This window comes from Emys orbicularis, chromosome 9, assembly GCF_028017835.1.
Source record: "Emys orbicularis isolate rEmyOrb1 chromosome 9, rEmyOrb1.hap1, whole genome shotgun sequence".
NCBI lineage: Eukaryota > Metazoa > Chordata > Testudines > Emydidae > Emys > Emys orbicularis.
This window is the reverse complement of record NC_088691.1, coordinates 43,466,580-43,536,591: the sequence shown is the minus strand read 5'-3', so window position 1 is coordinate 43,536,591 and position 70,012 is coordinate 43,466,580. Positions and strand designations below refer to the sequence as shown.

Sequence of the window (70,012 nt, the reverse complement as noted above, 5' to 3'; positions counted from 1 at the left end):
GGAAGTGAACATGCATAAACATTGTCCGGCATTAAGGAAAAGGTGCAGAGTTGCCACAAATACAACCATTTTGCTTAGGCAATGCAGCCAAGGCATCCAATGATAGTGCCAGTGATGATTCTCTACACCGGGGTGACCAACCTGAGCCTGGGAAGGAACCAGAATTTACCAATGTACATTGCCAAAGAGCCACAGTAATACATCAACAGGCCCCCCCCCATCAGCTCACCCCCCCCCCCCCCCCGCTCCCAGGGCCTCCCACCCACTGGCAGCCCTGACGATCAGCACCTCCCCCTCCCTCCCCACACCCGCTGTTTCATGGCGCGCAGGAGGCTCTGGGGCGGAGGGGTGGGGGAGGAGCGAGGGCACAGCAGGCTCAGGGGAGGGGGTGGGAATGGGGGGAGTGGGGGCAGGGCCTGTGGCAGAGCCAGGGGTTGAGCAGTGAGCACCCCCCGGCACATTGGAAAGTTGGCACCTGTAACTCCAGCCCCGGAGTCAGTGCCTATACAAGGAGCCACATATTAACTTCTGAAGAGCCGCATGTGGCTCGGGAGCCACAGGTTGGCCACCCCTGCCCTACACTAACGGTCACAGCTGCTGGTAAACGGGGAGGCGCACGCCACTGCCAACTAAACAGAACCGGGAGAGTGGCTGCTCAGAGTCCAGTGAGCTAAGTGCCACTGAATCCACAAATGAGACCAAGTGAAAGTCTGAATTTCAACCTAAAGGAGACACACAGAATTCGGAAGCAGCTTCTTGGCATGAAGCCTTTTCCAAGAGATACACTTCCCCCCTTCTCACCCAGGGAGACAAAAAGCAGCAGCAAGATCAGGAGCAACATCCTGAATGCAGTCCCACTGTCCGGAGACACCTAGACCCGGAGGAACTAGAACTCCTCCACCAGACAGTTGGGAACAGGTTCGAGCCTTGCAGAAGTTGCTTCCAGAGGAGCAATAGTGACCAGTAAAGAATTCTCCAAAGCAGTCAGAACAGAGAGCCAGACTTGCAGCAAACATGGCCCAGCCTACAGTGAAATACAGTTCCAGAAATAAAGGACTTATGGAGGATCCTAGGTATGACTTTCTTGGGAAAATTCATAGAAAATCTGTCTGCTAAAACTAAAGATATGAAAGAACTGCTCCAGGGTTGGAATGGAAAAGGGCAAGAACACGGCCACACTGCAATATCTGACGTTTCCTGCCCTACAAAAAAGTCTACAGAGACTGCAAAAGATGGACTAGACACAGTACTACTTCAAAGGGAAGGCTGTGACGGGAGACCTGTAGCTCACCCATCCAGAGCTTCACAAACATTTTAATTTTGGAGAAGGGGAGGATGTGTAGAGCAGCTGTCATGCAATGACGTCGGGTGAGACCAAAGATCCTCCTCCATTTTAGAAGATGGGGTTCTTGATTGCAAGATCAGAGAGAGGCAGGCTGCATCTTTTGGTTTGTGTTAGGTAATGTTTGAATAAAAAGAATGTAATTGTTAAATCCACACTCTCATTGATGTGATACAAAGATAACATAGGGGAGGTGGTTGGCTGCAGATCGGCAGAGGGATTGGGGCAATCCAAGGGACACTAGAGGGGTGAGGCAGGCTATGAGATAGCAAAAGCAGTGGGGCAGGCTAGGGGAAGAGAAAGCGTTGGGCAGGCCACATGATAGCATAGGCCCAGCTCCTGAAAGTTCTGTCTCCTACACTCAATTCCCCAGCCCCAAAGCTGTCTTGGGGATCACAGTTGAGAAGGAGAGTCAGTCTCCCAGGTAGGAAGAGCCAGCCCCATGGAGGAGTTTGAAACCCAGGACAGAGTCCCTGAACCAGACGTTGCATTCATAAGAACCCAGGAATTGTCAGACCACGGCTCCATCTAGCTCAATATTGTCTCCCCCACAGCTGCTTCAGAGGAAGGGGTAAGAAAACCCAGAAATGGACAATTATAGAATAAATTGCCCATAGGGTAAACTTCCTCTTAATCCCCTGTATTAGGCAGTGTTTTATGCCTTGAATTAGAAGCATGACAACACACGACTGAACAGTCTTCCTACCCCTAACCCTGCATAAACTCGTGCGTGTTGCAAGTAATCCCTCAAGGTGAAAAGGGAACGAGAGGGATAGCATCAGGGGATCCAACGCAGTGTATAAGAATGGGCCACAATATCTGGGAGCCCTCTCCAGCAATCCCTCGCCCCAAAATACCATTAATCAAATCAGAAGCAAAGTAACAGCAATGTTGGTTCTGTGGGGAGCCTTTCTCTGGCACCCTATGTACATTGTGTTATTCTCCATAGTAGTTCAGCCCCCTTTCCATATCACTGTCAGAGACCAGGGACTTTAGTGCTGAAATCTTTGGTCATTTTGACCTAGGAGAAGAGGCCTGCCTTGACTGAGGACAGCATGGTCCAGATAACAATGGACTAGGAGTCAAGACACCTGAATTCTAGTCCCATTTCTGCCACTGACCGGCTGTGAGACTGGACAAGTCCCTTCCCCTCTCTGGGCCTGCTTCCCCCTCACCCTTTGTCTGTCTGGGCTATTTAGATTGTAAGCTCTTTGGGGCAGAGTCACTGCACATTTGTATAGTGCCTATCTCAGTCTTGACTGGGATCTTTAGACACTACTGTAACACCAATGAGTATGAAGAATAATTTTCCCCAGAGGTGTGGACTCTGGATATCAGTCTCCCCTGCCCAGGAAGCCTGGCCTGGAACTGTCTTCAGTTCTTATGGGAAGGCGCCTAGATGAATGGGCACCAGCCTCTTTCAACAGTCGGCTCCTGCAGCAACATTGATTGGAACAGAGCAGACGCGGGCATTGCTGTTCTCCCCAGGCAGATGGCCACTAATCTGACTCTACTTCCTACAGCACCTACCTCCACAGAAGTCAAAAGTTCAAAGTTCTTCCAAGCCAACAGCTCATGGGCTGATGTGGTAAAGGCATGTCAGTTTTGTAGCCAGCGGTACATGAGGTAGGGATATGGCCAGCATCACGTCCAACCGCCTTTGACTGTCCCAGCCAGATGGGTTAGGCACCCATTTTACAGCTGGGTGAATGGGAGGTGGCCTTTCAGTGCGGTGGCTGAGTGGTTAAGGTGCTCGACTGCAGAGAAGGAAGCCCTAGAAATCACAGAAATTGCTAGCAAGAGACCAAACTCTACCAACTAAGGGTCACCTGGCAACATGCCAGGAACCTGAGGGCAGCAACTAAACTGGCAAAATTCACTTCCCCTTAGAGATAATATGGGGCTCCCATCAGAAGCACACAGGACTCTTGCCTCTCCCCCTCCTCATCCAGCTACTCTCTGGAGCAAAGCAGTCTCTGCCTGCCCCCTCCCCACAGTTCCCCTTTGGTGGATGCCTCCCCCACTTCCTCTGTGGAATAGGAAATGGGCTTCTCTCTGCAGCTCCTTTGGTCCTCTACCACCATGCAGCTGAATACCCCTCTTGGGTAGAGACATTAGTTACTACCCAGGTTACGGGGGCACTTCAATGAAACAGCCCCTTACCTCACCCCAGGATGTATGATGCAGATCAGTGAAGACAACAGATGTTGTCATTCTGGAGAAAAAACAGTCGAGGGGCAGAGAACTCTGCAAAAGGGGATGTTACAGAGAGGAGCAGACTTTCCAGAGCAGAGGAAGGACCTGAAGCCCTAGGATGTAGGGGACTGGGCATCACAGGGCTGGAAGGGATGGGGCGCTGCACAGATACAGATGGAGCCTACAGCTGCCAGGACAAAGGCGATGGGGTACTCGGGGGGAGAGCATGTCAGGGCCTGGCACAGAGAGACTTATGGCCTCAGAGCAGAGGGGATGGGACACTGGGGTAGCACTTAGGGCCACAGAGAAGAGTAAGAAGTGAGAGGGATACCCAGAGAAAGGTCCACAGCCAGAGTGGAGGGGAAGGGCCCATGGCTTTGGGACAGAGAAGGATTGGTGTAGCACCGCGGTTCCACAGCAGAGGGCAGATGGCTATGAACCCAGTGGCTCATAGCTCCCAGGTGGAGTGGATCTGCGCAAGGTGGGGGAGTATCATGTCACCACAGCAGCGGAGACAGAGCACAAGGAGTGGGGCTCAGGGTCCTGGGCCAGAGGGCTCTATGGTAGAGGACCACAGCTGCTGGGGAAGGGACAATAGCCCTGCTGTGGAGCAAATGAGGTGCCAAGGACCCACAGCTGTTGAGGTGAGATAGATTGGGTTTGAGGAGGGACTCATGACCCTAAGGCGGGGGAGGGGGAAAGGGCACATGGCCCCAGGGTGTAGGGAATATGTACTAGGGGTGCAGCTCCTAGCACCAGGGCAAGGGCAGAAGAGACAAGGGAGGGTTCCAGTCCAGGGCAGAAAAGGGGACAGAGTGTGGGGAGAAATGAAGGGACACGGCCCTAGGGCACTGGAGGGGAAAAGGACCCAGGCAGGAGGGGCAGTGTACTCAGAGCAACATGGGGAAGAGACGGTCCAGAGCAGAAAGAGGACAAGAGGTTGGGGAAGCTGGGCAGAAGGGACAGTGTACTGAAGGGGGGGGGGCAGCTCATGGGGGAGAAGGGACAGGTCTCTGGTGGAAGTAGGTGTGGGAGGTAGCTCAGAGTACAAGAAACAGGGCACAGGGCGCTGTGAGAGGGAGGAAGGGGGCAGGGCAGAGGAGACAGAGTGCTAGAGGGAGAGAGAAGGCATAGGGCACTGGAGGGGTGTGAAGGCCAGGGCAGAGGGGAAAGGGACTACAAGAAGGGCAGAAGGGAACAGGGCCCTGCAGGGAGGGGGGGGGTCGCAGAGGGGACAGGGCCCTGTGGTGGGGGGGACAGCAGAGGGGACAAGGTTGTGCAGGGCAGAGCCCCAGTGTGGGGGAAAGAGGGAACAGGGCTGTGCAGTGCAGGGGCAAGGTGGGGGAGGGGGACGACAGAGCATGGAGGGGACAGGTCCTGCAATGGTGGAGGGTGGCAGAGGGGACAGGGCTGTGCAGTGCAGGGGCAGAGCTCTGGAGAGGGGGGACAGAGCTGTGTGGTGGGGGGGGCAGAGGGGACAGGGCTGTGCAGTGGGGGGAGCCCTGGAGAGGGAGAACAGAGGGGACAGGGCTCTGTGGTGGTGGTGGAGGACAGGTCCTGCAGTGGTGGTGGGGGCAGAGGGGACAGGGCTGTGCAGTGCAGGAGCAGAGCCCTGGAGAGGAGGGACAGGGCTGTGCAGTGTGGGGAGCAGAGCCTTGGAGTGGGGGGACAGAAGGGACAGGGCTGTGTGGTGGGGGGGCAAAGGGGACAGGTCCTGCAGTGGTGGTGGTGGGGGCAAAGGGGACAGGGCTGTGCAGTGCAGGGGCAGAGTATAGGGGCGCAGAGCGGGGGGGGCTGTGTTGGTGGCAGGGGGCAGAGCCCTACGGTGGCGGGCAAAGGGGACAGGGGTGTGCAGTGAGGGGAAAACAGAGCCCTGGAGTCAGGGGACAGAAGGGACAGGGCTGTATGGTGATGGTGGGGGGCAGAGGGGACAGGGCCCTGTGGTGCAGCAGCAGAACCCTGGGGTGGGGGGGGGCACTGGAGGTCAGAGGGGACAGGACTGAGCAGTGGGGAGAGCAGAGCCCTGGGGTGGGGGGCAGAGGGAACAGGGCTATGCAGTGCACGGGCAGAGCCCGAGGGGTGTGTGGGGTCAGAGCAGTGTGCTGGTAGAGGGCATAGGGAACGGGGCTGTGTGGTACAGGGACAGAGCCCTGGGTGTGGGGGAGGGGGGAAGAGGGGACAGGGCTGTGCAGTGAAGGGGCAGAGCCCTAGGGTAGAGGGGGCAGGGCCCTGCACTTGGGGGGGGGGGCAGAGGGGATAAGGCTATGCAGGGGTATGGGGCAGAGCCCGAGGGTGGGGTGGGAGACAGAAATAGCAGGGCCCTGCGGAGATGTGGGGGCAGAGAGGACAGGGCTGTGCTGGGGGGGACACAGAGCCCTGGGGGGGGGAGCAGAGGGGACAAGGCCCTGCGGTGGTGGGGCAGAAGAAACAGGGCTGTACGGTGCAAAGCCCTAGATTCGGGGGACAGGGCCCTGCGGGGGACCGGGCGCGAGGTCCCCACTTCCCTGGTGAAGGGAGGCGGCGCGGGAGGGCGCTGGCGTGGCGCGGGGGCCGGGCTGCCCAGGGTGCTGAGGAGGGCCGGGCGTTGCCCTCGGCTCGGCCTGCGAGCTCGGTGCCCCGGAGCGGGGGCGCGGCGGCGGCTACTGAGGAACTTGCGGTCCGCAACTAGGCTGCGCCGGGCCGAACGCGGCGGGTCAGGCGGTGCCGGCCGGTTCGCGGCACGGCGGGGCGGGCGGGTCGGTGTCGCGTCTCCCCAGGCAAGTGAGCCGCCCACACGCCGCTACCCCTTCCCCGGGTGGGGCGGTCGGGTCAAGCCCGGCCGGCTGGGGGCGCCTGGCCGCGCATCCCCGCCACACAGGCGAGGCGGCGGGCTGCCCGAGGGGCCGGAGAGTTCTCCTGCGTCCCCGGGCCGGAGGAACCGTGCCTGCACTCCCGGGGAGCGGGATCCGCCTCCGGCTGGGGGCGCCTGGCTCCGAGCAGCGCGGGGAGAAGTTCCTGTCAGCCCGGCCGGCCGTGGCCCCCCGAGCCTGGTGTGCGTCGCGCCCGTGTCTGTGCACCCCGCCCCCTCCCCTGGGCAGCGCCCGTCCAGTCTAGCCCGCTTCGCCGGGTAGAGCCCGCTGCCCGGGCGTGGGGCGCCTATCCACCCCCCTCGGGTGTGGAGCGCGGTTCCCCACCCCTGGTGTGGAGCCCCCGGACCCGGCTTTGGAACTCGGCCCCCGTCCCCGGGGTGCAGCGCTCAGAGGCCCAGCCCCTCCCCGGGCGTGGAGCCCCCTCCCCCGACTGCGCGGCGCTGCGCTGCTGGGTGCGGAGCCCCCTCCCACTCGCTCCCTCTCCGGACTCGGCTGGCTCTGCACACCCGACCCCCCCAGCCGTGCGGGCAGGGCTAGGCGCGGCGCACCCTGGGAGTTGTAGTCCCCAGGGCTTGGCCCAGCCCGAGTGGGCGCGGGGGCGGCGGGCGGCTGGACTACACTTCCCGTCAGGCCCCGCGGCGGCTGCCTCTCGCCCTCACACTCCGGCTGCCGCTGCCAGTGTCTCCGCCGCCGAACCCTCGCTCGCAGCGCCCAGTGTCCGACCCGCCGCCTCGGGCAGGGGCCCGGCTCGGCCCGCAGCGCCGCGGCCCGCCTAGCTGGGGTACAGGTGTGTGCCCCTCCCGTCCCCGCCGCCCCGCTCCGGACACCCGGCCCCCGCTGCCCGGGCACCCCGGGCCCGTTCGCCCCGCACCCACCACCGGGGAGCCGGACCGAGCGAGCGGCCGAGCGGGCGGCCCGACCTATCGCCTCCGGGTGGGTCTCCATGGAGACCGGCCCCGGGACCCCCTCCGGGCAGCGGGCGCTGTTGGGGGCTTGGGCTGGGAGGGAGGGGGAGCAGCGTCCGGAGTGGGACGGGGAGGAGGACAGCGAATCCCGGAGCGGGGGAGGGTGGGGACGGGGATCGTGGAGGCTGTGACAGCGGAGGCGCTGCGAGCTTGGAGCCGGCGTAGCTGGGCACCGAGAGATCCCGGCGGGGAGCTGCTGCTGCCTCCTTTGCACGTACCTGGGACTGGCTCCGCGTCCCGCGTGTAGCCGCCGCTCCTTCCTCGCTTCGCGCCCCACCACCTGCCGCTCCCAGATCTAGCCGGAGGACGGACCCCCAGTTGCCGGAGTGCATCCCCTCGACCTGAGGGGCCCCGTCTTTGGGGGGGGATAGGAATCTTCCGTGCGTTGCTCCCGACTCTTCCGTGCATGTGCACGTTGTTCTACGGACTACACAGCTGAGACCCGGACCTGGCCTCTCGCTCCTTAGACAACGGGACTGGATAACGTGGCTCCTGGAGTTTCGCAGCATGGCCCCAGCGACCTAATCGCTTGCATAGGGGGAGCCCAGCAGAGACTCGAAGTCCTAGTCTGTAGTGCTTCATCTTGCTCCCCAGTGGATTCTGTAATCTCTCTAGGCTGGCAGAACCTCACTAGTAAAGATAAGAGACTAGTCAGCTCCATATTTTGCCAATTAGGTCCTCTGGGTCCTGGCATGTTGGTTGCCCTTGGTTGGCAGAGTTTGGTCTCCTGCTAGCAATTTATGTGGTGGTGGTGGTGTTGTTTTTTAGGGCTTCCTTCTGTGGAGGTTGGTGCTGTAGGAAGTAAAGTCAGATTAGTGGCCATCTACATGGGGAGAACAGCGGTGCCCAGATATCATCAGTTCTCCCCAACCTAGCTGCAGGAGCCAACTGTTGAAAGAGGACAGTACCCATTCATCTAGGAGCCTTCATATCAGAATTGAGGACTGTTCCGGGCAAGACCCCAAAGAGGGGCCTGGGCAAGGGAGAGTGACACTAAGTGCATTTATTTATTGGTATTACAGTAGTGTCTAAAGATCCTAATCAGGATTCTGCTAGGCACTGTACAAATGTATAGTAAGACCTTTCTGCATTGGAGTTCTTTAGGTGATATCGCTTAAAGCAGTTCCCCAATCTAAATAAGCTATACTTGTAAAACTTCTTGCCAGTATAACTATCTATAACTGGAGCTTTTGCCTGCATAGATACATTGGTTAGGGATGTATCCTACCCTGCCCTGCACACTACCAGCCAACATATCTATGCCAATAAAACTCTTACGTTTAGTCCAGGCCTCAGAGACAGTTTCTGCCCCAAAGAGCTTACAATCTAAGTAGACTAGACAGACAAAAGGTAAGGGGGAAGCAGGCACAGAGAGGGAAAGGGATTTGCCCAAAGTCACATAGTAGGTCAATGGCAGGATTAGGAACAGAACTCAGGTGTCCTGATTCCTACTGCAGTGCCCTAGACCACGCTACCACTCAACATTACTTTCACTTTGCTCCTGGTGTGATTAATAATGTTTTGGAGTGAGGAATTGCTGAGAGGGCTCCCAGATGTTATGGCCCATTCTTGTATACTATATTCAAGATGAATATTGAGACGTAACCAAATTCAGGGGAAGAGCTGCCTTTCGTACAGTTAGGCTTATTGGGGAGGACATTGATTCCTTTAATTTAACTTTGATTTTTATGGTGGATTTGAGAGAGTACCAGGATAGACTTTTATGGGGTCATACCAAGATATGAAGTGTTGGGATAGTCTTTTGGTCCTGATTTTGCAAGGGAATCTATACTTGTGGCTCTGTACGTCCATGGGGGATGGGGGGGGTGTCCCGTTAAAGTCAATGGGATCTGCATGGATGAAAGGATTTGGCCATGTGAATCCCTCTGCAGGTTTGAGGCCTTAGGCTGTATCTACATTAGCTTTTTGCCCTAATATTTCCCACTATTGCTGCCATCAGTATAGATCCTTTGCCAGTACTTTTACCAACATGTCAACTATCTCTGCAAAGAGCAACTATGAGAAATTTTAGAAAACTGAATCTAGTGTAGACAAAATCTTAAAGGAATAAATTAATGGAGGACTTTGAGGGGGTAGGACTGAACTGGGGGTGGGGGAGCATGCTTTGGGATAGTATCATGTGTCATGGGCAGGGGAAACTAAAAAGATTGTAAGATTGTGTGCAATGTGTGGTTTTCTTCTGATGTCAGAGATTTTGCACCTTTTGGTGGATTTTTGGTGCCCCCCCCTTTTTTTTTTTTTTAAACCACCTTAAGAATTTGCTGTGATAGCCTTCCACGGGGACAGGCTTTTTTGTTAGGCTGCAGTCAGTGACTTAGGTACTAGCTGTAGCTTTAGCCAGTAGGGAAGATGTACTTTTTAAAAATTGCTAAATTTTCAGGAAACTTACCTAGTTCAAATAGGGATGTATTTTTTTTTTTAATTTAACGTTTCTGTGTATTATGTTGGTCACTGCAATGACTTAAATCAGAGTTAGTGTGTTTTTAAACTGGCACAGGCAGATACATGCACCCAAGCTCAGCACAGCTGTAGCCAGTGGTCGTACTAGGCAACAGAATGGAAGACCCAAGTTTAGATCCAGATTATCATCTGCTCTGCAGGCCAAATGCAACGTGAACTGTTACTACTGAAGACTATGGTAGATGTAGCCTGGCTTATCCAGGACTGAATTTGGCTGTAAATTGGTATGACTTTATCACTGCTACAGTTTCCAAACTCTTTAAGGTAAGTAACATGATATGGTGTGCATTCAATATTACATTTTTAAAAACTTTTTTCCAGTTGGATTCAAGACCCATGTATAACCCCTGCAAGGTGGTTTTATAGTTCTGTTGCAAACAGTTTAGTTTAAATGGTTTGTATGAAATGTGGGTGGAGCTGAAGCCCTATGTTAGGACATTTCTGGAAGCTCTTTGGATTTGTGCTTATTTTTGACTTCAAAGGCACTCTGTCACCTCAAAGATCACATATGGTAAACATAATTCTTTGCCTCGGTTACTAATGGTATCAAAGATAGTTAAACTGAAATTTTTAAAAAGTAAACGTGATTATTATTGTTGATGCAATTTGTTTCTTTTTGGCCTTTCTCTAAGCTTCGCTAAAAATTAGTGAAGTTAGTTTAACTTTTTTTTTTAATGGTCACGTCCACTCAGGTTCTCAGGAGAAGCATCTGGGTTGCATCCTATATAGATGATCATTGATTTGTTCAAAACAGTGGTTTCCACTGGAGTTTAAAAATATAATAGAAATATCATATTGGGCTTAGGTTTTGAAACCCCTTTTTAATGTATTCCACATTTTGGTCATAGATTTTATTTGCAATATCCAGTCTCAGCTATCGTGTGTTTCCAGGGTCAAAGTGCAACCCTTTGTGGCATTCCACAGTGCCCCCTGGCCAAATGAGTTGTAGAACACCTTAAAAAAAGAAAAAAGTATCCATGTGCTCATCCTCAGTAGTTCTTGCTACAGGCTGGGAAATCAAAAAGAAAAATTTCAAGGTTGATGGTTCCCAGTCTCCTTCCATTCAAGGCAGACTTCTAGGGTGCCCAACTTTAGAGAAAGCAGTGGCTGAGAGCCTATCACAGAGGGAAAAGGAGGGACAGCAGGCAGACAGGGTTTACAGTGTTCTTCAAGTACCTGAACTCCAGCTGAGTGTGTTTCTCAGTCTGCTCTGTTAAATAATGTTAGCATTGAAATGGTCCAAGTTAGGCACTGAAGTGAACATCATTGCCCTGCACTTTGCTAACACTGGGAATTTGCACCAGTCACAACCACTGGTATAGATGCATCCCAGTGCCTAGTGCAGACGAGCAGAGCCATTACTGGCACTAGTGGAGCTTACCCTTACTTAACCAGGATGTGCTGTAATGGTGCAAATCTTGCCTCCCAGGGGCTTTGCCTGTTTGCCCTAGGCATGGCACTAGTGCACCTGTACCACTGGCTGGCCACTGGGCAAATCTCCAGTGGAGACAATTCTTTGTTACACTGAGGATTTTAGTGTGGCTCCCCTGGTGATAGCAATGGTGGGAAAGCTAGTGTAGACTGTCTGTCAATGTTTTTACCACCCTGCCGTCTGGTACTTGCTCTGAGCAAGACTTGCATGAAACAGTGGTAAACTGCTGGCAGCTGCTTTACACTAGTGTTCAGATTGGCGCAATAGCAGTGGTCAGAGAATTTCCTAAAATTCTCAGACCTTGTTGATACATGGACGTGTGTATACCAGTATAAGTAGAACCAGTAAAGTGAGTAAAAACTATACTAGTATTATTAAAGCAGTACAGATCCCTAATGTGGGTGCTTATACTGGCATAGCTTATTTCCATAAGGGAATGGGGAATATGCTATACTAGTAGAAGGCAACTTTATACTGATATAATTGCATCTACAGTAGGGGGCGGTAACAATGTAACTGCTTTGGTAGAAAATCATGCCCCCAACCAACATAGTTAAATTGGTACAAAAACTGTATGTGGACCAGGCCTTAGTGCAGATGCGTCCTCTGCTAGGAAGAAGGGAGAGTGCACTCAGGGCTTGTTTTCACTATTAAAAAAAAAAAAGTGTTCTTAACTCAAGTTGGCTGACTTGAGTTACAATCCTAATGAAGACAAGGCAGTTAGTTTAACATGAGTTAACAGGTCGAGTTAAACCCTAGGTCCCTGTACAGTCATAAATTTGAGCTGATAACTCATGTTAAAAATACAACTGCCTGGTCTTCTCTAGGATATAAACCCAAGTTAGAGTATATCTACAGAGTTATTCCAGAATAGCTCAGTAGTGTCTAAGGGAGTGGTGGCTCTGCCCTGTGTTTCTCAGATAGAGTTATCTCTGCACCTGGCACCTTCTGCTTCCAGTCTACCTTTTTGAGGGTTCTCTGATTCTTTTGTTGCTTCCTCTGGAATTGGGGTTTGAAACCACCTGAGTCAGGTGTTTTATTTTGTCTCTACATTTGAATGCCTTGATCCCTTCTCTTGGTTGGGATTATAATTTCCCTCCCTATTTCTTCCTCATTCCCTGGGAAATGTCTGCCTTTGACATGTGTCTTGCATCCTCCTTGGATAACAGAAATCAAGAATTCATTTAACAATGTCAGTTCTGTCACTACATGTTCCTAACTTTCTCCTAGAGGCCCTGCAGGTTCCATCATTGACCTCTTCTTCCTCATGCACTCAAAAATGTGCCGTTTGTTGTAACTGCTTGTGAAATCTTGCTATCAACCTTCTCTCTTGGCATCTTTAATTTCAAGCCATGATGGTTCTGCCCCATCAGTGCTTTCTTGGAGGTTTCCTAGTTCAGTCTCTTCCCAAATTTCCATTCTGTTTAGCACAGTGGTACATGTCTCTCTCTCTCCCCACTCCACACAAGATTCTCTTGGAGCGTTCCTAAAATGTCTATGCTGCCATTGTACCCTCACTGTCATATGCTTTCCCTTTCCCTTCTTTCAGTTCAGCCCAGGATGGTGAAATCCCCGCAGATTGTTTGTTCCCCTATTTCCTTTGGGTTCTTGCATTTCTCTCCAACCATTGCAAGACTCCGCCTCTTCCCACCCCAAGTGACCTTTCATTCTTTCTGGGTACAACCCAGTTTTCGGGGGTACACGTTTCATTGCTTAGTATTTCTTCCCTTTCCAGGTGTGTTTATTTTGGCTGCTGCTTCCTCTCATTTCCTGACTTCTGGGTAGCTTCTCCTCTCTGCAGTCTCTGCCTGCTCATCTAAACTCTTTCCCTCATCTGTGGCTCACTCTGCCCCCTCAGCCAGTACACTGGTATTTCTCTGGTTCCTCCTGCTTCTGTGGCCCTTGTCTCTTCCCAAAGAAGTCCCAGAAACACCCCACTGACCTAGACTGTGCCTGTGTGTACCAGGTGTGTTCATACCTGGCACTGAATGAGCAGGCAGTATGTTCTGAGACCACCTTCAGTTTTTTAGCTTTCCATCTGATTCCTCAAACCTTTAGTCGTCTTATCCCTATACAACTGATTCCAGTGTGGACGGATACTAGACTGCTCCTTGTCCTACCAAGATCTTGTGTCCTTCTGACATGTCATGACAGAGAAAACTATATAAGACTTTGGATCGCATGCTGTCTTTAGATTTCCTTCCTGCTCTCCCAAGGATGCTGCCCGTTGGTACCTCTTTTGCTTCATGTATGTAACATCTCCGAAACAGGAACCTTTCTGACAATGTCACTGCCTCCTTAATCTCTCCTGCACAGTCTAACCTAGCCTGCTCCTGCTGGCCATGCACTTCAGATCCTTCCCCTCCCTCATTGATCTATTTCTGTTTAGCTCAATTCATTCTCCTGAGTGATGAGACTCAAGTAGCAGCCCTGCTCTTAAAGTGCTCAATGAGACAACACTACTGCAATGGCAGGCATGTCTTTCCCCAAAAAATTCCATCACAGAGGCCGGCATCTTGGCTGACTCACAAATCTCAGGGTTCTGCTCTACTTTCTGTCTCTAACCCCTAAGAATGCCTGCCACTTCCTAACAATAGTAAAGTGAAATTCTAGTGGTGAAAGCCCTGCAAAGTTTGTCAAGCAGTGCCCCACACATACTCCGCGTTGGTTCCATGCAGGTGTACCCTAGGCACTTGATTGCCTGAACAGTCATCTTCCTCTTTGTACAATTGTCTCCTGAGCTGGTTGGTGGTGACTGATAAAGAAATATAAAAGATTGGACAATTCTGTGGTTTTGTAAGTCTGTTGTCTTGGGTAAAGCTGCCTTCTGCCTGCCTGCTGTGTCTGGGAGACCTTCTTGGGGGATGAAGAGGTGTCTGCACAGAGCGCTTTTGGGGGAGGCCAAGTCCTACTACAGATTGAATGGGTTTGGTGAAAAATCCTAGCATGAGTGTAAGCCTTGTGTATTGTCCCTGCCCTGAGTGTACTCCTCTCCTGAGGGCTCTTTGCAAACAGACTAGTAGCTGCTCAAACGATGTACCTCAGCTGCATGGAAATGAACCTGCAGATGGCAGGTAAGGAGGAGGTGTTGCCCTCTCCTTTTCTCAGTGATCTGGCATGCAGATGACCTCTCTGAACTGTACCACAGACTCACAACTTCGTTGGAGAACTCCAAGGAATGGAATTGAATGCAGTGTCCAGGGAACAGCTTCTGACTCTTTGTTTTGTCTTTGCAGGCGGAGTGGCCCCGTGAGCCCCAGCAGGTCCTGCTTGGTGGTGAGCAGCTGTCATGATCTCTACAGCACCTCTCTACAGTGGGGTGCATAACTGGACCAGTGCAGAGCGGATTTGCATGTGTGGCCTCAACGAGGAGAGGTGAGGTGCGTGGGTGGCTTGTTAGGGGAAAGACTTTAAGCAGGGAGCTTGGGTCAGGGAATCGGAGAGGCTAGAAGCAGAAAGCATACTGAATCCTGTTTAGTCGTTCTCTTTGGGGCTAGTGCAGGATCAGCCTATTATCTGATACAGGGCTGAGCTCATAAGGAGCACAGGGGTAGGACAAGGATGCATTAGGCAGTGCAGTCTCCTTTATGGTCCTTGTGTTCCATGCCCAAGGAAAAGAAAGGGTCTAATGCTTGCAGGGGAACGATACTGGAGGCTCTCTGCTTTCTGGGCAAGAACCACAGCTGTATGGCGCCAGGGTGCTGCTTGGTGCCTTGCTACCCTGGTGTTAAGGCTGCTCATGGTGTTGTTGTTACCCGCGGTACCTTTCCTCTTTGACTTTGTCGGATTTGTGCTCTCAGCTGACTGCCATAGAGCCTGACAGGTTGGGACCTGGGAAGAGGGCTATGTGGACAGTACAGGCTAGGGAACTGAGAAGTGTTTCCAGTACGTTTGCATGGGCAGTGCAGATTAGATCAGTGGTACTCAACCGGGGTATGTGTACCTAGGGGTACACAGGGGTCTTCTAGGGGGTACATCAACTCATGTAGATATTTGCCTAGTTTTACAACAGGCTACATAAAAAGCACTAGCGAAGTCAGTACAAACTAAAATTTCATACAGACAAAAAGTCAGCAATTTTTCATTAATAGTGTGCTGTGACACTTGTATTTTTATGTCTAATTTTGTAAGCAACTAGTTTGTGAGGTGAAACTTGGGGTACACAAGACAAATCAGACTCCTGAAAGGGGTACAGTAGTCTGGAAAGGTTGAGAGCCACTGGATTAGATGATTGGATAGGTGAGTTGCATGAACACCACAGGATAGGGACTAGGGAGGATTAGCAGTTGGTCAGGACCTGCTCCTTCCAGGAGTCCTGACCTGTCCCATTTCCTTGCCCTGGCAGTCCCCTCCGAACCCACAGCATTAGCACCTATCTAACCCTGCAGTTCTCAGGTGTTGTGCTCAGAAGTGGCCAGCTTGTGGCCTCCCTGGTGCCAGGATGCAGTGGAGCTTTTTCAGCTGTGGCAAACGCTCTAGGAGGGTTTGAAAGGTCATGTTATATGGACTAAAATGAGCTGTGTGTGGTGCAGACTGTCCTGCATTTGGGATGGTAGGGTCTCAGGCATTAGGAATGCTGATAACTGCTGCAACAGATAGGCAGAAGAACAGTGGGGTAAGAGAGATTTTGGCAAGTAATGTACAGCCTTAGTTACCCCTTGATAAAGACTATGCAGGCCTACTTCTTGATCCTAATAAATTTCAGTGTTTCAGGCACCTGAGCACTGAGGGGTCTAGGCACCTTAACAGAAATACCAAACAGCCCAAATACAAGATTAAATCAAGACCGACAAACCAGGTTGATCATAACTGAATGGTGGGGGGTTTTTTTGTTTTTTTTTTTACCAGTTGTTGGCCCCTACGTAAAGTGGGTGGGTGGGAGGGGATAATCATTTGGAGGAACACTCATTCCATTTCCTTCCTGGACAAGGTTTCACATCACAGAAATCACTGGCCCAGCTGGCTCCCTTCCTGGTTGTCTCTCAGTGCAGAGGCTAAGGGACCATGGAACCTAAGCTCTCTCTGTACCAAGAAGTGGCTTCCCTAAGGCCAGGGTGAAGAACGCTGGCAGTGAGCAGTGTGGGTGCAGTTTGTTCCTCCACTGCCCAGGTTGTATGTGCTCTGGGGCTAAGGAGAAGACCTCAGTCTCCAGGGCTGACTCTCTGGCCCCTTTTGCCTGCACCAGAGTCACTGTACTTCCCCCTCCCCTCCCCAGCAATATGACAAACAATGTAGTTTGCATCTCCATTAGCTTTCAGAAGAGCAGGCTGCTAGTTTGGCTTTTGAGACAGTGGCAGGAACAAGAGGGGGTGCTTGCCCTCAGGCTGTCTCCGAAGCTGAGTGGCCAGCTCACCTCCTTGCCTGAGCTCCTAGCCAGCAATTAACCTGTGCATCATCAGCCTGGGTGTGCTGATCTGCTGAGCCTTTTGAGACAGGTGCTGCCCTGGGGGAAGGGAATCACTTCCCCTCCAAGGCAGGGGGAATGGTGTTGTGGCAGCTTGAACGGGATGGTGGTCTCCTGTGGGGGGGAGAGGGGCAAGGGGGGATGTTGGACATGCCCTTCTGGCAGGTAGGCTGCCCTCACCTGTTGGAGCCCTAGGATGCCGGAGCTGCTTGGCTTCACTGACTAGCTCAATCCCTCGCTTGGGCCTGATTTTTGAAGCTGCCTGGGCTGTTGCAGGGCCAGGAACTGCGCTCTAGCTCCACCTGCTGCCCTTGCCATGTCCCTGCCTCTGTCTCCGAGGGGAGCGGGATTGGCGTTGGAGCAGGAGGTGGAGCCAGAGCGGGGCTCCCAGCTCTGCTGCATAGTGCATAGGCAGCTCTCTGTGCCAGTTATCCAGCTTGTTGTCACGGAGATGGCTGCCTGGCCAAGGTCTCAGCTCCCTAACACCTCTGCTCTTTCACTGATCCCATCCAACTCCTCCAGAGCCTCCCTGGGCTCAAGGCCTGTGCTGCGTTTTGGCAGAGATCCCACGGGACAATAGTTGAGGACGGGGTAAGGGCCATGAGGTTTTTGGCCCTTCTCAGCATTTCAGTGGGGGCAGGGTCGAAAAAGTCCCCTTAACTCTGCCTTTCCTGGCATACCAAGGCTCCAGCTTCATGGCCTTCTGGCGGGGCGCAAGGGGCACACTGGCACTGTCAATACCGCTCTTGCACGTTTTCAAAAGCCCCCAGCCTCACAGTTAATGCAATTTAGATGTCTCACAGGAGGACACTGGGGAGGCCAGCTTAGACCTGAGGTGCTGGGGAGTTCCATCCCTGCCCAGCTCTGTGGCAGTAACAGAAGATACATGCCTGCTGGGTAGTAGCCCACAAACTCTGCTGGGTAGAATACGTGGCCTGGCTAAAAATCCTACCTGACTGACATTGGGCATGTTCCACCCTCCTGCCTCCACTGCCCTGGCTAGCAAACTGGGCAAGAAGCAGGAACCTGATTCTGCATCTGAGCTATGTTTTCCTGGTTTACAAACTACTAAAAGCCTATCTCAGGCATTAGTTCTAAGGGTCGTTCTCTTGCGATTCCAGCCACCCCCCATCCTATCACCTCTCAGCTGCTGTCTGGATCTTGCTGCTGCCTATTGCAGAAACCTGATCTTCCCTTATTAATAACAATCCTCTTAAGCCTTTTGCGGCCTGAGTAACTCGGGAAATCCAGGTTTAAGAAATCCATGTCAAATTATGTTTGTAAAGAATAACAGCAAGGATGATGTCTGGTGGGAAGGGTGCAGGGGGCCTATGCGAGGTGCTATGCTTTTGCCATAGCACAAGGGAACTAGTGCAGCTGTGGGGAAGACCAGCATTGCATTTGTAACATAGCTGTGCCATGAGGTGGGGGAGCTGCTATGAGGTCATGATACTGAGGGCATCTGAAAAGGAACAGGTGTAATGGGCCAATACCAGGATGCTTGCCCTACCAGGATGTTTAAACTTGAAGGTCATTACTCAAGCGTACAACTTCAGCAGTTGTATCCCTTCGAGAGCAACCTTAGGATGGCCAAGAGAGCAGAGTACCAGTACTGGACACTGGAGCGATGGGGTTGGAGGTTTTCATCGCTTAATCCCTGTGGTAGCAGACAAGGGGAGAAAAGAAAAGACCAACAGCATCACAGTGTTTATTCTGCCCCCACTGGCTTCCCCTGTAGTTAACTCTCACAGGCTGTTGTGTCAGCAGACAGAAAACATTAGGGTGGGGCCTCAAACTGTCCTAGGATATTGAACCCTGTGCTGGGCACCATGCTCTCTGTCATGGGAACAGCTCCTGGTTCAGATGTTGACTTAGGCAGAAGCATCTCTCCAGTGTGACCATATCATGTGCACAATTGTTGCCATTGGCCTCCCCCCTCATATCTCCTTTCCTTGGATTTGATCATGGTCCTTACTCTGAATTCAAACTTTCCACCTGGGGAACTCCTTTGTTTGAAGGAGTGAACTGCCCTCTTTCTGTCTTGTGAAGGATAAGGGGTTAAAGCTCCAATCACACACTCCAGGCGTCTCCTGCTTTGAGGCTGGAGGGGAGTGATAGAGCTGAATGTGCTCAGGCTCCTGGAGCAGTGACAGGACTCTGCAGCTATCTGAAGGGTCTATGAAGCGGGGACATGACTAACACTAGTGCCCTACGGATGGGAAGAGAAACTATAGGTGAGAAGTGTAGATGGTTCTGGGCGGAGTGTAGGGGGGATAAGACCGGAATAATGGGTGGGTGTGGAATTAAAATTACTGGGGGGGGGGGGTTGGTTTTGGACCAGAACCAGGGTTACTGGTTCGTGTGTGGCTGGAAGATATGGGGGGGGGGCACGTGAGAGGAATTGGGGTAGTATGCCTGGTGGGTGGGGAATGAACAACAGTTGTAATGTGTGGGTGTGTGAGAGAGACTGGGAGGATGGGTGGGATAGGAATGTGAGTCTGGGGGGAGGGCAGGATTGAAAGGTGGGGTTGCAGATGGGGGGGGTTGTGGGGTGGGCAGACCTAGAATGTGCAAATGGGGAGAAGACAGGACAAGAACATGAGGAGACTGGGGGAGAGCTCTGAATGAGTGTGGGGCAGGCGGGACTGGGCCTGGGGAGATTGTATGGGGCAGGGCTGGGGGAGGGAGGGAGGGACTGTGGTCAGGAGGGGGAGTTGGGGGATGATGAGACTGTAAGCGGGGAGGGGAGTTTTAGGGGGGCATTGAGGGAAGGTGGGACTGCCAGGTGGGGGGCAGGTTCTGGGGAGGTGGTATTGGGGGAAGGTGGGACTGCCAGGTTGGGGGAGGGGAGGATTGGGGGAAGGTGGGACTGCCAGGTTGGGAGAAGGGAGGTTCTGGGAGGGCAGGATTGGGGGAAGGTGGGACTGCCAGGTTGAGAGATGGGAAGCTCTCGGGGGCAGGATTGGGGGAAGGTGGGACTGCCAGGTTGGGAGAAAGGAGGTTCTGGGGGGCAGGATTGGGGGAAGGTGGGACTGCCAGGTTGAGAGATGGGAGGCTCTGGGGGGCAGGATTGGGGGAAGGTGGGACTGCCAGGTTGGAAGAAGGGAGGCTCTGGGGGGCAGGATTGGGGGAAGGTGGGACTGCCAGGTTGGGAGAAGGGAGGTTCTGGGGGGCAGGATTGGGGGAAGGTGGGACTGCCTGGTTGGGAGAAGGGAGGTTCTGGGGGGCAAGATTGGGGGAAGGTGGGACTGCCAGTTTATGGGGGGGGATGGAGCACCCATGGGGTGGTGGGAGGTAGGACTGGCAGGCAGGAGTTTGTGGGGAGCACTGGGGGGTTGGTGTGGGGGGGGTGGGCCAGCTCCCTGCCCTTTGGGTGATGGTCATTTTGTGGGTCTCCCCATCCCCCACTCTGCAGCTTTATTTGCCAACTGTCACTTCCCAACTGCTGTGGAACTTTTAAGCCAGTGCTTGCCATCTCCTTCTTAAAGGGGCAGTAGCCTAAAATTTTTCCCTTTAGAGGGATCCCTGGGCCCCCACTACCTGTGCACCTGAGGGCAGTGCAGGCAGGCTCTGGGCTGGCTGGCTCTCCAAGGTGTGCCTGCTGTGCTGAATTTGGGAGCTTGGAAAGCAGCACAGGGGCGAGCCTGGAGAGGCAGGGATTTGGGCTCTAGGGTAAGAGTCCCCACTCCGCTATGGCCAGCAAGCCCCTTCTGACTCGCAGCCCTGTGTGCAGCGTGGAGCTAACAGTGGGCTAGGAGAGTGCCTCGGGGGTTCATTGTGCCTCCCTTGTCTTGTCTCATCTCTGTCATAGGAGAGCCCCGCTTTCTGATGAGGAGTCTAACAAGAGCAGCTCCCAGCACTTGGGGTCCCAGGAATTTTGCGTCAGCAGCAGCCTTTCCAAGGTGAGCTCCTTGTACAGAGTGGCTGGGCTGAGGATCCAAGGACTGTGATGGAAGGGGCCATGTGTGGGAGTTTGACCCTGACCTGGGCCCAAGTGACGAGTGCCTTGTGACAGCATAGTGTGCAGGGCCAGAGACTTTGGAAGGCAGGAGTGCAGGGCCTGGAAGCAGCACTGCTCCCCTTTCCTGTGGGCTTCTCTCTGTCCCATAGAGACCTAGCGGAGAGAGGGAGCAGCCCTTCCTGTTGAGAAATGCTGGCTCAGCTTCCAGGGAGTCCCTTCTCCCTTTCTCATTGCAGGTGGAGCTCACAGCAGTCAGCGGTGGCAGCAATGCCCAGGGGCTGGATGCAACTAGCAGCGTGGAGGAAAAACTTGGGCCCAAGCTGGAAGAGCAGCCACCCAAACCCTACCCGAAACCAGAGTGTGCTGGACAAGCAGTGATAGAAGATAATGTGCTGGGCCCTCTGGCAAACCAGGGAGATGGCAGAGAGCTGGAGCCCGCAGTCCCGGGAGCTGTGGAGCCCAAGAGCAGCAGCACTGACAGTGCCTGGACACCTGCAGATCTTCACAGTGACAAACAGGCTGATGCATCTCCTGCCTGCCCCAACGCTCCAGACAGTGAACATGCTGGGAAAGAGAAGAGCACCCTGAATTCTGAAACACAAGAGGCAGGAGTGCCTGTGGAGGAGACGCTGCCTGTGGTTGCCTCCAGCTGCAACACCCTTGCATCCACCCCAGCCACCTTCACCTTGAATAGAGTGTGTTTTTCCACATCTCAAGCCCCAGCTATGCAAAAAATGCCCCTCTCCTTTCAGCCCGGAGCAGTTCTGGCCCCAAGCCAGCCCCTAGTGTATATCCCACCCTCCAGCTGTGGGCAGCCACTCAGTGTGGCTACTCTTCCAAGCCCCCTTGGGGTCCCTTCCACACTTGCTCTCCCAGTCCATCCCTCCTACCTGCAGGAGCGTGGCCCGCCAGGCATTATTGCGCCCCCTGAGCTGCGCTCATTTCCCTGTACCTTCTCCGTAGCCAGGCCCTTGCCTTCAGACTCCAAAGTGGTGTCTGTGGAGGTGAACCAGCTGAGCTGCCCTTCACCTTCAGGTGGGAACAGCACACAAGCTGCTGCAGCTGTTGATGGCCCTTCCCCATCCATGGAGAGCTCTTCGCTTTCACCCAGCCAGCCTTCCCTGACAGCATCATGTGGGAGTGCAGCTCCCCCACCAGGTACTGGCCTGCACACTAGGGCCTCTGGTGCTCCAGAGCAGGTCGCTCAAGGGGCCACCACTTCGCTTTCTCCGCTGAAGTCCCCACCACAGCTGGAGCGTGAGATGGTCTCCTTCCCAGAATGTTGCGAGATGCCTCTTGATCTGTCCTCTAAATCCAACCGCCAGAAGCTGCCTCCGCCGAGCCAGCGCAAGACACCCCCCATGCCCATCCTAACACCGGTGCACACCAGTGGCAAGGCAGTGCTCACTACGGTCCTGTCCAAGTCCCAGCGTGCAGCCCAGAGCGCAGGCAGCAGCGTCACCTCATGCCTGGGCACCAACCCTCCCTTGGTAATTTTTCCTGACTTCCTGCGCAATGGTGAGCAGGGCTCCTGGATGAAAAACTCCACCGCGCTGATTAGCACCATTCCAGGCACCTACGTGGGGGTGGCCAACCCAGTGCCTGCCTCACTACTGCTCAGCAAAGACTCCAGCATTAGTTTCAGCAGGGACCCACAGCACCTCCCCAAACAGGAGCCCATTTCCATCATCGACCAGGGAGACCCCCGAAATGTTGGGCCACCCTCTGGAAAAAAAGGCAGCCAGGCTAGTGTGGAGGGTCAGCAGGACCCAGCTAGGCGGTTCCTCTATGGCAGAGTTGCCCCAGGGGCTTCGTTGTGCCAATCCAAAGAACTCTCTCTCTGGAATCCTGGTCAGGGAAGCATTTACCCCCGATGTCCAGTTAATGGGAAACCATCCAGTCCCCAGCTTCTGCCTGTTGGGTGGTCTCCCTATCACCAGACCCCTCTGCTTTCAATTGGCATCTCCACAACCGGACAGCTGCCCCTGAATCAGAGTGGCCCCTCCAAGCCATCTGGTGCAGGCGAGCTCCCTGTGTTTCCCAGCATGCAGCCTGTAGAGTCTGGCATGGCAGTCCCCAAGGTCCCAGAGGGTCTGCCAAGACTTCCGTCTCTGGAATGGGAAGCCATGTCCAAAGCCAAGAACTGCAGGGCCTTGCCCAAGTTCTGTGAGGAGCCCATCAATCCAGTCCCCATAGCTGTAGCTCCATCTCTTCAGGCCAATACTGTGGATGCAAGGGTGGGAAAGGGGAAGGCAGAAAGCCCTTCCAGGAGCCAAGGGTGTGATGAACCAGGGGCTGACTCCGGTAGAGACAGTGTTGTACAGACTGAGGCTCCCCCAGGGAGCTGTAGCCTCAAGCAGTTAGGAGACTCGAAACCTAAAAACCAAGTGTTAGCTGCCTATCTGTCACATGACCTGCCTGTAGTCAATCAGCAAAGCCTGCAAACAGCCTCTGAGCTGCCAGCTGCACCTGTGGAGAGTCAACGCAAGGAGCTGGGATGTGAGGTGGCCCGGGAGCAACCGGCCTCAGAGGCCCCCCGGTGTATGCACCAGGTGGACCTGTGCAGAGTCAAGAAGGAGCGAGTGGAATGTGATGTGCCATTTGCCTCTGGGGCTTGTCTGCGAGCTGGGGTCGCCCCCAAGGGCTTTCCTGAGACCAAACTCAAGGGAGCAGCCCAAATCAAACAAGAAGGCAGCTTATGCTGCAAATCCAAACGGCAACACGATGGGCGGGCCAAACAGGCCCACAAGAGACTGAAGTGCAGAACCAGAGATGGAGAGGAGGCGCCAAGCAAGTCGGGCAGCCGGAGCTTGCATGAATGGAAGGTGGGTGAGGAGCCATTCAAGAGGGTCACCAGCCCCCCGGAGGGAGGCAGGCACAGATAGTTCTAGTGCTGGGACTCTACTTCCTAGAATAATATTGGGGGTCAAAACCAAAGTAAGCGGGGAGGGGACAGCAGTGTAAGGAGGAAGAGGAACCCATCATTGGGACAGGAAGAGGGATTGGCAGCTGGGTGAAGAGATGAGTTTGGGGAACCTCAACCACTAGGGGCCTTTTCATTCCAGGCATCTCAGTATTGCCTGGCATTGGGTTTATGACTGGAATAGCAGAGTATGCGGGTTGGGATTGAAGGGCATTGGCGGAGCTGAGTAGCTGGGAAAGCTGTGGGTCAGGACTGAGAGGTATTGATACAGCTGGCAGTGGGGGACACTATTCTGGGGTCCTTCCCTTCCTGCTGTCCCAACATGATGCTTGTATTGAAGCTTGGACTGAAACCTATATCTGTCCTGTGTTTGCAGTGGCGAAAGCATCGCGGGGACCTGCATGAGATCAGCAAACGAGAAAGCCGGATTGGCCCAGGATCCATGAATGAGCACAATAGCCTCAGGGTAAAGCGCAAGCGCAGGAGGCCAGCAAAGACAGAGCTCCAATCTCCAGGGCATCGTGGGGACAGCCATGAGGAAGGTACTGTTACAAATTCTGAATAGTGTTCTTCCCTTGCAAAGCCAAGCTGTAGCATTGTCTTGGCACTCTGCTCCCCTTGCCTGCCAGAAGATCTGGCTACCAGTTCTCCTGGAGCTGAGTTGCTGTGGGCTGCAGAGCTGGGCACTACATACAGCAGGTTAGAATCCCATGTAGGGATCCGGTATAATGTGGTGTGTTGTCATTCCCAGGCCAGCAGTCCTCTGTCAGCTACTGGATTCCCCATTAGCTTTTTGGTGGCGTTAATCCTCAGGGTTCTCCTCTCTTCCCAGGTTACCTTGAAAAGAAACCCAAGAACAATTTCCGTGACTTCATCCCAGTGGTGCTGAGTAGCCGGACACGCAGTCAGTCAGGTTGGTGATTGCAGCAGACCCCAGAGGCCAGCCTCTGCTAGGGAGATTCAGCTAGCCAGTATGGCTGAGACTGAGATGTCCTGTCCGCTAGGCACTGCAAGCCCTGTGCCTGGCAGATGGGAGCAGAGCACTTTACTAACTTGGTCTAGTGACTGGTTCAGTGGGGAGTTGGGGGTGAGGGGAGCGGGAATATGTCCCTGCCCACATGATCCAGTCAGTTTTGGGGGCAGGAAGGTCTTGTGGGGTACTAAGGAGGGGCTGTCCTGTCCCCAGTTTCCTAGCTGGGAGTGTTCTTGTGGGCACTTTTGGCTCTGCTTGTGTTGAGAGGTCTCTAGTCACTGGACACACCTTGTGCGGTCCTCTCTGCAGGAAGTGTTGGTGGCTCCTCTGCTAGTGTGAGAGGAGAGTGCGAAGTGACTGGCCAGGAGATCTTACCGCTGCTGGAGGAGGAGCAGGAGGAGGAGACATCCTTGAAACGCCGCAGGCTGAGGAAATCCCACAGAATGTCCCGCTATCACAGCCGCAGGGCCAGAGACAGGTCTCAGTCAGAAAAGGGCAGCTGCCACCTGAGGAGGGCCCGGGAGCTGCCCTGGAGAGTGGAGGCACCAAGGCAGCTGTGGGACCCAAATGAGGAGGACGACGACAGCCATGTCAAGAGGAAGAAGAGGAGACGGCAGAAGAGCCGGAAATACCAGACTGGGGAGTACTTGACTGAGCGGGAAGAGGAGGAACATGTGAGCTGCTACTCCCATAAGAGGCGGAAATCGAAAGCAGGTACCGGCACTGGCAGAGGGGAAGGGTCTTTGGCCCACCTGGCTATTCTGCAGGACCTCTTCCAGGCCAGCCTCTTGTTCCAGCACTGCTCTTAGAGTTCTGGCTTAGAACCAGAGCATCAGCTCCAAGTCCTATGGGCCACGGGCCGCATGTACTGCTGTTCAGGGACCATTCCCTCCATTGTGCTGCCACTGTGATGGGCCACCTGTCCTTTACAGGATAATTACTGTAAATGATGGGGCAGGGAACCCCAAATTATGTGGCAGAGTTAATTGGGTACTGACCTCACTCCACAGTCATAGGCTGGACTGGGCGCAGGGAAGGAGGAGGCCCAGTATAATTGCGCTGGGTAAATGTGGACCTGAGGGAGAGGCATCCAAGGGTAGTGCCTGCCTGACAGGAGTAGAGGGAACTGAGGCCATTACAGTGCAGACTGGCTTTTACACATACAGCTAACCATTTGTCTTTATACACAAGTAAGCTCTAAGGCTTATGAAAGGGAGCAGGGGAAGCTTTGTCCAGCAGGAGCCTAAGAGAGAGGGTGACTTGGGAGCCAGGGGTGTGCCTGGATCTGTGGGGTGAATCCTTTCCCACAGTGCACGTTCAGGGCTGTAATAGAAAGCTGCAGTTGTTCCCCTCCCATCTCCTCCTGTTCCAGGCCCCAGTTCTCCATTCACCATCTCCTGAGCTTTCCACCTATGGCTCAGCCAGTGACGCAGATCCTCCTGAGTCTAGGTAGCCACTCGCGCTCCCCCCCCCCCACACACACCCCGATTCTCTCCCCCCCCCACACCCCGATTCTTTCCTGGGCATTTTGAGATGTCTGCTGCTTTGCAGGCCAGCTCTTCCTTTCCGTGCTGTGGAGGTGTTTGTGAAGTTTTTGGAAATCAGTGAATTTTGTCAGCTTCTGGAGCTGCATAACGGCCTGGCTTGTGTGTACATTGCTCTACTGATACCCTCTGGCTTTGCTCATATGTGCCTGTTGTGGGGCTGCTGGTATCAGGCAGGAGAATGCTGCTGTGATTGTACTGGGGGGAGTGCCTCTTTGGAGTGCACAGTAACTGCTCCCGCTCTTGGGCCTCTTCTTTATCAGCAGCTGCATGATGAATCTGGGAGTGAGCCAGCCACCTGCTCCTGGGAATGACACAGCTGGAATGTCCAGGGGTGTAAACCTGGGGTTGGGGCAGGGGAGAAAGAACTACCATGGCCCTTGAGGTACTGCAGGAGCTACTAATGACTTGTGATGGAGGGAGCCTGATGGAGCTGCCTGGGAAAGTCAAGTAGCCTGCAGCCACAGACCACCTTCTGAATGGATGAGAGCAGTTTGACCAGTTTTCTTCAGAAAACTTCTCCTTTGCTTGGCAACTTGGGCCAAACCAATGTTTCCAAGCAAAGTTATTGATGGAGGGGCTGGGGGCCACTCACATAAGGCTGGTGGGGGAAGCTGGTTGCAACCGTCACTGTGGAGGAACCATCATCTCTTTGCAAAGTAGGAGGACAAAGTGTTACCTATGGAATTATAATTATGAACTGCACCTGTATTGCCCTTACATAACTGTCATGTGCATGCATTCCCCTGGGAGGCAGGTGGCCTCGTCTCCATGGAGCAGAGGTGGAGAAGCAAAGTGACTTATCCAAAGTGACTCCCTTGCCCTGCACTCAGACTCTCCTCAGGCTTAGCCTTTAACCCAGGCAGTCAGATAGTACTCTGCCGGCAACATAGAGTCACCATGTTCCCCTGCAGCCCACTTTAAAGCAATTGTTAATCTCTACCCACTGGAAAAGGGCCAGCACTGCAAATGCCTGTGCATTGCTCAGTGCACAGGGGTTTTATTCTCACCTTCTTTGCACCCAAGGGCTTTATTTTCTCATCACATACTTTAATATCTTCCACTTATAATTGTGCCCTCACTGTTGGGTGTTATAAAATTGCATGTCCTTGCCTGATGTTATGGGGTTCTGTAACAAGCAACCCTGTATTACATAGTAGGAGGGAAGAGTCCACATTTCCATTGAGAAACCTTAGCTCAGAATGTCCCTACTTCTGTGTATGTAAAATCAGAGCCTTAATGTTGCACTTAAGAGGAAGAAATAAGAAAAATCACTGAAAAGGCAGCACGGACAGCAGTACAGGGCATAGTTTGGCAGGAAGTGGAATAGCAGCTGCCATCCGGGGATAAGAGGATTCCCTATTTTCCCCTTAGTTGTGTCTCACTAGCACTGCTTAGCTTCCAAGATCTGAATAGATCACACCCTCTGGCAGTATGGCTACAGGATACTGATTTTGTTAATGCCTTTATTAAACCACTGGAGAACATGCCAACAGGATGAGAAATCAGACTCTGTTCTCCTGAGTACTGTCCCAGTGCAGAATAACAGGCACGCGTTGTCTGGAGAAATGGAATATCCAAGTGAGTGTGTAACCAGCTCCGCGCCTGCTCAGCTTAGAGACCTGCATAGGGTCAGACCAGTAAGGCCTTCTGTCATCATGCATCCCACTGATGCACTTTCATTTTCAATGTGCTGTGTTCATCTCCGTATACCCTTATTCTTCTGTACTCTGCTTCTAGGCAGAGTAACCGTGGCTTTGGTGGACCTTGGCCCAAGCTGCCAGATGTGGCCAACGAAGTCCTGCAGGGGCTGACTGTTCTTTACCCACAGAGGGAAGTTGGGCCCCTAGTCTTTTTGTCTCTGCATCCTGTGGACCCTGTCTCTCCTTAGATTTCAGGTACCGGAAGCAGAAGGAATGTACCCAAGGCAAAGGCTCAGAGCTGCGATTGAGGAGCAGGCTTTCCCCATTGCCCCGGAAGTCCCAAGGGCGCCCAGACTTCCGAAATGGCTTTCTCCTGGATCACCCGGACAACTCCTCCATCCAGGAAGCACTTGAAAAACCATCAGGAAAACGCAAATGTAAAACAAAACATCTGGCAGGGATCTGTGAAGAAGGGAAGGTACGATCCAGGCCTAGGGAAGGGGGATCATCAACCCAGCATGTTTCGGGGGGAGGGGATATCTGGACCCAGCCTTGTCCAGCTACGCTGAGGAAGCTCCCTCCATCTGTATTTTCCAGGTGAAAGGGCACTGGAATCAGCCCAAGCCACGCTCTATGAAGAAGCCCCAGGAGCTGTGGCCGCTCTGCAAGTCACGTCAGGCCAGCCCAGGAAACTCCCCTGAATTGCCCATGACCCAGCACATCCCTCCTGAGGCTCGGCGGCTGATCGTGAACAAGAATGCTGGGGAGACTCTCCTTCAACGAGCAGCACGGCTTGGCTACAAGGTGAGTGCTGGGCCAAGAACAGCTTTTACCCACCCCCTTCTGCTGGGGCTTGCTGCTGAGTACCTCGGGAGCCATGCCCCTCTCTTGTGGTTTGTGTAATCAGGCTTCTGGTGGTGTCATTCCTCCAGGACGTGGTGCTTTACTGCCTGCAGAAAAAGAGCAGCGAGGTGAACCACCGTGACAATGCCGGCTACACAGCTCTGCACGAAGCCTGCGCACGAGGCTGGATTGACATCCTGCACATTCTGCTAGATCACGGTGCCAATGTGAACTGCAGTGCACAGGATGGCACAAGGCAAGCCAGCTCCCAGTACTACTAGCCCAGAGAGTTTGGGGCCGAAGCTAGCGGGACAGCAGCTGCCAGGGCTGTGGATCTGGGAGTCTTTCAGGCAGTGTCACTAGCCAACCTTTGGCAGTATAGCCACCTAGCAAGAAGCAGATTGTTTGTTTGCTCTGTGGACTGCACAGACCTCCTACAGACCTCTGGTAACTCTCTTGTCCTTTGCCAGGCCCGTCCATGATGCAGTGGTGAATGACAACCTGGAGACCATGTGGCTTCTGCTCTCGTATGGGGCTGACCCCACACTCGCCACTTACTCGGGGCAGACAGCCATGAAACTGGCCAGCAGTGAGGTGATGAAGCGGTTCCTGAGCGGTAAGTGGGGCATGGTAATGATTTGATGTTTATACAGAGTACCTTCCACCCCAAAAGAACCCAAATGCTTTACAAGCTGTAGGTGTTAAACACAAAACTGCATGGCAGTATTCAGGGGCCATAGTTAGACACTCAGTCATCAGGAGATGCCAGAGCAAAGGTGGATTGAATAAACATACTTCTGCCCCGGTGCACATTGGTGCCCAGTCCAGTCTATACTGTTTCTCAAATACTACAATATAAGACATGAATCCTTCTCCAATCATAGACACACAACCATCTGCAAGAACCTGTGATCATGTAACTAAAGGTAGTATCCTAATGCAGGGCAGAGCTGATGTGTGTTCAAACCTAACTGGCAGTTCCTGCCTTTACTATGCAACTTCAACGCTCCATTAACACACACTTTTGCAGCTGAGAAGTGATGTTCTCAATTCTAAAATTACTCCCTCTGAAGAGTGTTTACCTGCCATTGTTAGCAATAATGCTTCAGGTCACTGTGACTGCACGCTTAGAGTAAAATGTCTGTTTGCTTCCTGTGCCATTTGTATGGAATTGGTGTTGCTATTTTCCTGTTGTTATGGGTCTTGCACAGAAGCAAGGCAGAGAGAAACAGTTAAAAAAAGTAACTGTAACAGGATGACACAGGTGTTGCCTGAAACTCTGTTTAGCTCCTTTTTGTTCCTCACTAGATTCAAGATGATAGGTACCTTTGTATTCCTGTGGTTTTGGAAAGTTGTGCCCATGTGCTCCTCTAGACTTAACTAAATTCTTGTGTGTGTGTGCTTGGAACCACCCCTTCCAAATAGCTATTACCTTAACTCTAGTGGGTTCTAGAGTTGTTCTTCTACCCCCTCCCCCCACACACACACTTTCTTTCTCCTGTTCGCAGTCCCTGGTCACCCTTTTGGAGGTTGGAGGACATATTCCTCATGAACTGTGGTCCCTTGTCTACCATTGCCTTGGGCTGCAGGGAGGAGTGAGTCACTTCAGCTCTCTGCTGCTTCCCCCAAGAGCCTTGCTGATGAAAGGATGAGAATGTTGTATAGCTGCTCTATGGGTGCCTCCCTTCCTTGCTTTCCTCTTGCAGATTACCTCTCGGATCTCCAAGGGCGTGCTGATGGGGACCCCCGAACAGCATGGGATTTCTACAGCAGCTCTGTACTGGGTAAGTTCAGCTGATTCTATCTCCCCCTGCAGGGCAGAGTGTGGTGTGGCTGCTGGATGAGGACTGGACAACTGTCACACAAGCTGGGACTTGCTAAGCCTGTGGGCCTCCCTCCCAACCCATGTGTAGAAGGAGAAAATGAGCAGGGAGCCCTCACTGGCATGTGATCTGCTGTAGTTTCACACCATTCACTGACTCAAGAATCTACTAGTTCCTGAAAGGGACTTTTTCTTCAAATATCTGTCCACACGGATCCCAATCTAGGGTCACACGTACCCCATGAGCATAAGATTAGCTTCTTTTGTCCAGCGTTAGTTGGGGCTATGCATGTACCCTGCATGCTCTTGAGCTCCTCCTCCGAAGGCATAAAGGGCAAGGGGCCCCAGCCACCACTCACTTCCTTCCTGCTGCCCGTGGCAGCAAGGTAGAACTGCCACAGTGTGTTTCACTACCCTGTAGCTGTAACGTCTTTGTTACTCTTAGTGCAGATGATGTTTTTATAGTTAATGTCTTGGTAGTCCATTAGCAAAATAAAGACGACAAAACCTTTTTATTCCTTCAGGGAGTTTTCCAAGGTACTGCAGAGGCTAAGGCTCTAGGCTTTAAGGCATGCCCAGACTGCGAAGCAGCCATTCTTTTAAACGATGGGTATTTTAAATGTCTAGTGCTCGATTTGTGTATCTTTTTCGACACAAACTCCAAAGGCTAGAGATGCACATTTAAAATTATTTTTGTTAGATTACTCCATGAAGAGAGGGTCTGATTCTGAGATCCTTTGGCAGAAAGAAGCCCCCACCACTCCATGACAGCATTAAGTCAGTGCTGGTTCTATTTGTGAGGTTGCTCCCAGATCTCAAGTCTCTTTGTGTTCAGAAAGACTGGACATTTATCAAAGGCTGCTGATACTCCGGCACAGATCCCCCCAGGTGAGTCTGTGGCTCCTGCTGCCCGTGACAGGAAAAAAAAACTTATCTGAAACTGTCCTGGCACTTATCACCATCCCCAATACTAGCTAAAAACGGAGTGAAAACATACCCCTCATCTGACTCAGTGCAGGCTCTGTCTTCTAAATCCTGACCTGCTGGCTACGACAACTATGGTACCAATTCAGCACCAGTCCACATCAGCTACCACCACTTCGTCTATCTTGGGTGTCATCTTCTGTGTCGCTCACTTAAATTGTTCCAGCACTGTGCAGTGACAAAAGACCAGCATTGGTGACAATTTCTGCTCCAGTATCTATGCAATCAATATCGCAGATCTTGAAGTCAGCTGTTTTCAGCATATCTGGAGACCTGAGCTGGTATCTCCTCTACTTGATAATTCTCCCTTGTCAATAAATCTCTCATTGATACTGGAGCCAAGAGTCCCAATAATGAAGATTTCACTGCACCCAATATCTTCAGTTTCAGTTTCAATGTGGCATCACATAGTATCAGGTTCTCCACAGTTTTCCTCAACTCCATAAAGATCAGCACCTCCTTCAGAAGAGGTGTGTTCTTCTACCTCCTCATCACTTTCAATCTATAACAGAAGTCCATCGCCTAGCGCTGCCTCCTTTGCTCCTCAGTCAACTTGTGAAGGAGCCCCTGAGAAGAGGGTTTCAAGATGTTGTTCTTCTCATACAAGACAGTTCAGGAAGATCTCAGAATTGTTGGATCCCTCCCTCTTGGCCCCATATGCCATATGGGATGCAATCCTGGCCATATGACCTCCCTGGAGCCCACACCTCCATATTCTTCTAAAGCTCCTGTAGTTAGATCCACTTTAGGAGATTTATCTGTATCACAACCATCTCATCCACCCCACAAAGTGCTTCTCAACACCTGGTTCAAGAATTCTGGAATGAAGAGATAACATGGATTGCTAGGGTGACCCTTTGGTTCTATTAGCTATTTCTTCTTCTTCTTCTCCTTATGAAGTTATTAATCCTTAGGGTACCTTGCACTGTCAAGGACTTTAAGGCCTCGCAGAACCTTCTGAAGAGGATCGCTGACACCTTAGAAATTCCTCTTCAGGTGTTACAAGAATGGTCACATAGAATGTTTGATTCTATTGCACACTGTTTATGAAGGCTGTTTGGTGACAGCCATTAATGGAGGCATTCTTGATCAAGCCAGGGCCCTTTGGCAGACCTTGGCCTCCATCTCAGCTACCTCCAAAAGAGCAGGCTGTTGCTTTCAAGTTCCAAGTAAAGGCTCTGAGAACTTTATACTCACCTGATTTCAGGTTCATTGTGCATGGGCAGCAGCCAGTCAGCCAAGATTTACTCTTCGAGACAAAGACCCAAAGAAGTTGGACCTATTTGAGAGGAAGGTCTATTCCTTGCTTAGCCTTCAAGCTGGTATTGCAAACTGCCAGGTTTTGCTACCCAAGTATGATTGTCTCCAGAGGGAGGGTCTACCAGTTCTTGCATGAAGTTCCACAGGATTCTAGGATTGAACTTAAGTTTCTATATTTAGCGGGACAGCTAATTGCAACAGTGGTTCTTCAAGCTGCATTTGATGCCTCCAATGCTGTCACAAGATCAATGGTAACTGCAGACACTATGTGTACAGTGTTTGGGCTCCAGGCAGCCCAATAAAGGATTTACCCTTTGATGCTCGTGGCCTCTCTAATTCTAAAGAACATAAAGCATTGCACTCATTGAAAGATTCCAAACTGATGCTTCATTGCCTAGGCCTTTACACCCCATCCCAAAGAAGGAAACCATTCAAACCACAGCACCAAGTGAGATAGATGCCTCCTTCCTCTTATTTTTAACACCAGGGACCATCAGAAACCTTTAAGAGGAGGCCTTATTATCAGAAGCAAAGGGGTTCTGCTGTAACATCTCACAACACATCAGGCCCAAGGCAGCAAGTTTGATGCCACGGTTGAATGCCTGGACCAAATCAGGCATTTCTTCCCTCCATTTGGCATTTGCCTCTCTGATGCATTGGCTGCAATTACTAGACTGCTGGGTCTCAAAATCATCGGGAAGGGCTATGAGATACAATTCCAATGCGTGCCTAATCCCTGCCCTCCAACTCATCCTTTTTCAGGGACTGCTCTTGTGAGAGCATGTTTTCAGCACTAATCTCGTAGAATACATCAGACTGGCTGTTAGGGATTGATGTTTGCATCTCCAAATCCCACAAACAGTCTGGTGACAAATGCCTCCAAACAGGGCTGGGGAGAGCACAGCTAACTCATCTGCTAATCCAAGATTTATGGTCCACCTACAGAATCCCAACTACACATAAACATACTAGAACTTGAGGCCATTTGTCCAATTTGCAGAGCATTTCTACCTCTGCTTCAGGGCACCACTGTCCATGTTTTGACACAGTACTACTGTGGGGCACTTTGTGAACGGGCAAAGAGGAGCAAAATATCCCCCTCTGTGTCTAGTGGCCATTCTCCTCTGGGAATGGTATGTTCAGCATCATGTCCATCTCGTAGCCCTACTCTTATCTGACTTCCAAAATAATGCAATGGATGTACTCAGTAGAAAATGTTCTTTTCCTATGAATGTTCCCTCAAGGACTCAGTTCTTTTGAGAACTTTTCAGAAGTGGGCCCTTCCCACCACAGATCTGTTTCCAACCAGTCTAAACAACAAATGTCCCATGTTTTGCTCCAGGGGAGGAAGAAGTCCGGGCTCCCTCTCAGATGCATTTCTGATTCATTGGGACAGGAATCTGCTCTAAGGGTTTTTCCCCCCCCCGATCCCTCTGATGCACAGAGTTCTTAGGGAAATAAAACTAGACAGGGCTCAAGTCATCTTAATAGTCCTGGCATGGGCATGACAATTTTTGTACTGAGAGATGGTACATCTATTGATTCAACTGCAATTCAAGCTAACAGTCACTCTGGACATAATATCCCAGGACTGAGATCTGATTCTAAATCCAGATCCGATGTCTCTGCATCTACTGGATTGTAGGCTCTCCGGCTGAGCTTGAAGGTAGATGTTGCTCAGCAGAGGTACAGAACATTCTCATTCAGAGCCAAAATTCTTCAAGGCTTATGGGGCCAAATGGAAACGTTTTCAGTATGGGCTTCCCACCGTAACTTTCCTCCTGTGAGTGTGTCTGTTCCTATCCTCCTAGATTACCTGTCTGTCATTGAAGCTTTCAGGTTTCTCCAGAAGTTCTGTTAAGTTCTCTCAGTAGCAATATTGCCAATACAGGGGTGCATTTTTTTCCCCTGGTTCTCCAGTAACCAAATTTTGGAAGGGGCTATTCTGTCTGTTAAGGATTTTTTCCCCTCCCTTAGACATACATGTAGTCCTCCTATCTCAGAGCCTCCGTTTCAACCGACATCGTCCTGTTCTTTGTGTTTTGTCTATTAAGACAACATTCTTAGATTGGTGCTCTACTCGCAAACTGAGTAAAAATCCAAGCACCGATGGTAGGACCACCTTCCATAAGGACAGTTACTCTCCATTCTCATTCTAAATTTCTGCCTCAAATGCTCTCGGTCTTTCACTTTAATCAGTTTATTCTCTTACAAGTGTTCTTTCCAAGACCTCACTCATCCCCTGCAAATGCTTCGACATTTGAATTTGTTGTGGTATTTTGTACTTGTGCAGGTGAGACGCTAGTTGCACTGGGTAGAGCTGGGCAGTTTGGGCAGACATGCCAGTTTCCTCCACATGCCCCTTTGCTAGCACCCCTCACTCCTGACCTGCAGTTCTGGTGCACTGCAGTTCTGAGTCACATGTTCCCCCTACTTCCCTGCAGACTGGTTTCTCGGTCATGCCACATTGATCTGGTGGCTTGTGATGCACATACATCGGCACTAAAGTAAAGACACGTCCAATTGAAGCCTGGCTTCTAGCAGTGGCTGTTCAGGGCAGTGGGTTGCTGTGTACTGGGGTTCCTCCAGAAGAGTTTCCACCCAGCAGTGCGGGTTTCATTTGTCTGGTGGTACCTTTGTGACACAGATCACAATATAGCAGGTGAAACCTCCTCTTTGGAGACCTGGAACACCAGCGGTAGTGGGCTGGGAGCAGAAATGTGCAGTAAGACACCAAGCCCAGATTCCTGCCCAGGGACTCTGAGCTTCACTCTTGGTGCTGAACATTTTCTGTTCCTCCCTCCATCCCCTCCCCAGTTCCTAGGGAAACACTGTGCACCAGCAAGAATGAAAGTATGGGAGATGCCAACACCTAATTTTGCTTGTTTCAGAGGGGAAGGATGGGATTGGGTGTGACCTTCTGCTCAACCCTCCCGGAAGCTCTGATCAGGAGGAAGAGGAGCAAGAATCGGACAGCTTCATGTTTGAGTTCTCAGACAAGCCCCTGCTTCCTTGCTATAACCTCCAGGTGTCGGTCTCACGTGGGTGAGTGTTACTTCCTCTTTTTGCATAGCAAATCCTGGGCAGAGCAAATTTCTGACAAATTTGGGGACCCAGTGAGCGTATTGAGAAATGGGAGCAGGAACGGAGAACATGAGTCCTCAGGGTTAGCTGAGAGTGGAAGTAGGCACCAGGCTGCCCTCAGAAGGGGGCAGAGCAGTATGCAGAGTACATGGGCTGTCTCTATATTGAGCAAGAGATGATGCCTGCTTGAGCACTTTTGAGAGCCTTAGGTGATTGCTCACCTAGGTAACAGGCACTGTAGCATCCCAATAGAGAATGTTAACGCTTTGCACATACCTTGCATATTCCATTGGTAGGTCTCAAAGCACTTTGCCAAGGTGGACAAAATGTCATTATCCTCATTACCAACTTCTGTTGTGAGAGAGACAAGCTTTTGAGGTTACACAAAGCTCTTCCTCAGGTCAGAAGAAGAAGAGATCTGTGTAGCTCAAAAGCTTGTCTCTCTCACCGACAGAAGTTGGTCCAATAACAGATATTACCTCAACAACCTTGTCGCTCATATCCTGGGACCAACACAGCTTTAGCACCACTGCAAACGTTACCATTATGTGATAGTTGGGCGGTGGAGGCATGGAGAGTTTGCAAGTTCCCCAAGGTTACGCAGCAAGTCGGTAACAGAGTTAGGAATAGTACTCAAGTATCTTGGGTCCCATTTTGGTGCACTACCCACTGCACAGAGCTGTCTCATAAAGGCATAGAGTATGGACCATTGTTCTGTTTGGGAATGGAAGGGAGGACACAAGCCTTACAAAACCCCAAATCAAAGATGCAAATAAGAGGTCAGAAATCATGAACTTTTGGGTGGAGAATAGCACAGAGGTGTGAAAGGTCCAGACAAGAGCAGTGAGTCATGAGGGGATTCCATACAAGAAGAGAATAAAAAACCCAGGCTATGTGGTTTAGGAAGGAGCTCAGACTGAAGCCTATAAAAGAATGAAAAATGCAGATGAGAGCAACATTTTCTGTAGTTCATTTGTTTATGTGAACTTTCTGTCCTAAACGCTTGTTTAGTATTGCTGTACACTTTTACAGCTCTGACTTCCTGCTCCAAAGGTGGGTGTGTTTCAGTGTTGTAAAGAATTCAGTGGCGATCTTTTGGGATACATTTACAAATTTAAAGTTATTCTTATTTACCCTTTTTCATAAAACAAGCACAGGAGGCACTGGATTAAAAGACATGTCATTTCAAAATACTTAAGAAATAATCTTTTTCGAAGTGACGTTCTTTTAAGAACTACATAGGATGCAATATATGAGTTTCCTGATGAGCTCTCTGCTGCAGGACATTGAGGCAAACAGATGGATACATTTCATAGCTAGAGTAAATGCATGTATATGAGTGACATCTACAGTTACATTAGCTGGGATAAAATCACAAGGCCTATCAATCTTTAATCTTTCTGGCATAAGCACATTGCCAGTTGAAGACAAGCAGGGATATCCCTGTGGGACAGTATGGAAGTGGTAGATGCTTTCTGCTGGGAATTAGTTACTGTTGGCTTGCCATGCTCAGGCACCTGGGTTCTTCATACACTAGGAAACCTGTCTTTGTTTTTCCCTCCATAGCTGCACTTACTTCTGTTCAGCCCCAAGAGTAGCTGTAACAGCAGCAGCTTGTATAGATTCACCTCTGGGATGCTGCTGGGTTTTTTAATCATCATGTATGTCATCTGACTCTGCTCAAGTCTAAGTGACACAGTACTTAAAACACCCCAGTGCCCTGTCTACACTAGCACCCCCACAAGTGGAGCTGTGCCAGTTGTAGCAATGGGGGGAAGCATCCTAGTGTAAACAAAGCCTTGAGTTGAGTGGGGCAATTAAGTGGGGGGTTTCGGTTGGCTGGCAACCCTGGGAAATCAAAAACAAATTTCAGTTCATGGTGGGGACAGACCCACACTTACCAGTTTGTGAATCGAGCCTGAAAAATATTTCTGGCCAAAACTAATGAATTTGTGTCAAATTCAGGGAGAGTTTTGAAACTACCAAAACTGAGGCCAAATAAGCTGGAAAAAAAAATTTGCGCAGTTGTAATTTTGAGTATTCATCTTTGTTTTCTCCATCTGTGAAATGGGGCCAATGCCCACTTCACTGTGTGTGTGTGGGTGTGTGGCAGGGTTGAGGCTCAGCTGATGTATGTAAAGCACTCTGAACACAAAAAGTGTTAACACAGGGCTCAGTCAAGGCTCCCTAGTTATGGTTGAAACTATGCTTCTCTTAGAAGCAAGGCATCTGTCATGGCAAACTGAACCTGAATTCTCCAGCATGGGCCCTGGATATGCCACAGTTTTTTTGTGTTGACACCATGTAGCTGCACCCTATACATACGCAAGGGCAGCTGAGGAGAGGACAGTTGGGCCACTTGGCACCTGGGAGATTGCTTCAAATTGTAGGATAAGTACGGTTTCAGTTAAAACAATCAGCAGTAAATGAGTTAATATGAACACTATCATTATGTTAGGCTTCAGTGCTAATTTCCCCTTGAGATGAATGAACCATTCCGACCTCTAAGGGTACGTCCACGCTACAGCTGGAGGTGTAGTTCCCGGCTCAGGTAGATAAACGTGCTAACAGTGTAGCTCTAGCAGCTTAGCATAACCACCTGAATATGTAGTTAAGATGTATGGGATTGTACTCTGGGGAGCTAGCCTGAGCAGCTGCCCCTGCCGCTGTGGCTACTCTGCTATTTTTAGTGCACTACCTCAATAAGAGCTAGCGCATATTCATCTACTCAAGTTGGGTATTGCACCTCCAGCTTCCATGGCTAAACACCAGAGTAAAAGAGACAGTTAGAGGCAAAAAGACATCCTTTAAAAACTGGAAGTCAGATCCTACTGAGGAAAATGGAAAAGGAGCATAAATTCTTGCAATCAAGTGTAAAAGTATAATAAAGCAGGCCAAGAAAGACTTCAAAGAGCAACCAGCTAAGGACACACAAACTAATAGCAATAAATAAATTAAGTACATCAAAAGGAGGAAGCCTGCCAACAGTGGGGCCACTGGCTGATCAAGGTGCTAAAAGAGCACTCAAGGAAGACAAGGCTGTTGTTCAGAAGCTAAATGAATTCTTTGCATCGGTCTTCACTGAAGAGGATATGTGGGAGATCCCTACACATGAAACATTCTTTTTAGGTGATAAATCGAAGGAACTGTCCCAAATTGAGGTGTCAGTGGAGGAGGTTTAGGAACAAACTGATAAATTAAACTGTAATAAGTCACCAGGGCCAGATGGTATTCATCCAAGAGTTGTGAAGGAACTCAAATACGAAATTGCAGAACTACTAGCTGTGGTATGTAATCTATGTCTTAAGTCAGCCTTTGTACCAGCTGACAGGAGGGTAACTAATGTAACGCTGATTTTTTTTTTTTTAAAAAAGGCTCCAGCGGCAATCCTGGCAATTACAGGCCAGTAAGGCTACCTTTAGTACCAAGCAAAGTGGTTGAAAGGATAGTAAGGAATAGAATTATCAGACTCATAGATGAACATGATATGTTGGGGAAGAGTCAACAAGGCTTTTGGAAAGGGAAATCACGCCTCACTAATCTATTAAAATTCTTTGAGTGGGTCAACAAGCATGTGGACAAGTGAGATCCAATGGATACAGTGCCCTTGGACTTTCCATAAGCCTTTGACAAGGTCCCTCACCAAAGGCTCTTAAACAAACTAAGCAATCATGGGATGAAAGGGAAGATTCTCTCCTGGATCAGTAACTGCTTAAAAGATAGGAAACAAAGGGTAGGAATAAATGGTCAGTTTTCACAATGGAGAAATGGAAATAGGCTCCCTCAAAAATCTGTACTGGGACCTGTGCTGCTCAACATATTCAGAAATGATCTGTAAAAAGGGGGTGAACGGTGAGGTGTCAAAATTTGCAGACGATACAAAATTACTCAAGATAGTTAAGTCCAAAGCTGACAGTGAAGAATTACACGGGAGTCTAACCAGACTGGGTGACTGGGAAACAAAATGGCAGATGAAGTTCAATGTCGATAAGTGCAAAGTAATGCACATTGGAAAACACAATCCCAACTTTACATATAAAATGATGGGGTCCAAATTAGCTGTTACCTCTCAAGAAAGAGTCATTGTGGGTAGTTCTCTGAAAACATCCGCTCAATGTGCAGCAGCAGTCAAAAAAGCTAACAGTGTCAGGAACTATTAGGAAAGGTCTAGATAATAAAACAGAAAATATCATAATACCTCTATATAAGTCCATGGTATGCCCACATCTTGAATATTGCATGCAGATGTGGTTGCCCCATCTCAAAAAACATATATTAGGGTATAGAGAAGGCAACAAAAATTATTAGGGGTATGGAACAGCTTCCATAGGGGGAGAGATTAAAAAGACTAGAACTGTTCAGCTTGGAAAAAAGATGACTAGGGGGGATTTGATAAAGGTCTATACAATCATTAATGCTGTGGAGAAAGTGAATAAAAGAGTGTTATTTGCCTCTTCACATCACACAAGAATCTAGGGGTCACCCAATGAAATTAATAAACAGCAGGATTAAAACATAATGCACCATTAACCTGTGAAACTCATTGCCATGGGATGTTGTAAAGGCCAAACCTATAACTGGGTTCAAAAAGAATTAGATGATTTCATGGAGTATAGGTCCATCAATGGCTATTAGCCAAGATAGTTACGAACCCAATCCCATGCTCCGGGTGCCTCTAAACCTCCAACTGCTAGAAGCTGGGACTGGACAACAGGTTGTGGATCACTACAAATTGTCCTGTTCTGTTCATTTCCCCTAAAGCATCTGGCATTGGCCACTGTCAGGGATAGGATACTGGGTTCTATGGAGCATTGGTCAGATCAAGTATGGCCATTTTTATGTTCTAGCATAAATGTACTCTTAGAAATATTGTTCAGCTGAGATTCTGGAGCACAGATGTGGTAATAGGTGGATTTTCCTGACTCTGAGTTCATGGCATGCACCTTGACATGCAAACCTTAGCTCTTGATGTGAAAAGGACTTTTCTTTCAAATTCTTCATGACTGCTATTGATAGAACTATAATATTTTGCTTAAACTGCAAAAACCAAACAATCAAAAAGGCAACATAAAAATGATCACTCCTCTTTCAGTCCCTGCTTACTGAAAAAATGTGAATGTTTCCCCATTTACATATTCCTACTGTCTAAATGGACGTGCTCATGGACAGGATAGATAGCCAGAAACTCAAAAGCCCTTAGCATTGCTCATCACTGAGTGGGTCGCTGTTACAGCAGACAAACATTTCAAGTGGCAGTGTTTAGTGTTTAACTTTCAATTGCAAAAGCTGAAAGGCTCCAGTTTAAGTAATTTTGACAGGGAAACGTGTCCAGTGCCAGTTTGCAGAGGGCAGAGAGGAGGCAGAAATAAGTGGTGGTATTTCCCCCAGGCTGCCATATTCTGAGCTTCACCCACCCTGATGCCAAAATGAGACAATGCAGATCTTCATAACAATTGCCCCTCGTTTTTCTTGCATGCTTTAACTGGCAGTGACCATGCAAAGGAGTGTTTAAAAAATTGGGTTTATCCTGCTGCATTGTCTCTGTTTCTTTGACTTATAAAGGAAGGGCTGGAACATGAGGGTTTTCTCGCTAGTTTTTTGCCTTAAGCCTTGTTTTCTTTCTTTCTTTCTTTCTTTCTTTCTTTCTTTCTTTCTTTCTTTCTTTCTTTCTCTCTCTCTCTCTCTCTCTCTCTCACACACACACACACACACACACACACACACACACACACACACACACACACACACACACACCTCTGTTTCATTAAATCAGTTAGGCTCTGATGTAGTTGAGTGGTACAGCCCCCAAGTATAGATGTTCTGAAATAGATTTGAGAGGCCTGAAAGTGACTTTAGCTTAGTGCCCACACAAGGGGCTTGGCACCAGTTAAACTAAACCAGTTTCTAAACTGATTTAGTTATAGTACAATTTTTGTTATAAGATGTAAAAACTCCTTTCCCTTAATTGCTCAGCTTTTATTCTCTTGACTCTTGTGATTTCACCATTGCACTAGTTCTTTAGTCCATCAGTCTAGACAGGATCTGAATTTCTCATGCTTAAAATAAAGTAGAAATAAAAACTCTGGTGGGCGGCAATGGATGCTTCAGCTTTTCTTGATGCATCATAACAAAAACTCGGAGGGGCACTAGCCCAGCTTTCCTTTGGTACCCGGTCTGCATTCCCTCCCAGCTTGTCCAGTCCAGGCAGAGTTTCTCAGATTCACATGGACACAATACAGTCCAGTACATGTATTGTTTGTATATGCAATGTATGACTATACTTTGCTGTAAAGCACTGCGTGGAGAACCACAGCTGGTGTGAATGTGGCACTTGGACATCACACTACATTTGGAGGAGGGAGGTCTCTGGCAGCTGTGAGGGAGCAACCAGTACAATTCAGCTGGTGAAGTTTTTGGCATCTACATTGTTTGCTCTTGCCCAGAGGCTGCCCTTGTGTGCTAGCTGTTACCTGAGAACACAGCATGACAAGTCCCAAAGAGCTTACGTTGAAGTCTTTTCACTACATGCTGTGGTATGCACATGGGTCATTATGTGCTGCAAATAATTTGATACATAGTTTTTATGCACATAACCCTACATAACCCATAACCTAACATATCTGATGAAGAGACCCCAGTTCAGGAAGACTTCTGCATTGGATGCTTTATTTCAAAATAAGATAGAAGCTGAATGGTGCCTGGTTTGACCTTCCTTTAGCTGCCACTGATTTCTCCACCTGAAATCAAGTCTGTGTGTTGGGCCAGCAACTCGTACCAAAGTCTGGGCCTGAGACCTTCCTGGATATGTCCCTGTGCAGCTTCAAAGCACCACCTGGAGTAGGTGTACTGAGGAGGAGCCCAGTGAATTCCAGACTGACTTTCCTCTTTGGAACAAGAGGAGAACTGGGCCTCCTCGGTCCCTGCCTATCTTGTAAGGATGGTTCTTAAGGGCTGCAGGAGAATGAGCTCCCACAATGGATTTCACAAGGTTCATGGGAGCATCCTTTCTTCCTTTTTGTAGACCTAGGAAATTCCATCAGAAAACGCAGGGCTCGTTAAGGCTGGACAGTTAGCAGCCAGAAGTCAGAGGACGCCAGCCCTCGTGTAATAAGGCATTATGATAGAGGCTTAAAGACATGCACGTACTATTTCTTCAGTAGTGCAGTATATCATACAGCTGTTCTGACAGCTTTGAAAGCTGGGCAGTGACTGAGGTGAGCTCAGTGCGAACTTTGGGCTTCCCTGACTTCAGAGTGTTTATGGGTGCAACTTGGACCTTCACCCAACACAGAGTGCAGTTGGAATTTCTCAGGATTTTTTTGTACTCCCCATAAGTGTAAGTTACTGAAGCCTGTGCCTGGGAATGACAGAAGTGCCAAGCGTTCTCTTGCCATCACCAGAGCTGGACTACTACTGACAGCTGGATTTTCCAGCGTCCCAAGCATGTGTACATTTATTTTTACATCTGGCAGGCCATGAAACCACCAGATCTTCGCTCACATGCTGATTGCTGGCTTGCTTTTGTCCTGTTTCATTTCCAATGCAGTGTTAGAGACTACTGTCACAAACCAGTGCTGTAGCTGTGTCTTCTCTCAAAGCAACTGGCAGACAGCTTCACAATATCACCAACTGCTAATACCTAGCTGGAGCACTTTTTTAGACCAGCTGCTAGCACCCTCTTGCAATTAAAGTGAGAGAGGAGTTTGATGGTAATGAGACCCATGTAATGAAGCAAGTTTGGGGTCACACCATTGCATCCCAGTGCTCACACCACTTTGGTAAGCCCAGTAAACTTTCCCGTGCACTGAGTCTGGCTCCTTGATGAGAGAGAAACCACCATGGGTTTTTAAACCACCCTCTAGCATCTTGCCATGGGTACTGTCAGAGACAAGATGGTCTGCTATTGTCTGTTTCAGTATGTCCGATTGCTGGGAGTGACCAATCTGTCTTATGTATGTGTGTCCAGGGGGACATGACAATACATGTACCAAAGTTGACCATAGCAGCAGCAGGGAAGCGTGCAGTATGGGCCATTCCATATGGGTTTGTGAGGGAGATTAGGACCTAATTCCAGGTCTTGGATTGATAAAGGTTAATTCTTGCCTGTGGGAGGTTAAATTACCAGCCACACAATTGTGGGCCAGGCCCTCACTCAAGAAGCCATCACTAGACATTAATGACCTTACCGGTCTATTCAGGGGTAGTACCATATGACTGGAGAATAGCTAACATTGTACCTCTATTTAAGAAAGGGGAGGGGGGGGATGATCTGGGCAGTAACATACTTGTTAGTCCTGCAAGGCTTTAGAACACAATGTGAAGGAAAGGATAATTACATTCATGGAGTTAAACGGTAGAGGGGATGTGATGCAAGGTAGATCATGCCAGGGTAACCTGACTTCCTCCTTTGAGACAATAACTGATTATTTTAGAGAAGGGAAATGCAGCAGATCTAATATACTTGTACTTCAGTAAATCATTTGGCACAGTACCACGTGAAATTATTAAATAAATTATGGAGAATGGGGATCAGTACAAGCATTGTAAGGTGGATAAGGAACTGGCTAAATAGAAGAAGGCAACAGGTTATTGTGAAAGGTGAATTATCGGACAGGAGGGAGGTTACTAGTGGAGCTCCTCAAGGATTGGCCTTGGGACCAATCTTAGTCAATGTTTTTATTAACGAGCTTGGCACAAAAAGCAGGAGTGTGCTAATGACGTTTGCTAATGATACAAAGGTGGGAGGCATCATCAGTACAGAGGAGGATCAGAACATTATACAGGAAGATCTGAATAAACTTGAAGATGGGAGTGACAGAAATGGGATGAAATTCAGTGCACTTAGGGTCTAATAATAATTTCTTGTACAAGCTGTGGCTCATCAGTTGGAAATGGCAGAGATGGAGAGAGATCTGGATGAATGGGTCAATCAGGATGACTATGAGCCACCAATGTGATGCAGCTGTAAAAAAGGCAAATGTGATCCTAGGATGTATCAGGCGAGGCATTTCTAGTGGAGGTTGGGAAGTATTAATGCCATTGAAATTTTGTGTATAATTCCAGTCACCCATGATTAAGAAAGATGAATTCAGACTGGAACAGGTGCAGAAAAGACCAGGGGAATGGAGGGCCCATCTTACAAGAGGAGATGGGAAGAGTTTGGCTTATTTAGCCTAGCTGTAAGAAGATTGAGAGGGGATCTGTTTGCTCTCTGTAAATACATCAGGAAGGTAAATACCAGGGAGGGAGAAGAGCTCTTTAAGATAAAGGATGTTGTTGGCCCAAGAACAAATGGGTATAAACTGGCCATGAACAAATTTGGGTTGGAAATTAGAAGAAGGTTTCTAACCATCTGAGTAGCAAGGTTCAGGAACAGCCTTCCAGTACAAGTTGTGGGGGCAAACAACTTAATTAGTTTTTAGAGAGAGCAGGACAAATTTCTGAGTCAGATTGTATGATGGGGTTGCTTTTGATGGGGGATGGGCTTGGTAGCCCTGAGGGGGGGGGGTGTCCCTTCTAGATTATTTTATGTTTCTAAAAGTTCATGCTTCAGGGCTTCAGACAGCCATCTGCAGGGGTCAGGAAGGGATTCTCCCTCTTCCCTGTCCATGTATTCTGTCTGTTTTTAAAATCTCTTTCCTCTAAAGCATCAGGGATGGCCTTGGCTGGAGATGGGACATAGGATGGGGTGGGCCAGTGCTCTGAGGTGGCACTGAGCATTCTCTCTTTCAGGTGCTTGGCTGGCTGGTTCTTGCTCACATGATCAGGGTCTAGCTGATTGCCATAGGTGGCTGGGAAGGAATTTTCTGCCAGGTCAGATTGGCAGTGATTTTGGGGCGTTTTGCCTGGCTCTGCAGTGTGTGGAGGTGCGGGTCACTTGCCTGTATTATCTGGGTATCTCTCTCACTTAATCATCTCCCTGCCAGAGCAGGGGCCTCAGATATGGTGTGCCTTGTTCCCTCGTTCTCTACCTGTAGCACATAACAGTCTAGTCTCCTGTGGGCTGAGATACTTTTGGTCTCATCTCAGTTGTTGGGTTCAGTGTGTGGGTGCTAGGTGGTGTTGGTGGCTTGTTATATACAGGAGATCAGACTAGGTGATCCTTTCTGGCTTTACACTCTGACTGACCAGACAGCTCTGGGTTAATCTGGAGTCCTCCAGGCCTGGATCCCTATCATTCTAGTTTCTGGCCTGGAAATAGTTCACAGACAGGACTGGGTCAGGGTCAGTGATCTTCTGGCTGTGCAGACACATCACATGTCCGGGCTGCTGCTGTTGGCAGTCTTTCATTGATCATGCTCTGCTACTCAACTGCCCCTGAGGGTCCAGCAAGGGGGAGGTTGTACTACGAGGTCTCAGGCGCCATGTTGGGCAATTTCATATCCATCCTCAGAGGCCCTTCTCATGGGGGATCCTTTCTGCTCAGCATTTACCTTCAGGGGATCGTGAGCTATTTGGGGCTTCCATGACACTGCTCCATATCTCCTCATCCATTCCAGGCAGTGCCTGCTTCAGAAGGACCTGGCTGGCTCGCTGCCCCCAGAGTGGTTAGAAGGGGAAAGTACTGTGAGGAATTGATGAAGCTTAAGGTTGTTCCACTGCTGCTGGGGTACAGCCATCCCTTGCCAGAGAGATTCACTATCATAGCCATTGGGCCCTTGGCTACTCATGGGTTCTCAAGGAGCCTCAGTGAAGAGTAACCAAAGGGAACCAATGCAGAGAGAGACTAACTGGAAATCCTGTGTGTTATAGGAATCTGGGAGGTTGCAGGTAACTCTGCAGGGACCAAATGCTCAAACAGAGTTGTGCTTTCCTAGCAGGCTCTCCCTTTAAAGCAGCTGTTGGCTCTAATCCTGAAAGCACTGCCTGGTTTGGGATGTGGCATCCGTAGGGATCACATCAGTTACTGAGATCAGCATCACACTCTTGCTGACAGTCCTAGATCTGCCCTTGGAGCAGGGGGCAGGGAGCTCTGCTGTGCAACTTGGTCACAAGCATCTGAGGTGGCTGACTTGCAGAGCTTGTTGTGAGATGCACCTTCCTGGTCCAGCTCACACTAGCTAATAGGCTTGGGTGAGCCTGTGCAGGGAGAGGAGCTGCTGTGGTGCCTGTTGTGGGCAGTTTAAGGTAGTATGCTGTTGCTTTTACTTTGCAGGGAGAACCCAGAATCAGCAGGTCCCAGGTGCATGAAAGCCAGTCACTCAGAGTCATTCCACATGGGGCTTGGAGACCTGGGGATGTGCAGTAAGACCTGTTCCTTTGTGGGGGGAGAGGTCTGGAGGGTCAAGCCCTGCGATCATGCAGGGCATGGAGTGACTGCACTTCCAGAGCGGGAAAGTCTTGGGCATCTGTCTCAGGAAGCGGGAGTGTGAGGATGAGCAGGGGATAATTGGGGGCATCCAGAAGGTGTGCATGGGGGAGAGTGGGGGGAACTTCCCCTCCCCTTCCTTGACTCCGTGAGTTGGGCTGGAACAGGAGGGAACCAGTTCAAGCCTGAGGGGAGCACAGGGGCCCAGCATGTGAATGCTCCAGTGGAAATTAGGCCATGAAGTGCACTTGCCCAGCAAGGTGTCAGTTTCACCAGCCAGTCTGGCCAATGGCTTCTTCCTTCTGCAATGGGCTCCAGCTCCCAGGACAAGACAGGGTCAAGGGCAGGCCTGAATTCTTGAGCTCTGGAATTGTGGGGGATGGGTTGTTCAATGTGGCTTTGTAGGGGAGGCCCTAGCCTCATAGATTCCAAGGCCAGAAAGGACCATTGTGATCATCTAGTCTGATGTACTGTATAACACAGGCCATAGAACTGCTCCCAGATAATTCCTAGAGCAGATCTTCTAGAAAAACATCCAGTCTGGATTTAAAAATTATCATTCATGGAGAATCCACCACAGCTCTTGGTAAGTTGTTCCAATGGTTAATTACCCTCTTTGTTAAAAATGTACACCTTATTTCCGGTCTGAATTGATATAGCTTCAACTTCCAGCCATTGGATTGTGTTATCTCTGCTATATTGAAGAGCTCACTATTAAAGATTTGTTTCCCGTGTAGGTATTTATAGACTATAATCAAGTCACTCCTTAACCTTCTTTTTGTTAAGATAAATAGATTGAGCTCCTTGAGTCTGTCATTCAAAGGCATGCTTTCTAATCCTTTAATCATTCTCATGGCTCTTCTCCAATTTATCAACATCTCTCTTTGATGTGGACACCAGAACTTGTCACAGGATTCTGGTAGAAGTCACACCAGTGGCAAATACAAAGTAAAATAACCTCAGTACTCCTACTTGAGATTCCCCTGTTTATGCATCCCAGAATCACATTAGCTCTTTTGGCCACAGAGTCTCATTGGGAGCTCATGTTCAGCAGATTATCCACCACCTCCCCCAAATCTTTTTCAGAGTCACTACTTTGTAAGATGGAGTCCCCATCCTAGAAGTATGTCCTACATTCCTTGTTCCTAGGTGTATACATTTACAGTTTGACATATTAAAACACATGTTGTTTCCTTGCACCCAGATTACCAAGTGATCCAGATCTCACTTCCTGTTGTGTTCATAATTTACCTCTCCCCCAATTTTTGTGTCATCTGCAAACTTTATCAGTGATGATTTTGGTTTCTTTCAGGTCATTAATAAAAATGTTAAATAGCGTTGGGTCAAGAACCGATCTGTGCAGGACACCACTAGAAACACACCCCACTTGATGATTCCTTGTTCACTATTACATTTTGACACATATCTGCCAGCTTTTAATCCATTTAATGTGTGCCATGTTAATTTTAATCTTTCTAGTTTTTAATCAAAATGTCATGCTGTAGCAAGTCAAATGCCTTACAGAAATCTAAGTATCAGCAGTATTACGTTTATCTACTAAACTTCTAATCTTACCAGAAAAAAAATTGTTAGTTTGACAGGATCTATTTTCCACAAACCCATGTTGAATGGCATTAATTTTATTATCATCCTTTAATTATTTATTTATTAATTTATTAATCAAGTCCCATAGCAGCCACTCCATCATATGGGGATTAGTGTCAGACTGACAGGCCTGTAGTTAGCTGAATCATCCCATTTACCCTTTTAAAATATTGGCACAACATTAACTTTCTTCCAGTCTTCTGGAACTTCCCTGGTGTTCCAAGACTTATTGAAAATCAACATTAACAATCCAGTGAGCTCCTCAGTCAGCTCTTTTAAAACTCTTGGATTCAAGTTATCCAGACCTACTGAGTTACAAATGTCTAACTTAAATAGATGCTGTTTAACATCCTCCAGCAAGAATGTTAAACAGAATGGAAAGAGTGTAATCATATGTCATCTGTTTTTTGCCAAATACAGAACAGAAATATTTATTGAACACTTCTGCCTTTTCTGCATTATTATTGATAATTCCATTTCCATCTAGTTAATGGACCAATACCATTGTTAGAATTCTTTTTGTTCCTATTATACTTTTAAAACTCCCTCTCATTTTCCTTAACTCTATTGGCCATAGATTTTGCCTTAAGTCTTTGCTTCCCTTATCAATTTTCTACAATTCCTAGCTTCTGATTTATATTTGTTACTATCAGCTTCCCGTCTTCTATTTATTATACTTTTTTTTTTTTAATTTTTTATAATTGCTTTCACTTCAAGTTTTTTTTTTTTTTAAACCAATACTGCCTTCTTCCTTAATTGTTGATATATTTTTTTTAGGAGTCTAATAAAGCTTTCTTAAACAATTCCTAATGATCAATCACATTTTTCTGAATAAATTCTTCCTATCAGCAGATTTGGCTCATAATTGTTTTCAGCTTTGTCAGCGTGGCCCTTTTTGAAGCACCAGCTATGTATAGCACTGATCTGGACTTTATTCTGCCTACATGTTATAAATGTGATCAAGTCCTGATCACTTGTACCTAAGTTACCATTAATTTTAGTTCAGTGATCAGTTCTTCTCTGTCAAGGTCTGTTATAGCATTCCCCAGTGTTAGCTGCAGTGTTTTTTGAGTTAGGAAATTGTTGTCTATAATATTAGAAATTCCAAGAACGTTTTAGTCCTGACAGCATGAGACCTCCAGCATATGTTACTTAAATTAAAGTCCCTTGTTATGCAGCTTTTTTCCCTTTCTATCCTAGATAAGTGCAGAGGAGCCAGTTTTCATGTGATTAGCAGACACCAACTAATAGCCTGCCTTGTGCTGGATCTGTGTGGTTGGGCTGTTCCCTGTGGTGCTGGTGGGGGGATGTGGAATGGGTCCCTCTTCACTAACCTGTGCCTCTCTCACTGCTCTCACAGGCCCTGCAATTGGTTTCTCTTCTCTGACGTTCTCAAGAGGCTGAAGCTTTCCTCCCGCATATTCCAGGCTCGCTTCCCACACTTTGAAATTGCTACCCTGCCCAAGGTGGAGTTCCAGCGTCAGGTGTCCTCGAGCCAGCTGCTGGCCCAGGAGGAGGTGCCGGAGAGCCCCGAGCCGCTCCCCCAGGGCCCTGCAGAGACAGTGGAGCTGGTGCGTTACGAGCCAGAGCTACTGCAGCTCCTGGGCTCAGCAGTGGAGTTCCAGGCCTGGAGCAGCTGACGGGGGCTGGAGCTCTCCCCGCATTGGACTGCGTCATGAGGCAATAATATGGACTGATGGGAAGCAGCCTTTTCAATGCCAGCAGCGGGGCCTGGAGTCTTTGGCTGTTTTATTCTCTCCTCGCGGCCCCTGAACTCCGACTGGGGAGAGACTCCACTTGTCTCCAAGGACTTCCCAGGGTCCCTTTCTGATGAGCAGCAGCAGATGCAGCTCTCTGCAGGTCCCCTTCTAGATCAGCTGGGAAGCTCGGACCTGCCCCACTGGGCTACCTTAGCTGGGCCCTCCTGGCTGTAGGACCATGGGCTCTGAAGTGAGGGGCAGTGGATGCTTCTGCCCTGCCCCGCCCCATAGAACCGCGCCTCTCTCTCAAGCTGCCCTCCCCCCAATGTCTTCCATAGTATTTATTTAATTAGTATTTAATTTGTAATGTTTCTTTTGTTTCTGCTGAGTCTGTATCACTGTGATTATTTGAGCCCCGGGCTGTGGTGAAGAGGGCTTCTTCTGGCCCCTCTCCCAGGATGCGCCTGGAGGACACTGCTCTCCCATGAGCAGCTAGCTGTCCAGTGACCGAACCGCTGCGGCCTGGCAGGAAAGGGACCAGCTCTCACAACAGTCCCCAGGTTAAATTCTAGGGCCTGTGGGCAGTCCCCTCCCTCACCGCCTTCTGCTGGGGCAATCCCCTTCCCAAAAGCAAGTCCAGCTGAGAGCTGTTCTCTAGCCCAGGGTTCAGTCTCCCCCAGGTGCTTGCCTGGCTGTCTCATGCATTTCACTTACATTGCTTGTTTCTGGATTCTTCTGGGCCACTTTGAAGAGGCAGCTGCAGCCTGAGAGCCACTCCAAAGCTACAGCCAGGGACTCCAGCTGCCTCCCATCCTCATGGGCTCCTGCTGCTGCCAGAGGGCCATCCTCCTTGACGCAGTGTCTGCATGCAGACAGGCCCCTTCCTCCATCCCTGCCCGTGCTCCTTTCTTCTGTTCAGAGGAGCAGTTCTACTGCAGAGAGCTGGCCTCAGGGGGCAAGTGTCTGCCCCTGGCAGGAGCAGAGAGTAGGGCTGCACTGCTGTGTAGATGGTACAGTTTTATTGTACAGGTGCTAACAAGGATGCTGAGGACTGGACAATCTGTTTCCTAGCTCTCCCCTGTCCTGCCCTGCAGTGGGAGTGTTGGGTGGTTTTTTCTTTGTGTTGTGTTTCGTCCCAGCCGGGGCAGTTGTAGCCTCCCCCGACCACCACCTGTCTGCCTCCCCCTCCCTGGGACCAGACAGCTCCTTTTTTAAGCTGAGGGTTATTGCCTTTGGGTGTGTATTCTGGCTGCTCTTTCTGATTTCTGTTTTATTATAAACAACCGGCTGTGGTGTCAAAAAACACTTATGTACAGAAAAACCTGCATCAGGCCGTCTGCCTCCTGGCTCTTCTATCGCTGTGTGTGTCGTGTCCCGTTACTGGTGGCGGCGGGGGAAGCACTGTTCTTGGGATGAGAACTCCTGTGCTTGCAGTGTGGGGAGAGAGAAATGACCCTGGGCTCTGCGCAGTGCTCAGTGAGCTGCTGTTCCCTGCTGTCTGTACTGTGAGATCCACTGCTACGGCCCCTTGTTACAGCTGAGTAAGAGCCCAGCCCTGCACCCTTGCTTGCCTGAGGGTAGCATCCTCCTCCAGTGTACTTGCCTAGAGCCTTATATCCACCAGGCAGGGGATCAGGTGGGGCAAGTGACAGTAGAGTGCCACCTCTACCACTCTGCCCCTGTAGCCCAAACTGCTTTAGTGCAGCCTGCTCCAGTGTGCCCTAGCCTTCTGCTCCTTTCCGTGCAAGCAGAGGGGAACCTTCTATGCTTATAGCTGCTGCTACTCGTTGCAGCAACCGTGCACAGAGATGACACAAAAAGGCAAGGCTTGTCTCTCGCTCACTCAGCGTTTATAAATCTTCAGCTGTGCTTCAGCCTAGCTCCACGGAGGAGCTGTTACTCCCAAGGCCAGAGTAGTACTGGCCTTGGAGCCTAGGCCTGGCCTCTCAATGTGTGTAATCACGTCAGCACATGTGTACAGAAGCTGCTGGGCACCTGCTCCTAGACCAGGGCAGCAGTAGGGAGTAGCATAAGAAGGAACTTCCAACAGGGGTTTGAAGGCCCAGGAATAGAGCTCCACCCCCAGGACCTTGGCCCAGGCATGTCTACTCCCCAGGGCCTAATGAACAGTGGTGGCAGGGGAAAGAACTGAGCCCAGGCTGTGGTGGGGAGCAGGGGCAATGGAATGATACGGGCAAGATAGGCCTTTTCTCCTGTCCCAGCCTGTGTATTCATGTGGGAGGGCCCAGTAGGTGGAGCATGCTGATCAGGGAGTTTCACACACATACCCTTTTCCCAGGTATAGATGATGATATTGGGGGGAGCCAGGGCATGAGTCAGGCCAGGTGCTGTACCACTCCTAGCAGCTCCTTGGGATGCTGTAAGCAGAGAGTCTGGTGCCGGGGCATTGCACATAGTCTCCTAGCTGCACCTTGAAGGAAAGGTCCATAGGGCTGTGCTACAGCCCCACCTCCAGCAAGCTTGGAAAACAACCCTGAGAGTTCCAAGGGGCAGGGGCAGCTGGGGGGGAGGGGTGTTGGGGGGGCAGTCCTTATGAACAGAAGAGGGAAGGGATGTGTGCATACTGCCCATGCCATCCCCTCAAGAGGCCATGGGGAAGCTGGCAGGTGGGGCCTTGGCACCCCATTGCAAGCACCACCCAGAGATCTAGACAGAGAGCAGGCTGGGTGCCAGGGCCCTTCCCAGGGCTTACTGCAATGGACCGAGCTGCTGGGAGCAGAGTACACCAGCACAGCCACTCCCACGGAGGGGGCAGGTGTCACTCTGTGGTGTGTGTGTGGGGCCAGTGGATGTACAGTTTGGGGTGTGGGTGGGGGAGAGGCTCTTCCAAAGCCAGTTTGCCATGTTGCATGGCACAGGGGCTGAACAGTGCTGGGCAAGCAGGCCCACCCCTGCCGCATGATCGATAGGACCCGCAGCCCACTTGCTATGGGTAATGGAAGGGTTAAATGCCCCTTGGTTGGGAGTGTGGTGGGGATGCTCAGGGCTGGGGAAGGGCACTAGCAGTTGGGGGTGAGGGGGGGGGCTTGTCTCAGGGCAGGGGAATAGGGCATGTGAACGTGAAACACCATGAAGCTAGTGTGAGTGGGAGCCTGAACCTGCTCTTTCCTGGCTCTCTCGGCCCCTTGCAATGCCTTCTGGGGGGCAGGGGCAGTAGGTGTCCAGGCATGGGCTCCTGATTGGCACAGAGGCCAGGCCCCAGCCTGCTGCTCTCGCTCCAAGCAGACATCCAACCAGCGCCCCCTTGGTGCAGTTTCAGCCAGTCCCATGGCCCAGGTTACATATGGGGCTGCTCTATTCGAGCTGCCTGGTCATGGGTCCCAGTGGACGCCACCAGGCTCCTCAGGGGCTGCTGCTATTCAGCATTGCTCTGTGACCGCTGCCACAAAGGGGCCATAAAGCCGGCATTGCAGGCGAGGTCCCCCAGCTCAGTGTGCTGGGGGTGTTGGGGCATAAGAGGTGGCCTAGGGCATCCCTTTTCACCAGCCCCCACCCCGGCAAGGCCCATAGGCCACGGCACCCAGGCCACGAGTTAGGGTAGGAGCCAGGCCGGCTGTAGCCTGTGCTAGGGCCAGAACAGGTCGCAGAAGCTCTGCAATTAGAGCAGTGCAAGCAGCACCTCTGGCTCCCTACAGTAGCACTAGTGCAGGGGCCCAGCTGAATTCCCTCCCTCCTGGATAATGGGGAGCAGCTCCCATTCCAGCAGCTGTACTCGGGGCCAGGCCCAGCCGCTAGCTCGGCCCCTTGGCTCAAGCCAGAACACTGCATATTGGGGCCTGGCATCTCCACAGATGGCAACTCCTGGGTAAGATGCCTTGCCACAGCCCACCGCCAGTCTGGTGCAAAATGTCTCTTTAATGGGTGAGGGCAAGAAGCAAATGCCATGCGGCCTGCAAGGCTCCCCTGGCCCCAGCAGCCCCTAGCCCTAAGTTGGATCCTGTCAGTCCAGGGAACTGAGCTTTCCCAGCATCCTTTGCCTCTATTGGAGCCCAGGGTGCATCCGCGCTCTTCACACCACGTCCCAGCATTCCTCCTTGATGTCACCACTGCCTAGAGACAGCAGCGCTGCAGGGGCTGGGGCAGAGCTGGGCTTTGCCAGGAGCTGAGCCATCTGCTCACCAGGGAACGTTGCCTCCGAGCTGATGGCTAATTCCAGTTCCACCACGGGTGTCAAGCCCACCTTTGGGCGGCTGAGTTGGGTGCAGCTGTCAGTGCCTCCTGCTGGCAGGGCTGCTGTTGCTTTGCTATCCTGGGAGCTGCTTAGAGCTGGTGGCTGGAGTTCCTGGACCTTTGCACGGCCAGCCAGGCTCTCCTGCTGTGACGCCTGTGTTGTCAGCACGCCAGCGAGCGTGGCAGGATCACTTGAAAGCAGGCTCGGGAGCGGGCGATCCAGCATAGCCAGGCAGCTGCCGCTGGCCTCCATTGTCCCAATGATGGTGGCAACAACAGTGCCTGGCTGGCCAGTCAGAGCCATTGGCTGGAGCAGGCTAGTCAAGGAGTGCTGCGGGGCAGCAGGCAGGAGGGGGCCTGCTGCTGAGATACTGCTGCCCGGGCCTGGCAGTGGCTTGGGGAACCCATTCATGGGGAACCCAGGCTGGAGCGGGAGCCTGTCCGGAGCAGGGGTGCTGCTTGGAAAAGGAGAACTGGCAGCGTTTCCCAGGGCCAGCACTGTGGTGAGTGGGATGGGCTGGAGAGTCAGGGGTCCCAGCCCCAAGCGACCGGGTAGGAGCGGGGAGCTGGGGAAGGAGAATGGAAAATGGTCACATGCTGGAGTGAATGTGCAGACTGGGCCCCGCCAACCACTGTAGGTGGGGGATGGGAAACCTGCCCCCCTCCTCCCCAGCCAGGCCTCCACTGCACCCCATGTCGCCCCTCTGCTCACAGCTGGGGCACCAGCCCCAGTGCTTGTGACCCTAAGCTGGAGCCTATGTGCCCAAGACCCTGTAGTGCCTGCCTCTACTGGCACTGAAGTGTTGGCATTCTGATTGTCACCCATGCACTATATCCCCCCTGCCCTGCTCTGCCCTGGCTCACTCAGCCTCAGGTCCCCCCAAACTGCCTCTCACTGTGTCCCCCCATCGGGCCTCCTACCACCTCCCCATCCTGCCCTGCAGCGCAGCTCTCCTGCCATGCCTCACTAGAGCCCCCCCTTTGGCTTCCATGCCGCTCTGCCCCTGCACTGTCCCACCAACTGGGCTCCCTGTGACCCTGTTCCTGAGCCGCTCAACCCCTCAGCAGCATTGGTCTCCTCCAGCCCCATCATCTGGACTAATCACCAGCCCTCCTTCCACAACCTGCCTGCCCTGCACCCTTGCTCTGGGTCCAGCCAACTTCTCCAGAGAGCTGGCAGCCTGGCCACGGAGGGTACTACTGTCTGGGTGCATGATGGCAACCATGGCCCTGTGCCCTGGCTGGATCCCAACTCCCCTTGCCCAATGCTGCTCTCAGGAAAGCTGGAGGGTCCTGCCTGCAGTGGCCATGGCACCTTCGCCTTGCTGAACACAAGCTGCCACTGTGAGGGGCTGCCCTGGGGCAAACACCCACTCCAGGGCCAGGCCCAGCCCTGGCCTGAAGGCTGGTCTGCTCCACTCAAGGCAGCGTCAATGCCAATGGTGGGCAAGGCCAGAGGGTCCATGCAGCCCCCCACGCCTGTGGCTGGCACTGCATCCACAAGGGGCTGTGTTGGGGGGAGACGGGCTGGGGCACAGCTAGCATTCCTCAGCCCTGCATGTTGCAGAACTGGCCCTTCCTCCAGGCACTTACCCCATGGCCTGGGAGGGTGGCTTGCTGGCCCCTTGCTGCACTTTGGGGGCAGGACATGGTGCAGCTGCGGACTCCCGAGGCTGGGTCGCTGGTGCAGTCTCCCTCTTGCTGCGAGTGGGGGACATGGCCCTCTGGAGGGGGGAGCTCTGGGAAGAGGGCCTGGTGGCTGAGCGGCTGGCTCTGGGGTTCACATTGCCCACTGCTTCCCCCTCATCCTCAATCACCACCAGGTCCTTGGGCATCTCCTTGAACTGATATACCAGCCGCTGCCCTTCCACCTTGGCCAGAATGCCACGCTGGTAATAGTACCTGGGGGAGACACCATCGCAGCATGAGACCGAGATTTCCCCATCCCCCAGTGCCACAACCCCCCCCCCACCTCCTCCAGTGCCAATACCCGCCTCTCACCGCTCCCCTGCATCCCCACCCTGGCCCCTGCACAGCCCCCCTTACCCCATCAGTGCTGCACTCTCCCACACAGATTCCCCCCACGCTGTATCCCCCCCACCGCTCCCCTCTTGCCACCAGCCCTGCAACCAACCCCCAGCTGGAGGGCCCTACCGCAGTGCCCGGCCCATGGTTTCGTAGTTCATGCTGGGTTTGTTCTTTTGCTTTCCCCACAGCCTGGACACTGCCTTGGAGTCCACCAGCTTGAAGATGCCCCTGTCTCGCTGGGTCCATTTGATGTACTTTGGACAGGTGTTCCTGTCCTGGAGCAGCGCCAGCAGGAACTCCCACAGGTAGAGGGCATTACCTGGGGGGGGGGGCATGGCGGGCGTGAGGGGCTGACAGTGCACAGCCCTGGGAAGGGGCATACCAGACCCTCCTCTCCTCTGAACTGCCCCCTGTGCTGAGGAGCCCAGCGCAGCCCCTGTTGTTCTAAGGGCAAGGAGTCAGGGCCTTACTGAGTCCCGTGAGCCAGCCCAGTGCCCCATGCACCACCCCATCGCTAGCCAGAGTGCCCTTCCTCTGCAGCAATAACGAACTAGGCCTTAGGTCCACAGCCCAGGCAGAGTGGAGAGCTGTTAATCAGTGCGCTGGGGGTGCAGGCCACTCCCAGCTGACATGCTCCAGAGTCTCAGCTCTCCTTCACAACGGGCTCTAGCCCTCCTGGCTGCAAGGAAAACGTCACTGTGTGTAAGGCACAGACAGGAGGGACGTGTCTGCCAAGACCAGCTAAGCAGCTCAGAGCTGCAGGCGAGCGCAGGGGAGACTGCTGGGAAATCCTCTCAGTATCAGCACTGTTGCTGTTCAAGCACCAAAGAGGAGGCGGAGAGGCCTGGATATAGCTGCACAGAACGTCATCGCCTGGGCAGACATGGGCAGAGGGCAGAGCAGTCTCCTGGCCCAGGGAGCCTGGACTGGTCTAGGGACGTTAGCAGAGCCAGCAAGTTCGCCCAGCAGCCCCTGACAGAGAGCGAGTCACCATTATCCACAGCAACACTGGGCTGCTCCCGTCCCACTAGGCCTCCCCTCATGGGCTGGAGGCTAGAGCTTTCCCAGGCTGCCATCCCTGCTGTGTGCAGTTTGTCCTGCTGTCAAGGGAAAGGCTCTGCCGGGGCTGGGGAGCTGCCTGGGCTACATTCAGAGAGTCCAAGGTGAGAAGGGCCCAGTGTGATCAACTAGTCTGTCCCCTGCACCCCACAGGCCAGAGAGCTGCCCCACAGGAATCCCTAGGTGGTGAGGAAGGGCGCTCTGCTGCAGCTGCCGGGCTAGTGGTGGGCCAGGCCGTATGGGCCAGGCTCCCCCCTCCCCGAGGCAGACTGGCCAGGGGGCCCAGCCAGGCGGGAAGCATCTCCCGTTCGCTCAGCAGCCTCTGGCTGATGATTTGCCCCATTGGGCGCTGAGCCAAGCATGTCTGCTCCCTGTCAAGCTACAGGAGCTGTTTGCTGTGGCCCTGCCCGACCAGGCATCTCCTAGCCTGCCCCCCCTCCATGGCCCGCCGTGCTGCTCACTACCTTTGCCGTCCTTGCTCTTCCTGCAGATTGGAAAGCCAGGGGCGGTGGTGATGGGGGAAAGGCAGCGGGGGGGCTTCGGCTTGCGACCTGCAAGAGGAAGACAGGGGAAAGGAAGAGCACTGCCCCAACCCTCTTACCACCCAACCTGCCTCTCCATGGGTCTCCCCAGGCCATCTGTATTCTCACAGCAGGCGCTGGACCTCCTGCCCCTGCAGCATCCTCTGGGTGGGGCCTGGGCACTGCACCTCCCCTGGATTCACTTCAGAGAGCAGCTTCCCTCTGTCAGTGACTGTCAGGCTGTGGATACGTTTGTCTGTCTCTCCATGGACACACGCTGGGACTGTGCTGTGTGCACGGCCCAGAATCACTGCCCTCCCCACTGAAATGTAGCGGCCGTCCGCTGCGGTAAGACTGCCGCTGTTCAAGATCAGGACAGCGTGCGATCACCACAGCAGGGTTGCTGTCTTCCCAGCACAGTTCTGCACAGCACTACACCCACCTCCAGTGTGTCAGTGCCAGGGGAGGGAGGGGTGACGGGCCAGCACTGTAGGGTTGGGTCTCAACAGTCACACAGCCAGTGATGGAGACTGGCTCCGCACAGAGGGCTGGCCATGCTGCTGGGCTCAGACCAGAGCAGCTAGTGGGAGTGATATTGTCTCCACACCCTGGTGCACAGTACTGGGCAGGGGCGGTGGGCTGGGGGCGGGGCCAGCACTGGCCATGGGACAGGGTTGGGGAAGATACAAGATAATGGTGTCTCTGACCCATAGTGGCGGAGAGGCAGGAGGACAGCTGGTTTGGCCAGTGTGCGGGGAGCTGCAGTGCAGGGAGTGGCGATGGAGATGGGACGCCCGGGGCTTGCTGGGCAGGGCCCTGGGTCAGGGTTAAGGCTGGTAGCTGAGACTCGCGGGGATGCGGCAGGTGCATGCCAACGAGGAGGCTGGCTCTGCGCCAGGCGCTCCCCGCCAACAGAACAGGACATGTCACTGGCCCGAGGAGCCCTGCAAGGAGAGGAGGGCACAGCACGCGCAGGATTTAGGGGACGCGGTTACCTTTCCTCCTGGGCTGCTTCCCTGTCTGCTCCCTGGTGGACCCAGCCATGGGATTCTCCTCGTCTCCAGACCTGTGCAGGCCGCTGGCTTCCCCTGGGCCCAGGGGGCAGGCCCCTCTGTCCAGGGAAACCCTAGTGCCGCCAACTACAAGGGATACAATGGGAGGGAAGCCTGGCTGAACATGGGGCACCAGATCAGCATCACGCCCCCAGGACCCTCACTCAGGCTGTGCCATGCCAGCAACTCCCCTGCCTACCAAGATGCAGCCACCCTGAAAGAAGGCCTCTAACCTACACATAGACCCTATCTAGGTGTGAGCACCCTCCAACCCTTCTACCCCGCCCACGGGAGGGGAGAGCCACCTCGCCCTGATGCTCGAGAGACCCCCTGTGAGAGGGGAAGGCCCCCAGCCACCACCCTGTGAGAGGGCAGGGGCCCTTGTACTGCCTGTGAGAGGGGAGGGCCCCCAGTTGCTCCTCCCCATGAGAGGGGAAGGGCTCTTGTCCTGCCTTGTGAGAGGGGAGGGCCCCCAGCTCTGTCCCCACCACAACCTAAGAGGGGAGAGCCACTGCCCAGCAAAGGCGACTCACGCAGGCGCATCTCATCCAAGATGTTGTTGGGTGACTCCACCCAGAGCAGGCCCTCGCCAGCTGCAATGGGGGGTAACGGCTGCTCAGCGTCACCTGCAGAGAAACAGCCTGTGTCAGCTCCCCCCCCCCACTTCAGGGGGGAACGGGACCACCCTGGGGCACCCACCTGCTGCCAGGCTTTCCAAAGAGCCCAGCCCCCAGCAGCACCTATTGTTTCCGTTGGGATGATGGAGCCGTTCCCCCTCTCGGTGCAGGCTCCATGCAGACTCTGGCAGGCAGTGCTACACAAGGTTTCCTTGACCCCATCAAGGCAGGAGCCATGTCACTGCCCTGCCAGTGGAGATGGTGGTGCATAAACATGCAGCTTGCTAGCTGCAGCATCATATGCAGGGCTGGAGCTAGACTGGCTCTGCACACCAGGGGAGAGCCCTGAGCTCAGCTCTGCTGGGTCTCAGCAAAGGCCTAGCTTTTGGAGTCTTAGGGGATCTGCAATGGATGAAACACCCTCCTCCCCCTTACTCCCGTGTGACCCACCTGGCACTGTGACACTGTCCCCGACAACCTGCGGCTCGTGCTTGTCCAGCAGCCCATCTGCCATGATGCCACTGGGCACCTCATCCAATTCCAGCCCCGAATACACACACAGCAGGTCTGTGCAGGGAAACTGCTCCTCCAGTGAGGCAGGAAAGGCTAGTGGGTCATCGAGCTGCAGGGGGACAGACATACATCATAGAAAGTGCAGCTTGAGACCATCCCCCAGCATGCTTAGCACCTCCCCCCCCCCAAGATCTCAGGGCCAGCCAGTGTGATGGGATGCCTCAGGTGCAACCTGGAACTGTGGGACCGCTGTGCCCCCTTAACTCTCCAGCCTGGGCTGTCTCTCCCAATGCTTTGCTAGTGACAAGCAGCAAACCTCTCCAGGTGCTGTTATCATTCAGCACAACAGCAGAGGGAGCCCCACGCCCAGCTGGATTGCACGAATGCTCCCTGAGCCACTCACGAATCACACAGAGAAAGGCACCAGCAAATTCCCCCCAGCACCCCAGCCTTGCACCCCAGAGCTGTACCATCTTGCCCTGGTCAAAAGCCTGATCAGTGCAAATTTATTACCCGGTCTGCCCCTCCCTCAGTGTGGAGAGGTCATGCACCAGCCTTTGTAACCTGAGCTGAGATTTCCCAAGCACTTCAACCAAACCAAACTGTTTTAGGTAAAATATAAACCAGATTTATTAACTACGGAAAGATAGATTTTAAGTGATTATAAGTGGTATGCATAAGAGGTCAGAGATAGTTACCAATGAAAATAAAAGATAAGCACACAATCTAAATCTTAAACCTTATTACACTAGGCAGTATTTGGATCAAGCAATTTTCTCATCCCACTGGATGTTACAGTTCTTAATACACAGGCCTCCCTTAAACCTGGACCAGTCTCCTCAGTTAAAGTTTTTTGTCTTCTCAGCATTCCTGTTGCTTCCAGCATAGGTGGGGGAGGAGAAAGACCAAGGCATGCCGCCGCTGTTCCCTAATTTTATCCTCAGTCCATGTGCCTAGAAGACTTGCGCGGACATGTCCTGGTGGGCTTTGCTGAGTCACTGGGCTGGGCAATCCCCAGGGTGTGGTCTTGTGCAACTGAGTCATAGAGTTGAGCAGTCCCCATTGTGTGGTGCTTGGGCAGCCCTCATTGAATTGTAAATCCCTTGATTACACTCCCTTGCTGATTAATGGTAGTTAAGCACCCTCCTGGGAGGGGGTCCTGTGTATGTCACTAGCAAACTTACAACACATTTCAGTAACAACCGTACAGCAAAATCTCATAGCTTCATACACACTAACGAGAGATATTTGGACAGAACAACGGGTTTCAGCAGATCATGACCTTTCCTAGGATATCTTACATGGCATGCTTTGTACAAAACATATCACAGTTACATGACAGTGGTTAATATGAGGGTTCCAGGGTTTTGCTTTGAGGTACAGAGTGCGACACCCATACGTTCCAAACACGCCTCTCCAGGGGCAGGCGGCCCTCCCTGAAACACATCGCACTCCATGCAACAGACAGTCATTCTCTGGGTTGGAAGGAGGGACAAGGAACCCCAAGCCGCTGCACAGCTCCCACCCCTCAGCAGCTCTGCTGCCTGGCTGCACAGAACCCCCACCCTCACCTCTGCGTGCATGGCTGGGCTGTGTAGCTATCATGGCAGCCCTACCCCACAGTAAGGCACCCCACAAACTCCTAGCAATGCCTAACTGGGGACAAATTCCAGACTGCCAGCGCATTGATTGGCTGCTGCATGACACGCTCCTGTTGGGTCACTGCGAGAGCAGTCCTGACCCTTTCCAGAGATGCAGGAACAGGGCCTGCTCTGGCACCCAGTAGCACTGCTCTGAATGCAGAGTAAGGGCCTCACAGGCTGGCTGGCCACACCACAGCTGAGAGCAGAAACTGGCCAGAGCAAGGAAGATGTGGGTACATGCCACTGGAGGGCAGCACTGTGTCTCCTAAAGAAGCATCCTGGAACAGGGGCTGCAGAGTTGCAGCCAACCACTGGTGGAGAGTGCAGTGCTCCCTCCTGCTACGCCTGGCTCAGTCTGAGTCTGTCTGCAGCTCCCAGCCCCTTGGCTCCAGCCCTGCAGCAGCTGTCAGCCCCCAGGAGTGCTTGGCCTGCTTCCCCCACCTCCCCTCCCCATATACCATAGCTGGGTCTCTGCTGTAACAGGCGACACCCGATTGCCTGCCCAGCCCAGGTGGCTTACACCTGCCTAGCTGTGTTGGTCCCAGTATATTAGAGAGACAAGCTTGGCTCTCTCACCAACAGAAGTTGGTCCAATAAAGGATATGAACTCCCACACCTTGTCTCTCTAATAGCATTGCCATCACTGTGTAAATGTATCTTCCTACTCTTCCAGATGTTTAAAACATGAGAAAATGATTCTCTGGCTTTGTCAGTTCTTGCCTTCACTCATTTAATGGCCTGGCCATTAGCAGATATTGTACTTACAAGTTAACCAAAGTCATCAACTCTTTCATACCCTTCTCCATCAGTCATACATGTGTCAATATCATCAGCATTCTCTGCTATCCCCATAATCTTGGTCTCCTGCATACTGATACAAATACTGATTGGCAGCTTTTACATTTATGCTCATAAAGAGTCTTTGTGTTCCATCCACATTAGTATCCATATGACTATGTCATCTGCAAACTCTAGGATCCACAGTTTATCTCCTGTCTCTCCATCACTCATCTCATTACAAAGTCTAAGACAATGCAGAAGAGAAGTGGAGACAGTACACCGCCTTGCCTTACATCAATAACAATTTTAAACCGTTCCGTGTCTCCACCACGCAGACTCGTCATACAAAGCTTTTATCAATTTGCAATTTTTGCTGGAATTCCATAGTGTCTTGGGATCTTCCAGAGGGCTTTTCTGTGGACACTGTCAAATGATTTTGTGAAATCAATGAAGTAAAAACCTTCTTCTGCTGGTATTTTAAGCTCCCCTGGAGGTGAAAACCAGATCCGAACACAACCTTTCAGATCAAAATCCAGCCTGTTCATTCCTGCGTACTTTGTCAACAGCAGTTTTCATCCTATTCAAAATTATCATGCAAAACACTTTTCCAGGTACAGGGAGAAATGTCACCCTGCTCCATTTATCAGAAAAAGGCTGGGTCCCCTTTTAAGGGATTTTTACAGGTGACACCTCTTCTCCTATCTTTAGGACAGGTCTCCTTTTCCCAACCCATGCTATACAGCCTGCACATGTAATTCACCATGACTTCCTTTCCAGCACTTAACATTTCACCATGTATCTTACCACAGGTTGGGGTTTTACCCCTCTTCAGTTGACTTATGGCCTTACTTGTTTTCTCAAAAGCAATTACTCCTAATGAGATGGGTAAGTCCACTGTTTCTTCACAACTCGCAATGTGTATTAGTGGTTCTGGCTGACTGAGCACAGCCTGGACATGAAACGCTCGGTCCTTCCTCTGTGGTTAAAATCCTCTCATCTCGGGCTTCACAAAGCTACAACAGTTTGGGAACAGTTGTTCAGATATTAGGAATCCCCTCTCTTGTACAATTCCTCATCTTCTCTTACTTTGGTAGCCATCCACTCTCTTGTCTCTTCTGGATGATCTATCAACTTCCTCATCTTTGTCTTGCTGTATAGTTTTGCTGCAGAATAGCTCTTTTACTGCTAGCTTGTTCACGCTGAACTCTTCTTTAATTCTTTCCTAAAGCCTCCATGTATTTGGTTGGAGCCATTCTTCTGTCTTAGATTTTCTCACTCCTGCCCACAAGGCCCATAGGGAGAAAAATAAATGCGCCCCTGAGCCAAGAGAAAGGGTTCTGGGATGCTTAGAACTCCAGCGGGGACAAGTTATTGTACAAATACCCATTCCCTGCCAAACACTACCCCCTGGCACTAAGGCAAGATCCCGCCATAGGACTCAGCCCCAGAGCACCCAAGCACCAAGCTCAGAGTCAAACTCAGCTGGCTGATTCCCACTGGACTCTCAAGGGGGAACCCTGGCCCTCATTTCCCCTGCTAACAGCACCAGCGGGGTTAGGGTTTGATCAAACGACCTCCCCTGGCAGGGATTTAGGACTGGCTCCCCCTTGCACATTTCATAGCATCCTCCTGCCCCCAGACGGACACACCAGTGAGGCTAGTCCCCACTGCAGACAGCATAGGAATGGGAGTGGAGCGCATGCATCCACCCCTGGACCCTACCTGGTGTATCTCCTCCAAGCTGCTGCTGGCAAATTCAAGCCCCAGATCAGTGGGGTGGGCAGCTAGCGACATGGCCCAGCATCAGAGACAGGCACCAGCAGGAAAGATGGAGGGAGCAGTGGTGCCTTTGCCCTGGGGGAGCCGGTGTGACAGGACTCCAGGTGTCCTCAGCTTCATAGGGATTGCAGGGAAAGGCTGCCCCGCACAGCTGGCCCAGCCCAGGGATCTGGATGAGGGATCCCTTCGGCTACGGCCGCATGCTGAGCAATGTCACCACAGGCCAGGGCCTGCTAGAGAGAGAAAGAGACGTTATTGCTCTGCTGTGCGGGAGCCAGCCAGAGGGAGCAGCTTGTCAGCTCCCCAGGGCTCCTCATGCCACAGTCCCCAGGCCCCACTCCCCCACACGTTCCCCACCCCTATATTCCCCAGGCCTCCCCCACCCTCACACACTCCTTGTCCCCACACTCCCGAGGCCCCACTCCCGCACATGCTCCCTGCCATCCCCAGGCCTCCCCCACCCCCGCACACTCCCTCCCCCACACTCCCCAGGCACCACTCCTGCTATCCCTAGGCCTCCCCCACCCCCCCACACTCCCTGCTCCCACACTCCCCAGGCCCCAGGGCCCTGCACACTCCCCACCCATGTATTCCCCAGCCCCCCCCCCTCACACATTCCCTACCCCCACACTCCCCAGGCCCCATTCCCTCACATGCTCCCTGCCCCCATATTCCCCAGGCATCCCCCATCCCTGCACACTCCCTGCCTCCACACTCCCCCGGCCCCACTCCCCCACACACTCCCTGCCCCCGCATTCCCCAGACCTCCCCCTTCCTGCCATCCCCAGGCCTCCACCTCCCCCACACACGCCCCACCCCTGCAATTCCCAGGCCTCTCCCTTCCCGCCATCCCCAAGCCCCACTCCCCCACATGTGCCCCGACCCTGCAATTCCCAGGCCTAGGATTGCCAACTCTGACTGAAGCTATTCCAGGAGAAATTTCCCCCCAACATGACATAATGTCATTTCTTAAAATCTCCCGGATTGCTTTCAATAGTCACCAGGAGATCAATGCCAATTCCGGGAGACTCCAGGCCAATCCTGGAGGGTTGGCAACCCTACCCAGGCCCCCCTCTCTCCACACACTCCCCACCCTGCAATTCCCAGGCCTCCCCCTCCCTGCCGTCCCCAGGCCTTCACCTCCCCCCCACATTCCCCGCCCCCACAATTCCCAGGCCACCCCCTCCCCGCCATCCCCATGCCTCCACTTCCCGCACACACTCCCTGACCCTGCACTGCCCAGGCCCCACTGCCCCCCATGCTCCCCGCCCCCGCACTCCCAGGCTCCACTCCCCCACATACTCCCTGCCCCCACATTCCCCAGGCTTCACTCCCCAGGCCCCACTCCCCCACATGCTCCCCGCCCCTGCACTCCCCAGGCCTCCCTGTCCTCGCAATCTCCAGGCCTTTTTCCCAACCTCCACATTTCCCTCACTGCTTTGACCCCCAATATTCCCCAGCTTTGCACCAACTTCCTGGTACAAGTGCTGGAGGAACCAACTAGGGGCCATGCTCTTCTTGACCTGCTGCTCACAAACAGGGAAGAATTGTTAGGGGAAGTAGAAGTGGGTGGCAACCTAGGCAGCAGTGACCATGAGATGCTTGAGTTCAGGATCCTGACAAAAGGAAGAAAGGAGAGTAGCAAAATACGGACCCTGGACTTCAGAAAAGCAGTCTTAGACTCCCTTAGGGAACTGATGGGCAGAATCCCCTGGGAGGCTAATATGAGGGGGGAAAGGAGTCCAGAAGAGCTGGCTGTATTTTAAAGAAGCCTTATTGAGGGTGCAGGAACAAATCCCGATGTGCAGAAAGAACAGCAAATATGGCAGGCGTCCAGCTTTGCTTAACAGTGAAATCTTTGGTGAGCTTAAACTCAAAATGGAAGGTTACAAGAAGTGGAAATTTGGACAGATGACTAGGGAGGAGTATAAAAATATTGCTAGAGCATGCAGGGGTGTAATCAGGAAGGACAAGGCACAATTGGAGTTGCAGCTAGCAAGAGATGTGAAGGGTAACAAGAAGAGTTTCTACAGGTATGTTAGCAACAAGAAGAAGGTCAGGGAAAGTGTGGGACCCTTACTGAATGGGGGAGGCAACCTAGTGACACATGATGTGGAAAAAGCTGAAGTACTCAATGCTTTTTTTGCCTTGGTCTTCACAGACAAGGTCAGCTCCCAGACTGCTGCACTGGGCAACACAGTATGGGGAGGAGGTGAGCAGCCCTCAGTGGTGAAAGAACAGGTTAAGGATTATTTAGAAAAGCTGGACATGCACAAGTCCATGCGTCCAGATCTAATGCATCCAAGGGTGCTGAGGGAGTTGGCTGATGTGATTGCAGAGCCATTGGCCATTATCTTTGAAAATTCGTGGCGATCGGGGGAGGTCCTGGACGATTGGAAAAAGGCAAATATAGTGCCCATATTTTAAAAAGGGAAGAAAGAGAACCCGGGGAACTACAGACCGATCAGCCTTACTTCAGTCCCCGGCAAAATCATGGAGCAGGTCCCCAAGGAATCCATTTTGAAGCACTTGGAGGAGAGGAAGGTGATCAGGAACAGTCAACATGGATTCAGCAAGGGCAAGTCATGCCTGACCAACCTGATTGCCTTCTATGATGAGATAACTGGCTCTGTGGATATGGGGATGTGATATATCTCGACTGTAGCAAAGCTTTTGATACAGTCTCCCGCAGTATTCTTGCCAGCAAGTTAAAGAAGTATGGATTGGATGAATGGACTATAAAGTGGATAGAAAGTTGGCTAGATTGTCGGGCTCAACAGGTAGTGGTCAACGGCTCGATGTCAAGTTGGCAGACGGTATCAAGCGGAGTACCCCAGAGGTCGGTCCTGGGGCCAATTTTGTTCAACATCTTTATTAATGATCTGGATGATGGGATGGATTTCACCCTCAGCAAGTTCGCAGATGACACTAAGCTGGGGGGGAGAGGTAGATATGCTGGAGGGTAGGTATAGGGTCCAGAGTGACCTAGACAAATTGGAGGATTGGGCCAAAAGAAACCTGATGAGGTTCAACAAGGACAAGTGCAGAGTCCTGCACTTAGGAAGGAAGAATACCATGCACCGCTACAGGCTGGGGACCGATTGGCTAAGCAGCAGTTCTGCAGAAAAGGATCTGGGGATTACAGTGGACGAGAAGCTGGATATGAGTCAGCAGTGTGCCCTTGTTCCCAAGAAGGCCTACGGCATATTGGGCTGTATTAGTAGGAGCATTGCCAACAGATCGAGGGAAGTGATTATTCCCTTCTATTCGGCACTGGTTAGGCCATGCCTGGAGTATTGCGTCCAGTTTTGGTCCCCCCCACTACAGAAGGGATGTGGACAAATTGGAGAGAGTCTAGCGGAGGGCAACGGACATTATTAGGGGGCTGGGGCACATGACTTACGAGGAGAGGCTGAGGGAACTGGGGTTATTTAGTCTGCAGAAGAGAAGAGTGAGGGGGGATTTGATAGCAGCCTTCAACTACCTGAAAGGGGGGTTCCAAAGAGGATGGAGCTAGGCTGTTCTCAGTGGTGGCAGATGACAGAACAAGAAGCAATGGTCTCAAGTTGCAGTACGGGAGGTCTAGGTTGGATATTAGGGTGGTGAAGCACTGGAATGGGTTACCTAGGGAGGTGGTGGAATCTCCATCCTTAGAGGTTTTTAAGGCCCGGCTTGACAAAGCCCTGGCTGGGATGTTTTAGTTGGTGTTGGTCCTGCTTTGAGCAGGAGATTGGACTAGATGACCTCCTGAGGTCTCTTCCAACCCTAATATTCTATGATTCTATGAAATAGTGTGATAAGAATTGGAACTTGTTCTGAGCAGCTCATGCAGGGGGCAGTGCATCACAAACCAATCCCAATATTCAGGAAACATGATTTCTTTACCCTAACTGCTTACTAGAGTCGTTCGTCTTCCCTCTATTAATCAGTGCTAATTTCCTTGACACTACTGCTGAAGTTATAGCAGAGTCTGCAGGGGAATTGCAGCGCACTCTGCACTCTTAAACCAGACATTTTCATCTCGGGACCTGGCTCCCCCCAGGCCCCCTGCAGAGTGCAGGCAGAGAGCAAGGTGCCCCACACCCGTTCCCTGAGAGCTGCCAAGGCCAGGGCTCAAACACGCGTGGGTGCCTCTCAATTCAATGCCCACAGGTGCATTCCACTTGTAGGTGCAGCAGTTTGGCACCTCAGGGTACAAATTTTACACTTACTGACTTTATCGCTTCCCCAAAGGGGCAGTGGGTGTCATGTCCAGGCAGAGAGAAATCCTTGTGACCAAGATCAATTTGGGGAAGCGCTGAGCCCTTGTTTGAGCCCCAGGGGTGCACAAAAAATGATAGAAGAACAAGATGATTTTGTAAAATGCTGGTTTTGGAGGGGATATAACACAGGAACCTTTTGTTCAAATAAACCCAAATGTGGATCTTAATCTGCCCCTACCATGAGGCATAACAAATTTCAAGCCAATCCAAGTCAGCATGTGGATTTTAGAGCATGTAGAGCCCACCTTTAAACAGGAAGCCATGCTCAGCCTTAGCAATAGCCCAGCTGGCGCCCTGCTATAACACAAGGGAAGCAGTGTGGCCTAGTGGATAAGGCACCAAATGAGTACACGGTACAGCTGAGTTCTAGTACCAGCTCTACCACCAGCCTGCTAGGTGATCTTGGGCATGTTACTGCACCCCTCTGTGCTTCAGTTTCCCCATCTGTAAAATGGGAATAAGGATGCTGACCTGCTTTGTAAATCGCTTTGAGATCTACAGATGAAAAAGTGCTGTGTCAGAGCAAAGTATTAGTATCTCTTGGCAATGAGAGCAGGGAGCCTTGTTCCTAAGTGCATAGGTTCAATAAAGCTGCTGTTGCTGCTGAGTGCAGCTATTCCCATGTCTGTTCCATGCAGTCGAGGTTGTGCGCTATTGCTTTGACGACAGGCCTGCAGTGTGCGAGGGGGGTTGTGCTAGGAGAGGCTGCCCAGGTTGCGGTGGCTGAGCAGAATGCTTTGTGTTCTGTATTTGCATGTTTGCACTCTCTACTCCCAGGCACAAATAGAAACGTCAGCCTCAAAATAGATTAAATAGGAAACTGAAACCAAAATCCAGCAAACTTGTCACCTCACAGCCTCCTGCAGAGACAGCTCAAAGCTGGAGGGGACAGCTGAGCTAGCAACCATCTCATGCAAAAGGAGGCGACTGGGAGCAGACCCTACCCCCTGCTGCAGCTCTGGGGCGAATCCCTGATAAACACAACACAGCAGGACAAATGGCAAAACGCATCCGGACTCCATAGAGTAGAAAAAAGCGGTTTTGTGCACCTCTGCCAAGTGCCGAGGCTTTACACATCAGCACAACCGTGCCAGCTGCAAAGCAGCCACAGCATCTGAGGGCTGGGCGCTGGGCCTCGACTGGAATGGAATGTTGAACTATTAGAATGGTTAGCCACTAGGTAGCACCATGCATGATACGGTATAGTGCCATGTATCTGAAACCCTCTTATTAGGACCTTTGCGTTAT

At 51.6% G+C, this 70,012-nt stretch overlaps 2 protein-coding genes across 2 annotated transcripts; one reads left to right on the top strand and one right to left on the bottom strand.

Moving 5' to 3' along the window:
- The first annotated feature begins 9,617 nt into the window (after positions 1-9,617).
- Positions 9,618-51,631, top strand: BCORL1 (BCL6 corepressor like 1). Its single transcript, XM_065410453.1, has 14 exons — positions 9,618-10,097; positions 14,502-14,640; positions 20,481-20,571; positions 20,867-23,455; positions 23,930-24,095; positions 24,386-24,466; positions 24,836-25,240; positions 27,962-28,191; positions 28,311-28,517; positions 28,646-28,812; positions 29,027-29,172; positions 30,263-30,340; positions 35,514-35,667; positions 49,980-51,631. Exons 2-14 carry the CDS (start codon positions 14,555-14,557, stop codon positions 50,257-50,259), a joined length of 4,680 nt encoding a protein of 1,559 aa, XP_065266525.1. The 5' UTR covers positions 9,618-10,097; positions 14,502-14,554; the 3' UTR covers positions 50,260-51,631.
- A 2,559-nt stretch (positions 51,632-54,190) lies between these two features.
- On the bottom strand, positions 54,191-64,517 carry ELF4 (E74 like ETS transcription factor 4). Its single transcript, XM_065411217.1, has 8 exons — positions 64,446-64,517; positions 60,238-60,409; positions 59,704-59,796; positions 59,114-59,257; positions 58,062-58,148; positions 56,665-56,857; positions 56,104-56,412; positions 54,191-55,076 (listed from the first exon to the last, which is right to left on the bottom strand). The coding sequence occupies exons 1-8, from the start codon at positions 64,515-64,517 to the stop codon at positions 54,350-54,352; spliced, it is 1,797 nt and encodes a 598-aa protein (XP_065267289.1). The 3' UTR covers positions 54,191-54,349.
- Positions 64,518-70,012: the final 5,495 nt, after the last annotated feature.

Coding starts and splice junctions, on each gene's coding strand:
- ELF4 (XM_065411217.1), bottom strand. CDS start 64,517: ATGTCGCTAGCTGCCCACCCCACTGATCTGGGGCTTGAATTTGCCAGC. Junction 59,258..59,703: donor CTTGGATGAGATGCGCCTGC/GTGAGTCGCCTT, acceptor TATCCCTTGTAG/TTGGCGGCACTAGGGTTTCC. Junction 58,149..59,113: donor GAAGCAGCCCAGGAGGAAAG/GTAACCGCGTCC, acceptor TTCCTCTTGCAG/GTCGCAAGCCGAAGCCCCCC.
- BCORL1 (XM_065410453.1), top strand. CDS start 14,555: ATGATCTCTACAGCACCTCTCTACAGTGGGGTGCATAACTGGACCAGT. Junction 24,467..24,835: donor CCGGACACGCAGTCAGTCAG/GTTGGTGATTGC, acceptor TCCTCTCTGCAG/GAAGTGTTGGTGGCTCCTCT. Junction 29,173..30,262: donor GATGAAGCGGTTCCTGAGCG/GTAAGTGGGGCA, acceptor TTCCTCTTGCAG/ATTACCTCTCGGATCTCCAA.